Source organism: Azolla caroliniana, unplaced genomic scaffold (genome assembly GCF_043228905.1).
Source record: "Azolla caroliniana isolate FFs.n. ecotype wild unplaced genomic scaffold, voAzoCaro1.0.p SCAF_13, whole genome shotgun sequence".
Lineage (NCBI taxonomy): Eukaryota > Viridiplantae > Streptophyta > Polypodiopsida > Salviniales > Salviniaceae > Azolla > Azolla caroliniana.
Window position 1 is genome coordinate 3,760,173 of NW_028230448.1, and position 72,089 is coordinate 3,832,261.

Here is a 72,089-nt window from a genome sequence, read left to right on the forward strand (position 1 = left end):
AGCCGCTATACGGGTTGCTGAAAAAGGGGCGAAAATTCGAGTGGCAGGACGAGCATACGGAGTCGGTTAGAAAGATGAAGGAGGCTCTTGCTACAGCTCCGGCACTCCGGAAGGCTGTCTATGAGAAAGGTACTCCCATCTACATAACGGTAGATACAAGTCCGACCGGGATCGGATGGGTCGTCAACCAAGAAGATGAGGACGGCATTCAGTTCCCAATCCGTTTCGGCGCGAAGGTCCTCAGCGAGCGATAGCGAGGATACGCCCAGGTTAAACGCGAACTCTGGGGTATCGATTCGGCGGTGTAGGCCGATAAAGACTATCTGATCGGGACAGAAGTGATTATCGAGACGGACTGCCTGCCAATTCTCGGCATTGTTTCCGGATGCGCAACCCCGGACCTGGCAATGCTCAGGTGGATAGCGTACATCAAGTCCCTGGATCCGGAAATACGACACATTTCCGGGAAAGACAATGCCATGGCCGACATGCTTTCGAGGGCGCGATTCGACGACAAGGGCGGCATGGTTTCGGAGGACGAGGAAGTCAGCGTGGACTTCTTCGAGGCGGCTTACGTAACAACCGAGGGGGGGAGCACTCCGGCGCTTAACGATTTTAACGAGAGCAAGTACGATGGGGAGTGGCTGCAAATTGGAGGATTCTTAAGGACGATGACGCCGGGCGCGTCATGGACAAGGGACGAGGCCAACCGGATCCGGAAGAAAGCGTACCGATTCTTTCTCCGGGACGGATACTTGTGGAAGCACCCGAAGAAGAGAAACGGCATCCCCCTCCGAGTAGTGGCGATGAAGGAGGAACAGGAGCAGTTACTAAAGGCCTACCACGACAGCCCCTGGGTTGGACACCGTGGGACGTGGGCCACGTTGGGAAACTAAAGGGGAAGTACTAGTGGCCGGGGCTGTACCGGGACGTGCGTCGGTTCGTGACAACTTGTGAGAGCTGTCAGATGCACTCCATAGTCCGACATCGGGACAAGCTTCATCCTACATACCCTCCGACCATCCACTTCAAATGGATGGTAGATTTGGTGACGATGCCGATGGGTGTAGGGCAGATGCGATATCTGGTGCTGGCCCGAGAGGACCTGATGAACCAGGTGGAAGGCCAAGCCCTACAGAACAAAACGACCGCGGCCGTGTGCCGGTTCCTGATCGAGGACGTGATATGCCAGTACGGGTGCGTCGGAAAGATCGTGGCTGACCGCGGGGAGTTGGACGCCAAAGAGGCCGAGGAGTTGTTCGACCGGTTAGGGGTCAAGCTCTCGCTCACCACAGCATACAATCCGGAGGTGGAACGCGGGCACGGACCGAACATCAAAGCGCTAGTCCGGGCATGCGGAGGCCAGGTCGGGAACTGGCCACAGCTGTTACCTTATGCCTTGTGGGCGGACCGGACAACGCACAGTTCGGTAACCGGGTTCATGCGGTCAAAGCTCATGTTCGGACAGAAGCCAATCATGCCGATGGAACGGACGATCTCCTCTTGGGCGACAATAGACTGGACAGACGAGATGAGTCAGGAAGAACTACTAGCGACGCGTATACGGCAGCTCGAGCGGAGGCCAGAGGACGTGGAACGAGCGGCAGAGAGACTTCGGACAGCGAGGATAAAGAACAAAGCCCGGTTCGACCGAACGCACCGGCTCCGACCGAAGAAAATCGAGGAAGGCGACTGGGTGCTAGTCTACGACAGCAGCCTCGACAACCAGCACCGGGCAACACGGAAGTTTGCAAAGCGGTGGTTCGGGCCTTACGTGGTAACGAGCACCAACGACAACGGGACGTATCACCTGGCGGAACTCGACGGTACGAGGATGGTGATACCGGTAGCAAGGAAGCGGATCAAAGCGTTCAAGAAGCGCCACAACGACGAACCGGATCTAAGAGGCCTGGACAACGACGACGAATAGTCCGTGACGGAGGACGAACCGATGGACGAGGAACCGGAACCCGGACCGGTTTTCTCCAACCAAAACACAATTTTGGCGCATACCGGTGGATGCGCGGTTAGGTGGGGGTGGATGTCTTGAAGAAAACCGTCCCTTCGAGCAATCGGTGCATGTCGCGCGTGAACCGGCTCTTCACGCGTGCGCGCCCCCTTAATGTATATAATAGAGAATTAGGTACATAGGTATATCCTGGGAAGTTAGATTCGGTAGGTGGGAAGTAAATGAGGGAGACGGCTCCCTTCTTGAAGCTATAAAAGAGAGGGAGACACGGGGAGAAGGGGATCGCGCATTGAGGAGGACAAAGTGTTGTCGGACCGTAACCGAACGCTTCTCCTCTGTTTTTTCTCCATCGCTCTTCTCTGCAGGTTTTCGGGAGGCTCGCGTTGCTTCGAGGAACGCCCGTGTGCTTCCGGCAGCACCTCCATCCTTTTCCCCTTTCGTGCACAGACGAACAGGCATCGGCATCTGTTCGCCGGCCTATTCGGTTGTAACCGCTCGCGTGCTCTGTTGTGTATTTGTTATTCGTTAATATACAAACTTTCGTGTCTCTCTGTCTCTGTGTCCATTCGTGTTTTCTGCATTGACGGGCCGTGTCCCTGTGTTTCTTTGCTCATACGTAACCGGTCGTCTCTCTCTTTCTCTTTCCCCTCCTATCACCTACTCTTCGGTTCAAGACCCCGGTGGTCCCGCCTCGTTTCTCCACGCACGCGCGTAGTAACGCGACAACGTGTTTCCTAACTAATTTCCGCTTATGTTACCAACAAAATGTAATGTGGAACATCAAATTGAACTCATCCCCGGTGTTGCTGCTTTGAGCATTCCACCTTACCGACTTAGTCGATTAGAAGAGGATGAGATTGCCAAACAACTTAAGGAATACTTCAGTATGGGCCACAATGTTAGGTATAGTAAATCACCTTGGGGTGCACCAGTTCTATTAGTTAAGAAGAAGGAACGTTCATGGTGAATGTGTATCAATTATCGCCGTTTGAATAAAATGACAATTAAAAATGCATATCCGTTACCTCATGCTGATGATTTGATTGATCATTTGCATGGGGCCCGATATTTTATGAAAATTGACTTACGAATAGGTTATCATCAGATTCACATTACCGAGGATGATATTCCTAAAACCGCTTTTCGTACGTGCTATGGCCATTATCAGTTTTTAGTCATGCCTTAATGCTCGAGCCACATTCCAACAAGCGATGAATGACGTTTTTCGAGATCAACTGGGTGATTTTGTTGTCGTATCCTTGGATAATATTTTGCTATATAATCGTACCTTGCAAGATCATGTTCAACATGTTCGATTTGTTTTGCAAAAGTTGCGTGACAACTGTTATTTTTTCCAAAAATTTATTGTGTACCTAGGTCATTTAATTACGGAAAATGGCGTTGAAATTGAACCTTCTCATATTGAAAAGGTTAAAATTTGGCCCATTCCTCATAATATTCGTGAACTGCGATCGTTCTTAGGGTTTGTTGGATTTTTACGAAAATCAATTCTTAATTATTCCAAATTGACTACGCCATTAACTGACCTTTTAAAAGGTCATCCACGTAAGTCTAAATCAATTTCATGGAATGAACAACTAGATAAATCATTTGAGACACTCAAAGAGCATGTGTGTCAGGTTCCCACTCTTCTATTATTGGACCTTTCTAGGCCTTCTCAATCGAAACCAATGCTAGTGATTATGCTATTGGCGTCGTTGTTTATCAACGCGGTCACCCTACTGCTTTTGAAAGTAAGAAGCTTGATGCTACTAATCTCGGTATTCGGTTCGAGAGAAAGAGTTGTTTGCGGTAATACATGCACTTAAAACGTGGAGGGACTATCTCTATGGAAATAAATTTGTGGTTACAACCGACCATCAATCATTGAAGTATTTTTATCACCAACCAAATCTTATTGGTTGTAAAGGCCGTTGGGCTGATGTTATGCAAGATTTTGATTTTTCCATACGGTATTGCAAGGGTTCTATGAACACCATTGCAGATGCTCTTAGTCGCATTAAAGAAGTTAACATGCTTAGCTTCACGGAAATAAAATATGATCTTTTAGATCACCTTCGAGGGAAATACCTTGACGATAGTTATTTCTCAAAATACTGGATGAAGGTGAATCTGGTTTAGATGCCCATAACAAATGGGAAAGTATCTCGATGGATTTTATTGTTAGTTTACCTAGTAGACAGAGGGGTCATGATGCCATTTGGGTTGCGGTTGACTGACTAACAAAATTGGCTATATATTTATTCCTACAAAAACCACGGTCACTCAACAATTGGCTTATCCATTTGTTGATGAGTAATTTCTTTTTTATGAATTACCTATGGATATTGTTAGTGATCGAGATTCCAAGTTCACTAGTGACTTTTTGACTCAGGTCTTTAAGAAGCTAGAAACTACATTGAGCATGAGTTTCGCACATCATCCTCAGTCTGATGGACAAACTGAACGTGTTAATCAAATTATTGAGGACATCCTTCGAGCTTATGTTGCAAAACCCCTTCTAATTGGGAGCAATACCTTCCTATCTTAGAATTTGCCTATAATACCTCTAAACATACATCCACTGGATATAGGCGTTTTATGTTCATGTATGGTTTTCAGCCACGTGCCCTAGTCGATGACATGATTCATTGTGATACATTAGATAGTACATGCAATTTTTTGCAAGAAATGTACCAAATGTGGCATATTGCCAAAGAAAATGTCAAGACAACTCAAGGTCGTGCTCGATTTTATGATGATCATGAGAGCCGTCCTCGTGCATTTACTATTGGTCAAAATGGTTTTTTGTGTGTCCCTACTGGCTCTACGTCATTGTCTACGGGCAAGTGCGCTAAGTTAGTCCCACAATATTGTGGCCCATTTGAAATCCTTAAGTGAGTTGGGTCATCTGCTTATCGCTTTGCCTTACCCCGTAACGTTGGTAGTCATCCTGTTTTTCACGTCACTCGTCTAAAACCATTTTTAGGCTTTGGTGATAACACCATCACAATCCAAGATCTTGTAACATTAGAGGATTTTTCTTACAAACCTCATGTTCGAGAACAAATTCTTGATTCTTGTACTAAATGTTTACGTTGTAAAGATATTTGGCTATTCAAGATCAAATGGATGGATAAACCTATTGATGATGCCACATGTGAATGTGAGCATACTCTTAAGGCACAATCATGATTTGGGCAACCAATGAATGGAGACCCTTTTTAAAAGGCACATCTATTCAAGGGGCTTAGGAAAAGGTATAAATATGAGGTTTAGGTACCCTCATAAGGACATTACATTGGAAGGTTGTTGTCTTAGACACCGGTGGTGCGGGCTAGGCTTTCGTCTCGACGATCGTGTTCGACCAGAACTCCATCAGTGTTCTATACGATCGACTGCCTTGATCAGAACGCTTGACCTGAACATCACCTTCAGTCAGCACATCTTCCTCGGCATGAACATTCTCTTTCTGTTAGCACACGAAACTCATCAGGGGTCCAAAATCACATTGTGTGTATGTGTGTTATTCCTTGTATTTTGTGAGTTGTTGTGAATCGATCTTGTCCATTCCTTCCACATTAATGAGTTTTTGAAATTAAGTATTGTAACTTGAAGTTTTTCAAATTCTCTAAACTGCCCTTCTAGTTTTTGTCTTTGTCTCTTTTACCTCTTCTATCGATCACTTTTCACATCATAGTCCTTGTCGTCGTCTCAATATAGATATTTTTCTCTCTTTATTTTCCTTCTCTTTTCTCTTGGGCCCTTCGGCCCGCACCGCTTTCTCCTGCCGCCTCTTCGGCTGTTGTTCGGCCGCAACTCCTGCTTCATCTGGTTCAGTTATCACCTCACTCGACTAGTCGTCCTCTCTGTATCTGTCGGCCTATCATTCTGATCGTCAGCAATTCGCCACCTCTATTTGGCTCTTGTATTGTCATTATTCAATTGCTCCGTCCGGCGCCACCTCTCTTCATCTAGTCTCCATTTAGCCATTTTGGTTGTTGCTCGGCCATCGGGGTTTAGCCATGTCCAGCCACCGATTTTCCACCGCCGTCGATTTTCAGCTACCGTCGTCAGCTATCCGTTGTTCGGCCCTTCCGGTCAACGCCATCACTAATTTTCAACTTCTTCTCCGTAGGGCATGCCAAAATAGTGTTATAGGTTTAGATTTAGGGTTAGTGATAATGGTGATAGGAATAGGAATAGGGTTAGCAATGAGTGGGATTGATAGTGATAAGGATGTTCACCATTGCACCAAAATTGTGTTTATCCTAGGTTGGACTAGCCGTAAACACAAGGTATCATGTCCTGCAATACATCTCCAATGGTGTGGTTGGATATATGGATGATGTTTCGACACTCATACACTTAACACTAACCGGTTACTTTCCAGAAAGCCTTCCGGAACACATGTAACGTATTCGACACTTAATTACATGCGTAAGATCACTAGCTATTGCACAGATGGAAAGCATACAAGATAAATAACAGATAGACAATGAAATAGCCAAAATCACTCCTTAAGTTATATTACTTCTGTGTAAGATAGATTGATTCGGATCCTTTTATAAGCATCTTGTAAGACTAAGAAAAGGTGCCCAACCAGTTATAGACTACAAAATGGTGCAAATCTGGATCGGTACAACTATTCGGATCTATCATTTCCTTAATCATAATTAACTATATTAATATTAACTATTCGGACTTAACTCTTCCCAGTCCACACCTCCGCCTCTAGGTCATACTCTCATAGGCCAACATTTACTTCAGCCGAATCGGAGGCACACACTTGAGGCGTCTTTCAGGTACCGAAGTATCCACTTGACTGCTACCTAATGTTCTCTTTGAGGATTGCTCATATATCGGCAGACGACTCTGACTACATGGGTGATGTCCAGCCTGGCACATACCATCGCGTACATCAGGCTTCTAACTAGCTAGACATAAGGGACTTTTGACATCTTGTCCTTCTCAGTTTTCGATTTTGGACATTCGCTTCACGATACTTTATAGTTTGTTGGCAGTGTCAAGTGTTAGGAACAATACTAAGACAGAGAAGGAATTAGTACTAAAAGAAGTATTAGTACTAAGAGAGGTGAAGAAGTCTTGAGAGAAGGAAAGAGTGAGTGAGAGGGAGGGAGAGAGAGATAGAGAGAGAGTGATGATAAGAAAAGATATATATATTGTGAAGAGAAGGTACAGTAGTAGCTAGCAGGCTTAAGACTAGCATTGAACCAATTTGGTTCGAAATAATGCCTTGTGCCTCCTTTTATAGTGTTCTGAGGAATACTCCTGAAGTTTCTAGAATGTTCCAGAGAAATCTGGAATATACATCAATTTTCTATAATAAAACATAAATGAAAATAATATTCTACGTATTACAAGGTATGGTCTAATTGTCAAGAGCTCGACCCATGTAGCATAAGGTCATGGGTTTGAGTCTTGCCATATCATGACATTATCCCCCTTCAAAACGACGAGTGTCATGAGTCGTTTTGGATTGAGGACCCGGTTTGTCTGGATATTGACGATGGAAGTCTTCAAGAAGAGCATAAGCATTGGTCACATTCTTTATCGGTTCCCAAGTACGCTTGTTGGGACTATATCCTAGCCAATCGACTAGATAGTAGAGCTTGTTGCGAACAATCTTGGAATCATGGATGGCGACAACATCGTACTCAGGTCCATCTTCAAGCTCGATCGGGGGTGGAGGCTATGTAATACATCTTGGGATGGTGTTCTCTTGATAGGGTTCGAGGAGAGAACTATGAAACACCGGATGTATCCGAAGTTGCGGAGGTAGATCGAGACGAAAAGCGACATCATTAATCTTTCCTATAATACGGAAAGGACCTAATCGTCGATAATCCAACGTCTTGCATGGGCTAGTAGTCTTGATGTGTTGTCGTAGTAGCCATACCCGATCTCCAATGTTAAAATTGGATGGAAGTCGATGACGATCCGCATAAATCTTGTGTGTTTGTTGAGCTTGTTGGAGATGAGTAGATAAATCGGCTTGTATCTTGCGTAACCGCTCTAAATGATCCTCTACGCAAGGATTTGTGGACAACTCTGGGGTTTCAAATACACACCACCAGGGGTGAGAACCCATATAAGCATAAAATGGTGTAGCTTTAGTCGATGTGTGGACAGAGTTATTGTAGGCAAATTCGGCGAAGTGGAGAATATCTACCCAGACATCCGGATGATAGCTTAGAAAGCACCAAAGATACTGCTCCAGTGTTTGATTGGTTCGTTCTGCTTGGCCATCCGTTTGTGGGTGGTAGCAGGAGTAGAGGTTACATGTGACCTTGAGCATTTTAAAAAGGTGCTTCCAGAATTTCAGTACGAACTGGGGTCCACGGTCGCTGATGATACTATCGGGAAGGCCATGATGCCGACATACTTCACGCATGACAATTTCAGCGGTTTCTTCACTAGATATTTCCTTACTACATGGCAACAAATGAGCCATCTTCATATATCGATCTATGACTGTTAGAATCACATTGAACCCCTTAGAGACTGGAAGATCTGTGATGAAGTCTAGAGCAATGGATTGCCACGACTTACTTGGAATTGGTAATGGTTCTAATAAACCATATGGATGATGCCTTGGCATTTTCGCTCTGCAGCATGTATCACAAGTCCGAACAAAATCTTCGACAAATTGTCGCATACGGGGCCACCATAATGATTGTTGTACTAAATCTAATGTTTTAGTACTACCAAAATGCCCAGTTGTATATGTGTCATGACAGTTTTGGACTACTCGAAGGTGGCAAGAACCATTAGGAACATACAAGAGTTCATTAAAGAATAGTAATCCATCATGGTATTTGAATTGCCGATAGTCCGTACCTGGTGGTTGCGACTATGAACAAGATGCTCGAGAGGGATGAATTTGTGCTAGAATGGTTTGGGTGAAAGCATCGGTCTTCAAGTCCTCATGTATAGTATCGATAACGTGGGAATCCATTGGCATGCCAAAGACCTGTGTTGCTTGCAGTCGTGTCGGTTCCAAGATTACTTGCTTTTGGTTATCAAAAGCTAGCTCGCCGGGACGTGGTGCTAGGTACGAACGCCGTGATAATGCATTTGCCTTCCCTTGGTGCTTCCCCGGATGATATGTAATCTTGAAGTCGAAACGCTGTCGTGAAGAAAACCGTCCACAAGCGGAATCGGTGCGCCGGAGCGTAGGAACCGGCTCTTCTTGCACGTTGTACATAGGAGAGAATGTTGTACATAGAAGATCCTAGGTAGGTAGATTTGGTAGGTAGGGAGTTAATAGGAAACGGCTCCCTTTTTGCCTATAAGAGGAGGGAGACGAGGAGGAGAAAGGGATCGCGGAGAGTCGAGGACGAAGTGTTGTCGGTTCGTGGGAAAAGGCTTCTCTCTCTCTCTCTCTGGTTCGCAAACGCCATAGCTTCCTTCTGTGCAGGTTTCGGGAGGCTCGCGCTGCTCTGAGGAATGCCCGAGTGCTTCCGGCAGCACCTCCAACCTACTCCTTCCTTTCTGTGCGTTTACGAACAGGTATCGGCATCTGTTCGCCGGCCTGTTCAGTTGTAACCGACTCCGTGTTGTGTTGTTTGTCTTTGTTAATACATCCATACGTTTGTGTCTCCCTGTGTCGCTGTCGCACTCGCGTCTTTGTGTCAAAGGGCCGTGACCCTGTGAATCTACGCACGCACCTAGTGGGTCTCTTCCCTTCTCCTTTTTCTCTCTTGCTCTTCGGTACAAGACCCCCGAGGTCCCGCCTCGTTCCACGCATCCGCGAGGAATACCTCGACATCTTTGGTGAACCCGACGTGAAGGAGGCGGCAGAAGAGCAGAAGATGAAAGGGTCGGATCTTGCAGAGGCCATGGCTTCGGCCGTGGATCGGATATTGAGCGCACGTGAGGGCTCCGGCGCCCTCGACAGAGCCATTGAGGCGGTCGTCGGTACGATCGGCCGGTTCAGCGGAAAGGATGCCACGAAGTATTTGGCGTCCTACGGGGCAGAAATGCTGATGCGGGACATTCCGGAAGAGAGGCGTCTTGCCGGGTTCCCTCGAGTGGTGATGCCGAGCATCCATGCGGAGGTGCTCGAGGTACGGGCGGAGAGCCGTACCTGGGAGGAGTTCGAAGGCCGACTCCTAGAGAAATACGGGATGGACGACGCGCTCCGGCTTTCGAAACGGGACTTCATGGAATGGGTGGAGTCCCCCGGCAAAGGAAGAAACGCGTCGGCACTCCTCCGGGAGTTCGAAGAACGCTTTGCGCACCTTTCGGCGCTTGACCGAACCATTCTGGATACGAGCCAGGTCCTACTGTTCGTCAAGTCGATGGACGAGCAGGACCGGGATCAACTCGGCTCCTTGCTGGAAACCGAAGACGGGCTGACAACCGATTGGGCTGCGGTTAAGAGAGTCTGTGGCCGTTTCGACAAACGGCGAGAATGGGCTGACAGCGGGGCGGCCGGTGCAGGCTCTGTCACAGCAAGAAGGCTTGAATCGGCACCGCAAGTGCGAAGGGAAGAAACCCGGGAATGGCTCGAAACCGGTCCGGCTTCGACCGGCATGGTCAATGGCTCGTCCGAAGGAGCAGCGCTGGAGGAGTTGACGCGGGCGATAAAGGATCTCCAGATCGCCCAGACTCGAAGGGAAGGCGGCGAACCGGCTCGTGACCGACGGCCGGCAGCAGGGAACAGGTGCATGTGGTGCGACGAGGTCGGCCACATCCGGAAGGACTGCGGCGATTTCGCAGAAGCGTTGAGGAACCGGGTGGTGTACCTATGGGAAGGCCGGGTGCACGCCGGCGACACCAGGAGGGCCCTTAACCGAAACGACGGGCGAGGAGGAATGAAGAGACTGATGGAAGAGGCAGCGGCCCGACACGTGGAGGCCATCCACTACTCGGCATCGGCCGGTATTCGGGTCGGGGGCAGCGAGGCCCGAAAGGAGAGCAAGGACGGGTTTTGGTCGACAATGCTGGAAGGCCTTGCCGGCGTACGGCTAAGGAAAGATGAAACGGACCGCGCTGAGAGACGGGTCCGGGAAATAACCGGGTGGAGCGATCCGGTCGAGGAGAAGACGGGCTTCGTAGAAGCCGCCTGCCGGAACTACGAGGCTCTGGTAGAAGACAAACGAGTGGAAAAAGCCGGAGCGGCCGGGCCCTCACAACGGTACGAGACCCGATTTGGGCAACGACAGAACGATGCCGGTGGGTCCAGCTCGCAAGATAACCCCAGGAAGGGTGGATACCGACTGGGGACGGAAATAGAAAGGACTACGGACCTACGGAAGGTCCTAGAAGAACGGATCCTCGACAGCAAAGTGGAGCTGTCATTGCGAGAGGTGCTAGGGATCGCAAAGAAGGAGTTCCACGACTCCATTGTGGACCTGGTGAAACAGAAGAGGCTGTCGACGGAGACGGAACCGGAAAGACCGGTGGAGGTGCGGACGACGCACATCGACGACATGGCGCTGGAAGATGAGTGGGCAGAGAGCCACTATTCAAGGCCGCACTGGGCCCGAGCGACCACGGAGACCCCGGTAAAGATCGGAGATGTTCAGGAACCGGTGGTGGCATTGGTGGACCACGATTCGGAAATAAACCTGATGTCCATGGACTTCTATAAGAAGGGGAAGTGGCCGATCAACACCAAGCACGGGTGGAAGATACGAGCGGCGACGCACGCCACCGAGGAACTGCACGGGGCCTGCCCGAACGTGCGAGTCAAGATTGGCGATGTCAAGATTGACCAGCACTTCTTCGTACAGGAGACGTCCTCGCACCCGGTCATATTAGGGGAACCATACATCACGGCGGCGCGAATGGAGACCAAGGTGCTGGACAACGGTTCGGCCTACGCGAGGGTCAAAAGCCAGGACGGGCGCCATTCGGTCCAATTTCTGACGGTGCGACCAAACCACGAGTGTAACCGCGAATCCCTCGGTGGCGACAACCGGGAGGATTTTTAGAGAGGGTTGCCAAGGCGTGGGGCCAAGACAGTCCGGACACTCAGGAAAGACCCCATGACTGTACGATAGAACCGAAACCGAAGGAACCCTGTACGATAGGTAGGAAATTTTTCTTCTCCAACAACGGAGGGTGTATGATAGTCGGCATCATTGGCCGAGAAAAGACAAGGGTGGAAGTGCGACTTCGAGCGTGCGGAGTTCTCGGCCCGGACGAGGAAATCAGCGGAGCCGTGGAGGCGGTCTCCTTCGACGACACCTTGGGGATGCTGAAGAAGGTAACCGGAGAAGACCTTAACGAAGACCGGATGATACCGGTATGTTCCGAAGAGATGTACGAAGTCATCGCGAACTTCAGTCGGGGGCTCGGGTCGGATCGGACGGCCCGGGTTAGCACGAAGTACAAGACTGTGGACCGGAAGGTAAGGCCAGTCGCGGCACCCTTACCGGAGGACGGCGAATCCCGAATCAGAGGGGTTGCGTCGGACCCCAGTTTACGAGATCCGGTCTGCATAGGGCACACCTTCACCAACGGGACGCTACGGGAGCTCAAGATCGGTGGGGGCGGGTTCCTGCTGCCGGCGGAGGAAGACCGGTTTCGGAGGATGCTCGGAAGGCACGGGAAAGCCTTCGCATTCTCACCGGAAGAGATCGGGTGCGTAGACCCGACGATCGTGGAGCCGATGGTGATATTCACGGTATCGCATGTGCCGTGGAATCTCAAGCCGATTCCGGTACCGAGAGCTCACATCCCGAAGTTGATGGAGCTATTGAGGCAGAAAGTAGATATGGGCATTCTTGAACCGTCGAGTGCCCCATACTCGAACCGATGGTTTACCGTACCGAAGAAAAACGGAACATTGCGCTTCATTCCGGACCTGCAGCCGGTCAACAGAGTGACCATTCGGAACACAGGAATCGGACCGACCATAGACGAGTTCGTAGAGGCCTTTGCCGGAAGGTCGATTTACTCGGTCGGTGATCTGTACTCGGGGTACGACCAGTTCCAACTAGCCGTGGAGAGCAGAGACATTACGACGATGCGGACTCCCCTCGGCCTGGTGCGAATGTGTACCCTGCCACAAGGAGGGACCAACTCGGTGGCCCACATGGTGAATGCGATGAACAAGGTACTGAGGGATTGCATCCCGGCCATCACCATGCCGTTTCTAGACGACATCCCGATCAAGGGGTGCCCGGTGGAAGAGAAGGACGAAACACTCGGGCCGGACGGATGTCGGCGATTCGTGGCAGCACACATCGACGACTGCGAGAAGATGCTACAAAGGCTAGAGGAGGCGAGGCTCACCTTCTCCGGGGAGAAATCAGCCTTCGGGCAATCGGAAATCCTGGTGGTCGGACACCTATGTGGACCATATGGCCGGAAGCCGTCTCCGGCAAAGGTAGAAGCCATCTCTGCGATGAAGACCGACTGTAACTCGGTTACGGAAGTTCGGAGGTTCCTGGGGGCATGCACGTTCTACCACATATGGATCCCGCATTACGCCCACGTTGCGGAGCCGCTATACGGGTTGCTAAAGAAAGGGCGAAAATTCGAATGGCGAGACGAGCACACGGAGTCGGTCCGGAAGCTGAAGGAAGCTCTTGCGGCAGCACCGGCGCTCCGGAAGGCTGTCTACGAGAAGGGTACCCCGGTATACATAACGGTGGATACGAGTCCGACCGGGATCGGATGGGTCGTCAACCAAGAAGACGGGGACGGCATTCGGTTCCCGATCCGATTCGGCGCGAACGTCCTCAGTGAACGACAGTGAGGGTACGCCCAGGTTAAACGCGAGTTCTGGGGTATCATTTCGGCAGTAAAGGCCGACAAAGACTACCTGATCGGGACAGAACTGGTTATCGAGACGGATTGCCTGCCGATTCTTGGCATGGTTTCCGGATGCGCGACACCGGACCTGGCGATGCTCAGGTGGATAGCGTACATCAAGTCCCTGGACCCCGAAATACGGCACATTTCCGGAAAGGACAACGCCACGGCCGACATGCTTTCGAGGGTGAGGTTTGATGACGAGGGCGGCATGGTTTCGGAGGACGAAGAAGTCGGCGTGGACTTCTTCGAGGCGGCGTACGTGACGACCGATGGAGCGAGCACTCCGGCACTTAACAGCTTCGACGAGAGCAAGTACGACGGCGAGTGGCTACAGATCGGTGGGTTTTTGAGGACAATGACGCCGGATGCGTCGTGGACGAGGGACGAGCCCAACCGGATCCGGAAGAAAGCATACCGATTCTTTCTCCGGGACGGATACTTATGGAAGCACCCGAAGAAGAGGAACGGCGTCCCGCTCCGGGTAGTGGCGATGAAGGAAGAACAGGAGGATCTGCTGACAGCCTACCACGACAGCCCTTGGGCTGGACACCGTGGAGCGTGGGCCACGTTCGAGAAGATAAAGGGGAAGTACTGGTGGCCGGGACTGTACCGGGACGTGCATCGGTTCGTGACGACTTGCGAGAGCTGTCAGATGCACTCCGTAGTCCGACATCGGGACGAGCTGCACCCTACGTACTCTCCGACCATCCACTTCAAATGGATGGTAGATCTAGTGACGATGCCGATGGGCGTAGGACAGATGCGGTATCTGGTCCTGGCTCGGGAAGATCTAACGAACCAGGTGGAAGGCCGAGCCCTTCAGAACAAAACGACCGCGGTCGTATGTCGGTTCCTGATCGAGGACGTGATATGCCGGTACGGGTGCATCGGGAAGATCGTGGTTGATCGCGGGGAGTTGGACGCCAAAGAGGCCGAGGAGTTATTCGACCGGCTAGGAGTCAAGCTCTCGCTTACCACTGCGTACAATCCGGAGGCGAATGGGAAGGTGGAGCGCGGATACGGACTAATCGTCAAGGCATTAGTTCGGGCATGCGGAGGGCAAGTCGGGAACTGGCCACGGCTGCTGCCTTACGCGTTGTGGGCCGACCGAACTACGCACAGTTCGGTAACCGGATTCATGCCGGCAGAGCTCATGTTCGGGCAGAAGCCGATCATGCCGATGGAACGAACGATCTCCTCATGGGCAACCGTGGACTGGAGAGACGAGATGAGCCGGGAGGAACTGTTGACGGCGCGCATACGGCAGCTCGAGCGAAGACCGGAGGACGTGGAGCAGGCTGCGGAAAAGCTTCGGGTGGCAAGGACGAGGAACAAGGCCCGGTTCGACCGAACGCACCGGCTCCGACCGAAGAAAATCGAGGAAGGCGACTGGGTGTCAGGAACTCTATTAAGGCAGAGAAGGAATTAGTACTAAAAGAAGGATTAGTACTATTGTTGGGGAATAGTACTAAGACAGAGAAGGATTAGTACTATGAGAGGTGTCGAACTTTGAGAGAAGGAATGAGTGAGTGAGAGAGAGAGAGAGAGAGAGAGAGAGAGAGAGAGAGAATGATGATGCGAAAGATATATGTATTATATGACGGAAGATATACAACAGTAGTTAGAAGGCTTAAGACTGGCGTTGAACCGATTTGGTTCGAACTAATGCCTTGCGCCTCCTTTTATAGTGTCTTCAGGAATACTCCTGAAGTTTCTAGAATGTTCCAGAGAAATCTGGAATATACATCAATTTCCTAATAAAACCTAAATGAAAATAATATCCTTCAAATTACAACTCATAACCTAATGGTAAAGTCTCGACCCGTGTAACAAAAGGTTATGGGTTCGAGTCTAGTTATGACACTATCCCCCCTTTAAAACGACGAGTTTCACGAGTCGTTTTGGATTGAGGACCCGGTTTCTCGGGATATCGTCGATGGAAGTCTTCTAGAAGAGCACGAGCATTGGTCACATTCTCGATCGGTTCCCAAGTACGCTCGCTGGGACTATATCCTAGCCAATCGACTAGATAGTAGAGCTTGTTGCGAACAATCTTGGAATCGAGGATGGCAGCGACCTCATACTCAGGTCCATCTTCGAGCTCGATAGGAGGTGGAGGTTGTATAGTACGTCCTGGGATAGTGCTCTCGTGATAGGGTTCGAGGAGAGAACTATGAAACACCGGGTGTATCCGAAGTTGCGGAGGTAGCTCGAGACGAAAAGCGACATCATTAATCTTCCCGATAATACGGAAAGGACCTAATCGTCGATAATCCAACTTCTCACATGGGCGAGTAGTCTTGATGTGTCGTCGTAGCAGCCACACCCGATCTCCAATGTTAAAACTGGATGGAAGTCGATGACGATCTGCGTAGTCCTTGTGTGATTGTTGAGCTTGCTGGAGTTGAGTAGATAAATCCGCTTGTATCTTGCGTAACCGCTCCAAACGATCCTCCGCGTAAGGATTTGTGGACACTTCTGGGGTTTCAAGGACACACCACCGGGGATGATATCCCGTATAAGCGTAGAATGGCGTGACTTTAGTCGATGCGTGGATAGCGTTATTATAGGCAAATTCGGCGAACGGAAGAATATCTGCCCAGTCATTCTGATGATAGTTGAGAAAGCACCGCAGATACTGCTCCAGTGTTTGATTTGTTCGTTCGGCTTGACCGTCGGTTTGTGGGTGGTAGCCGGAGGAGAGGTTACAAGTGACCTTCAGCATTTTAAAAAGGTGCTTCCAGAATTTTGACACAAACTGGGGTCCACGATCGCTGATGATATTATCAGGGAGTCCATGATGCCGACATACTTCCCGCATGACAATTTCGGCGGTGTCTTCACTAGATATTTCTTTAGTACATGGTAAGAAATGAGCCATCTTCGTATATCGATCCACCACTGTGAGAATCGCACTGAATCCCTTAGAGACTGGAAGATCTGTAATGAAGTCAAGAGCAATGGATTGCCATGGCTTGCTTGGAATTGGTAATGGTTCTAATAAACCATATGGATGATGTCTTGGCATTTTCGCTCTGCAGCATGTATCGCAAGTCCGAACAAAATCTTCGACAAATTGTCGCATACGGGGCCACCAGAATGATCGTTGTACTAAATCTAATGTTTTAGTACTACCAAAATGTCCTGCTGTATATGTGTCATGGCAGTTTTGTACTACTCGAAGGCGGCAAGAACCATTAGGAACATACAAAAGTTCTTTAAAGAAGAGTAATCCATCACAGTATTTGAATTGCCGATAATCCGTACCTGGTGATTGTGATTGTGAACATGACGCTCGAGAGGGGTCAATTTGTGCTAGTATAGCTTGGGCGAAAGCGTCAGTCTTCAAGTCCTCACGTATAGTATTGGTAATGTCGGAATCCACGGGCATGTCAAAGATCTGTGCTGCTTGCAGTCGTGCTGGACCCAAGATTACTTGCTTCTGGTTATCGAAAGCTGGCTCACCGGGACGTGGTGTTAGATACGAACGCCGTGATAATGCATCTGCCTTCCCTTGGTGCTTCCCCGGACGATATGTAATTTTGAAGTCGAAGCGTGTGAGGAAATGGGCCCACCGAGCTTGACGTCGATTCAGTACACGAGCATCTTGAAAGTAGGCAAGGTTCTTGTGGTCACTGAATACAGTGACCTGATGAGGAGATCCCTCCAGGAAATGCCTCCATTGCATAAAAGAATCAACTATTGCTAATAGCTCTTTATCATGAATTTCGTAGTTGATTTCGGCGGCGTCAAACTTACGGGAGTGGAAAGCCACAGGATGTAGCTTCTCGTCGTTACCCTGTTGTGACAGAATGCTCCCCAATGCGAAATCCGATGCATCAGCTTCGATAATGAATGGTTTTTCCGGATCCACATGACCTAAAATTGGAGCTGATGTAAACGCCTTCTTAAGACTCTCGAAAGCCATGTCCGTCTCTTTAGACCAAATGAATGATTGTCCCTTCCTGGTGAGCTGTGTGAGAGGCAGCACAATTTTTGAGTAATTTTGTATGAACTTCCGGTAGAAATTTGCAAAGCCTAGGAAGCATTGCACATCCCGCACCGAACGCGGAGTGTGCCATTCTATCACCGTTTTGACCTTGGCTGGGTCCATAGATATGCCTTCTGAGGAGATGACATAGCCGAGAAACTCCACTTGGTTGCACCCGAAACTACATTTCTCTAACTTTGCATACAGACCATGTTCTCGAAGTCGTTTTAGTACTAATAGTACATGAGAATCATGTTCTTCTTGGGTCTTTGAATAAACCAGTAGATCATCCAAATAGATGATCAAAAAATCATCCAAGAGGTCTCGAAATATATCATTCGCCATGTGCTGGAAGACTGCCGGCGCATTAGTGAGTCCGAACGGCATGACCGTATACTCGAAGTGCCCATATCTGGTGCGAAACGCGGTCTTCCATTCATCTCCTGGTCGGATCCGTACGAGGTTATAGGCTCCTCGTAAGTCGATCTTCGTGAAGAACCTGGCACCGTTGATCCGTTCTAAAAGACTTGAGATAAGGGGAAGAGCATACCTATTTCTTACTGTGACCTTATTCAAGCCACGGTAATCTACAACGAGTCGAAGCGAGCCATCTTTTTTCTTGACGAAGAAAATGGGTGCGCCGGCTGGAGATTTCGAATGCCGAATGAAACCGTTCTCCAAATTCTCCTCTATATAGGCTCGAAGGACTTCTAGCTCGGTTGGTGACAAATTGTAGATCGGCCCCCATGGCGGCTCTTTTCCCGGTTGTAAGTCGATGGCGCAGTCGTACGGCCGATGATGAGGAAGTGTGTTGGCTTGTACTTTATCGAACACATCAGCATACTGACGATACTTCTCGGGAAGTTGAACGGTGGACTCCTCTTTGGTGGTGCTGGAGGGTTGTACTGATATTGCAAAGAGAAACATTTCCTCCTTGCGCCCTTCCTCACGCAACTGACGTAGCGAAATGGTTGCAACCTTCTGGGTAGATCCTTGGGTTTGTCGCAACCGGATTTCCCTTGTCCTCCAATCTATGTCTGGGTCATGTAACTCGAACCATGGTAATCCTAAAACTATGGGATGTTCTGGAATACTAATAATATTAAATGATACTACACATGTTAAGTTATCTAGGACAATATTAACGGGTTCCGACTCTTCTATGATATTACCAGAAGCAATGGGACGACCATCAATGACTACTACTGAGGCTGGACATGGGAGCTTTCTTAGAGATATCTGATGAGCTCGGGCAAAATTCCTATCCATGAAGCAAGAATTAGCTCCGGAATCTAGAAGGGCTAAGGTATGTACTGGAGGGGTACTTTTAGTACTAACTGCTACTTGGACTACGAACACATCACTAACTTGCTTAGAGGGAATGGAACCACTAATGGGCTGCACAGATCTAGGGCTGTCCAACCAAACGGCTCCTATTTTGGCTGGACTTAGTCGTTTAACTCTTCTTCTAATTGGCTAAGGACATCAAATTTGTTTGCGAGATTCGGACTATTAGTACTATTAGGACTATTATGACTATGAGGATTATCAGAGATTCCTACTGACATAGACTCGGGTTTAGTATAGTCAGAACTAACAATGACTTGGTTTACCTGCCTTCTTGGTCTATGGGGACAGTTTATCGCGATATGCCCTGGTCCACCGCAATAAAGGCATAATCGGTTTGTTCGGCGTCGTTGCTTTTCCTCCTCCGATAGCGGCCCACGACGACGTGTAGTGTCAATTTCCATTGGAGTTGGAGTACTTACTGGAGGCGCATTATGTGACTCCCTTTGAAAAGGTTTCGCTACCATTGAGGCATAGGTAGGCTCGGATCTTGCCCTCGGCATCTGAAATTGTCGTTCCGAACGTCGCTCGAAGAGGCGGTTGTCACATCTGACCGCTCGACTGATTGCTTCTGTTAATGATTTTGGCTCTTCAGGGAAAGTCAAGAGTAAATCCTTGACATCGTTGCGTAGACCATAGCGGAACTGCTCCATCAATGCTTGATCATCCCAGGGGATATCGGCGGCGAGTAGGCGGAAATCTGCAGCATATGCGGAGGCTGGACGGTCACCTTGGCGTAATCGCCGGATTTTGTTGATTGCAGTCCTTATGCTGTCAGTATCTCCAAAACATGCTTTAAACTCACTTATGAATTCTTCAAAATTATTTAGTACTGGAGATTCCTTTTCTAGTAGCGGTGCGAACCATGCTAATGCTGAGCCAGTTAACAACGTGCCTACTAAACCCACTCGTGATGCATCGGTGGGATATCGGGACGGATGCATTTGAATAACTAACCGTACCTGGTTAAGAAACCCTCTAAACTGCGATCGCGTTCCATCGAACTTCGTGGGAAGGCCAATCTTGGGTTCTTTATGAATCCCTTGTGCTCCGTGCCCTTGTTGTTGCATTGCTACGATGGTTGCTTCGAGTTGTTGCACGCGTAACGCAAGTTCCCCATGCTGTTGTTGCGTTTGCTGCTTTTCTAAGGAAATTTGCTGAAGATCCCCCAACAAGCGTTGATTTTCTTGTTCCAAAGCATGAAACTTCTCTTTCAAGCATTGAAATTCCGAGAAAACGGATTGATACTCTTCAGCGCTAACGGTGGCCATGGGATGAAGGAAAAGGGAAATAAGAGACTAGTAGGAAAGGAGAGAGACAGAAGGAAGAGGGAGACTAGTAGGAGGCAAATCGGTTCAAACTGTCAGGAACTCTATTAAGGCAGAGAAGGAATTAGTACTAAAAGAAGGATTAGTACTATTGTTGGGGAATAGTACTAAGACAGAGAAGGATTAGTACTATGAGAGGTGTCGAACTTTGAGAGAAGGAATGAGTGAGTGAGAGAGAGAGAGAGAGAGAGAGAGAGAGAGAGAGAGAGAGAATGATGATGCGAAAGATATATGTATTATATGACGGAAGATATACAACAGTAGTTAGAAGGCTTAAGACTGGCGTTGAACCGATTTGGTTCGAACTAATGCCTTGCGCCTCCTTTTATAGTGTCTTCAGGAATACTCCTGAAGTTTCTAGAATGTTCCAGAGAAATCTGGAATATACATCAATTTCCTAATAAAACCTAAATGAAAATAATATCCTTCAAATTACAACTCATAACCTAATGGTAAAGTCTCGACCCGTGTAACAAAAGGTTATGGGTTCGAGTCTAGTTATGACACTGGGTGTTAGTCTACGACAGCAGCCTCGACAACCAGCACCGAGCGACACGGAAGTTCGCAAGAAGGTGGTTCGGGCCTTACGTGGTACAAAGCGCCAACGACAACGGAACGTACCATCTGGCGGAACTCGACGGTACGAGAATGGCGATACCGGTAGCTAGGAAGCGGATCAAAGCGTTCAAGAAGCGTCACGACGACGAGCCGGATCCGGTTGACCTGGACCGCGACGATGAACGATCCGAAACCGTGGAAGAACCGACGGGCGGGGAATGAAGGCTGGACCGGTTTTCTCCGTCCCAACCCAATTTGGCGCATGCCGGTGGATGTGCGGTTAGGTGGGGGTGGATGTCATGAAGAAAACCGTCCACAAGTGGAATCGGTGCGCCGGAGCGTAGGAACCGGCTCTTCTTACACGTTGTACATAGGAGAGAATGTTGTACATAGAAGATCCTAGGTAGGTAGATTTGGTAGGTAGGGAGTTAATAGGAAACGGCTCCCTTTTTGCCTATAAGAGGAGGGAGACGAGGAGGAGAAAGGGATCGCGGAGAGTCGAGGACGAAGTGCTATCGGTTCGTGGGAAAAGGCTTCTCTCTCTCTCTCTCTCTCTGGTTCGCAAACGCCATAGCTTCCTTCTGTGCAGGTTTCGGGAGGCTCGCGCTGCTCTGAGGAATGCCCGAGTGCTTCCGGCAGCACCTCCAACCTACTCCTTCCTTTCTGTGCGTTTACGAACAGGTATCGGCATCTGTTCGCCGGCCTGTTCAGTTGTAACTGACTCCATGTTGTGTTGTTTGTCTTTGTTAATACATCCATACGTTTGTGTCTCCCTGTGTCGCTGTCGCACTCGCGTCTTTGTGTCGAAGGGCCGTGTCCATGTGAATCTACGCTCGCACCTAGTGGGTCTCTTCCCTTCTCCTTTTTCTCTCTTGCTCTTCGGTACAAGACCCCCGAGGTCCCGCCTCATTCCACGCATCCGCGAGGAATACCTCGACAACGCGTGAGGAAGTGGGCCCACCGAGCTTGACGTTGATTTAACACACGAGCATCCTGAAAGTAGGCAAGGTTTTTGTGGTCACTGAATACGGTGACTTGATGAGAGGATCCCTCTAGAAAATGCCTCCATTGCGTAAAAGAGTCCACTATTGCCAATAGCTCCTTATCATGAATTTCATAGTTGATTTCGGTGGCGTCAAACTTGCATGATGAAAAGCCACAGGATGTAGCTTCTCATCATTCCGCTGTTGTGATAGAATGCTCCCCAATGCGAAATCCGATGCGTCTGCTTCGATAATGAATGGTTTTTCTGGATCGACATGAGCTAGAATTGGAGCCGATGTAAATGCCTTTTTAAGACTCTTGAAAGCCATGTCCGCTTCTTTAGACCAAACGAACGATTGTTCCTTCCCGGTAAGCTGTGTGAGAGGCAGAACGAGCTTTGAGTAATCCTGTATGAACTTCCAGTAAAAATTGGCAAAGCCTAAGAAGCATTGCACATCTCACACCAAACGCGGAGTCTGCCACTCTACCACAGTTTTGACCTTAGCTGGGTCCATGGAGATGCCTTCCGAGGAAATGACATAGCCTAGAAATTCCACCTGGTTGCAGTCAAAACTACATTTTTCCATTTTTGCATAAAGACCATGTTCTTGAAGTTGTTTTAGTACTAACAGTACATGAGAATCATGCTCTTCTTGGGTCTTCAAATAAACCAGTAGATCATCCAAATAGATGATCAAACAAACATCCAAGAGATCTCGAAATATATCATTTGCCATGTGCTAGAAGACTGTTGGCGCATTAGTGAGGCCAAACGGCATGACTGTATACTCGAACTGCCCATATCTGGTGCGAAACGCGGTCTTCCATTCATCTCCTGGTCGGATCTGTACGAGGTTATAGGCCCCCCCGTAAGTCGATCTTCGTGAAGAACTTGGCACCATTGATCCATTCTAAAAGTCTTGAGATAAGGGGAAGTGCATACCTATTTCTGATTGTCACCTTATTCAAGCCACGGTAATCTACAACGAGACGAAGTGATCCATCCTTTTTCTTGACGAAGAAAATGGGTGCGCCGGCTGGAGATTTCGAATGCCTAATGAAACCAGTTTCCAAATTCTCCTCTATATAGGTTCGCAGGACTTCCAGTTCGGTTGGTGACAAATTGTAGATCGGTCCCCATGGTGGCTCTTTCCCCGGTTGTAAATCGATGGGGCAATCATACGGTCGATGGTGAGGAAGCGTATTGGCTTGTACTTTATCGAACACATCGGCATAATGATGATACTTCTTTGGAAGTTGACCGGTGGACTCCTCTTTAATGGTGTCTAAGGTCTTTACTGATATTGCAAAGATTCCTTGCGTCCTTCTTCCCACAACTGATGTAGCGAAATGGTTGCAATCTCATGAGTAGACCCTCGGGCTTTTCGATACCGGATTTCTCTTGTTCTCCAATCTATGTCTAGGTTTTGTAATTCGAGCCATGGTACTCCTAAAACAATGGGGTGTTCTGGGATGCCAATTATATTAAATGATACTACACATGCTAGATTATCTAGGACAATATTAACGGGCTCTGACTATTCTATGATATTTCCGGAAGCAATGGGACAACCATCAATGACTACTACAGAGGCTGGACACGGGAGTTTTCTGAGTGATATTTGATGAGCTTGGGCAAAGTTCCTATCCATGAAGCAAGAATTAGCTCCGGAATCTAGAAGTGCTAAGATATGTACTGGAGGGGTACTATTAGTACTAACTGTTACTTGGGCTACGAACACATTGCTAACTTGCTTAGAGGGAATGGAACCACTAATGGGCTGCACAGATCTAGGGTTGTCCAACCAAACGGCTCCTATTTTGGCTGGACGTAGTCGTTTAACTCTTCTTCTAACTGACTAAGGACATCAATTTTGTTTGTTAGATTTGGGCTATTAGTACTATTAGGACTATCAGATATCCTTACTGAAATAGACTCGGGTTTAGTACAATCAGAACTAGCAACTATTTGGTTTACTTGCCTTCTTGGCCTATGGGGACAGCTTACCGCGATATGCCCTGGTCCACCACAATAAAGACATAATCGGTTTGCTCGGTGTCATTGCTTTTCTTCTTCCGATAGCAGTCCACGACAACGTGTGGTGTCAATTTCCATCGGAGTTGGAGTACTTGCTGGAGGTGCATTATATGACTCCCTTAGAAAAGGTTTTGCTACCACTGAGGCGTAGGTAGGCTCTGATTTTGCCCTCACAATCTGGAATTGTCGTTCCGAACGTCGTTCGAAGAGGCGGTTGTCACATCTCACCGCGTGACTGATTGCTTCTGTTAATGACTTTGGCTCTTCGGGGAAGGTCAAGAGTAAATCCTTGACATCGTTGCGTAAACCATAACGAAATTGCTCCATCAAGGCGTGATCATCCCACGGGATATCGGCAACGAGTAGGCGGAAATCTGCAGCGTATGCAGAGGCTAGACGGTCACCTTGGCGTAATCGCCGGATTTTGTTGACTGCAGTCCTTATGCTATCAGTATATCCAAAACAGGCCTTAAACTCACTTATAAATTCTTCAAAACTATTTAGTAATGGAGATTCCTTTTTCAACAATGGAGCAAACCATGCTAATTGCTATGGGCATGACCATTTAATATCCTGTGGTGAGAATTTATCGTAGTATTCTATACACGTGGATAAGTGTGAGGGTTAAACGAGAGTGTAAAGAAGGGGAGGATTACTTTTAATCCTCGGGATTGAGACAACCCATTAGGTCAAGTGTGAACTTGCCTGGGGTCCTTGGGTATCGCTATAAATAAGAGGCCTAGCTACCCTCATTTCATCATCTTTTGACTACATCGAGACTCTGCTCTTGTGGTGGGTCAACTCTTGTACCGAGCGCACCAGCACCAGGTACGACTCGACGCCATGGCGGTGGTATGGGACGCCAATCGAGGCTCGAGTCCGTCTCGATCCCTTCGCTCGGGGGTGGTCGGGTGGATCGGCACCCTTCTTTCTCTTTCTCCTTTCTATCTATCATTAGTTTATCCTTATCTTAAGCTTACTTTAGTACCTAGATCTCTAATATTTGGAATCAGAGCTATGTACTAATGTTTCTTTGTTTGTCTTTTGTGTTTTGATTGATGGTGATCGATTGATGTGCGGTCGGCCTTGATCCAGACAACGATCAACAAAGAACTTCAGTAACTCTTTTCGTAACTTTTTTTTTTCTATTCTCTCTTCTCCCATCTAATCATGTGCTTAGTTTATATGTCCTTTTCTTTTCATTAAGTCAATGATGTTGTAGTGGTCTTTAATTGATTATCTAAAACGTTTACATATGTGCACGAGGTCAGTACCTCGTTTGACATATAAATAATATGTGATGAGTGTCGTATGCATATGAGGTTAATACCTCAATTACGTATTACGTTCACGAACATATGTTACGTTTGCGTATGAGTTTAATTCCTTGATTGGTTGTAAAGGATATGAGTTTGGTCTCGTATGCGTAAGAGGTCAATACCTCAATTGCGTATTACGATGATCTCTTATTTGTGGATATTTCGTGTGCGTAAGGTATATACCTCGATTATGTATCTCGATCGCATCATTTGTGGCTATTTAATATAATGATATGTTTAATATAGGCATATGTGGTCACGTATATAAATATTTGATCATATATATGTGATAAGTAAACATATGTGTATATTCGTTATTAAGTGATTATATCGAAAGTTGTCCTTGTCGGGAAAAGGATGTTGGTGGCCATCCTCACATTTTTGTGAGAATGGCGTTGTCACCATCCCTTTTTCAACAATTTTTTATTGTTGACAACCCCGTTGATGACCTCAATTTCGTTACGTAAAGAAACGCCTATAGCCATAATGATGTTGAGTACGTAGGGCTTGACCCAGTTCAAGTGAGGTCACTCCAATGATACACGTATCCAACATCCCTCCCTCGTTACATGGATACGATGCCACCATGAGCTCGTTCTTATGAGAGGCATTCGTAATGACGTGACCATGTGATGGGCCACGTGGGCCTACTACGAAATGAGGGCTCATTTGGCTTGACCATTAGGTTGCACTTTGGCGTATGCCATTGTAATTACGAGACTTGAGGTTAGGTAATGTACCAAAAAAAACATATATGATCAAATGCCTTGCATATCTCTTATACGCATCAAACATTAAGCATTTGAGAAGAGCAACTTACTTGGTTGGCTCAAGTGTTTAATGTATTTGTTCTCGAGATCTCGAGTTCAAATATGACCAAGACCATACAACATCCTTGATACATATGACTATAACACATGTTTAGACTTAAGGTCTAAGTGCACCTCAGGATAGTTTCGAATAGATATGTTGATTGAATCTGAATAGATACGTCAGTCGAAATCAGCACTATTGTAAGATCATGTCGCGACCTATAAAAGGGGGCACGCGTCTTGTATGGATCTGTATGTTAATGAAGTCTAATTGTTATATGCTTATGTCTACAATACCTTGTTCCAATTATTTTTGTTGCTTTGTTATAATCTATGTTACGGACCTGACGGCGGCGTAGCCGATCTAGATCACTAATTAGTGTCTGATTCGGATTGTCTCATTGCTAGCTGGGTAGGCTTGAGTGTAGAGCAGTCGAAGCCATTTATCCAAGGATTATATCTAATCCAATCAATACCAATTTCTGATTGCGGTCTATAAATCATTTCCATCATTCCTACCACAATCTTTGGTGAAGGGTACTCAATGATTGAGTATCCGACCCGTGCTCCTAGGGATTAGGAATACTAATCATCTACGAGTCCCATGACTTTCATTCTTGATTAACGAAAACATTTTTGGCAAATGGTTTTGTGGTAGTTCATCATTCACAAATCCAAGAATTTCACCTCCAATAATGAAACACAAATGTCCCCCAATTGTCCCTATTAATCATTACTCTAGTACTAGTGATCAACACAAATTATGCTAGTATCATTTAATGGCATAGACATTCAAGATATGCAATTGGATCATATGTTCGAAATTTGGAGAGATCGAAAGGGCTACTTAGATATTAAAGAAGATAGAGACACAATTGTTTTTTGTTGAGAGATCAAGCTCAATTTAGTTTAATTAGTTAGTCAACCATGTAACTTCGTAGTTACCTAGATAGAATCTAGTTAGAAGTGTTGACTATAACGCCTTAAATAAAACCTTGTACTTAAGTGGGATATTCTAGATCCTCCACTCCTAAGTACATTTAATATAGGACTTACACTTTTGTACCTATATTATCCTCACACATGTGCAACCTTGCACATGAGATGTATATATACCTCATTGTAGGTATTTTTGTTTTTGATGATGATAATGCTAATTTAATATACTTACTCATCCCCCATCTTGTGTTGTTCATAAGTGTATCTCTCTCTCTCTCTTCCTCTCACACACATACACACACAAATTACTTAATCTTCTGCTTATCAACTAATCATATAATTAGGTACTAAATTAACCCTTGCTTAATTATTTACCTAATTCTTAACATTTTTATTTGAAAATCTATTGGTATGACTATACACCAGAGGTATTGTTCGAGGATTTGGTTGACTCTTTCGGTTTGGCCATCAGTTTGAGGGTGGTGCGCAGTAGACAAGTTGACAGAACTCCCGAATGTCTTTAGAAGTTGACACCAGAAGTGGGAGATAAATTGAGGACCTCGATCAGAAGTGACATGCTCAGGAAAGCCGTGTAATCGGACGACATTTTTCAGAAAAAGATCAGTCATCTCCCATTGAAATCTATATATACCTCATTGTAGGTATTTTTGTATTTTCATGATGATAATGCTAATTTAATATAGTTACTCGTCCCCCATCTTGTGTTGTTCATAAGTGTATCTCTCTCTCTCTCTTCCTCTCACACACATACACACACAAATCACTTAATCTTCTGCTTATCAACTAATCACATAATTAGGTACTAATTAACCCTTGCTTAATTACTTACCTAATTCTTAACATGGTATTAGAGCGTGTGGTTTAGAAAACCCACTAAGCCCACCTGACTCCGTGATTGTGTGTTCGAGATGCCGACAACAAAATCCGGTTATTAGCTACTGTAGTGTCGTTACATAGCACGTGTACGTGATCGACAGAAGAAAAGCAAAAAGAGAAGACACTAATTAACATGAACACACAAATGGGTAGCTCGCTCCCTAATGAAAAGCTAGACCAGAGAAATTATTCATCTTAGGAGTACAAGATGACCCAATACCTCGTCGGCCAAGGGTATTGGAGCTACATTAACGGCACACTCGAAAACAAGCCCAACATCACAAACGCCGACTACCCAACGTGGGAACAAGGAGCGAGTGGGGTAATGTATTGCTTGGCAACATGTGTCCACGACCACATGTTTAAGCGTGGGCGCACTTAAAGAAAATGTTTGCCGCCAACACAACCGCCCGAAAGCTTCAACTCCGACAAGAGTTGAACAACATTCAGCAAGAAGATATGTATGTGTCGGACTACACCGCCAAGATCAAGAGCATTTGCGACTCACTTGGCTCCATCAACATAAAAGTCGACGAAGACAAGATGGTTCAAGTATGCTTGGGCGGCCTCGCACAACGATTCAATCCATTACGAACGGCAATCTTGGCAAGAGAAAACCCTCCTTCATTCTTTGACCTCCAATCAATGCTATTGGTTGAAGAGATCCACGTCTGAACCAAAAGCAAGACGTCGGAAGGACAAATGTTCTTCTCGAATTCGGACGGTGGCCAAGGACGATGTCGTGGCGATAGAAGAGGTCAATTCGACCAATCACACGAAGGGAACTCAAACCTTCACAGAAGCCATCGAGGAACCTTCAGAAGAAGGGGGGGGCTTCCACGCCGAACATGGCCGGCAAACGAGGACCGCAACTTGCAATTATTGCGGCAAAATCAGCCACTACGAGGTGGAGTGTCGGAAAAAGAGAAGTGAGCCCGCTTCATCAAGTCGACACCTCACAAACTACGCATCCAACTCCGACCACAACAACCATAGCAGAATGTTCACGAATCACGCGTCGAATTCTGACTATGACGATCGTAGTGAAATGTTTACAAATTACGCCACGAATTCTGACTACGGCGACCGTGGCGGAATGTTCGTAATGAGGCATAGAGTGAACTCTATGTCGGCCTCCAACTCCGCAAGCACCTCCAACTCGGAAGACGTGTGGTTGGTTCGTCGACCCTGGCGCCTCACATCACATGACATCTCACGAAGAGTGGTTTCGTGACTTGCGTACATCGGACCAACCCGGCTTTATAGAGACGGGAGACGACACCACACACCCCATTTGGCACATCGGCAATGTCCCATTCGGGAAAAAAGGCGAACAAACTTGCATCAAGAATGTCTTGCAAATGCCCACAATAACGAAGAATTTGATCTCCGTCGGCAAAATCGTGGAGAAAGGCATGCAAGTCCGCTTCAACAAAGAAGGATGCTTCATCGAGAAAGATGGCCGACTCATAGCAAAGGGGCGGAGAGACAGCCGAATGTTCATCCTCGATTCGAACGAGGTGAAATCGTCAATGTACGCTAAAAGTCTCAAAACTGAGACAAGCATCAAGTTGTGGCACAAGAGAATCGGCCACATAAAGCTCCAATGGCTTCGAGCGATGCAAACGAAGGGAGTCGTCATCGGACTTCCGACATTCGAATTGAAACGAGTCAACCAAGTATGCAAAGCGTGTCAACTCAGCAAACAACATCGACTCCCATTCCCGAAGGAGAGCCACACGAGCAAAGGCCTCCTCGACATCATACACTCGGATGTATGGGGACCGGCTCAAACGCCGACAATCGGTGGATGCCGATACTACGTAACCTTCATCGACGACTACTCGCGCTATGCATGGATCTACCCAATGAAGAAGAAGAGCGAAGTGTTCTCCCACTTCCAAAAGCTCAAGGGGCAAGTCGAAAAAGAAACCGGTCGGCACATTCGATGCCTACGATCGAATGGGGGCAAGGAGTACTTCTCTGATGAATTCACCTCCTACCTCCAAAGTGAAGGCATTCGAAGAGAATTCTCGTGCCGACACACACCCCAACAAAATGGAGTCGGCGAAAGGAAAAATCGGCAAATACTCGAGGTAGCACGTGCCATGATGCATGAGAAGCACATGTTGAATTTCTATTGGGCCGAAGCGGCATCCACGGCCGTCTATCTCATGAATCAATGCACCACTAATGGAGTTCATGAGCTAACTCCATACAAGCTCCTCGTCGAAAGGAAGTCGATCCTGTCGCACCTCAAGGTGTTCGGAAGCATTGCGAATGTACGCATCCCGAACGAACAATGACAGAAGCCCGATGCGAAGTCGGATGAATGTATCCTCATAGGATACTCGTTCAAGAAGAAGGCATACAAGTGCTACAACCCTTCTACCCGAGCGGTTTGGGTAAGTCGAGACGTAGTCTTCGACGAGTTCGCATCCGGGTACGCACCAGAGACAACTACGACTCTGACTCCGCTCGACCCGAAATCGGCCGAACAAGAGGTAGAAGATGGAGATCGCTTCAAACACATGTTCGAAGAAAGTCCAATTACGGCAAGGCCTAGTGGGCCACAAGAGTCTCCACGCAACCCAAGCACGTCGCGGCCAAGTACAAACTTGGACAAAGGCAAAGGTAAGATGCCCGAATACGAAGTTGATCACCCCGACGACAATGATTCGGATGGATCGGCTCCCTCACTAGACAGTGAGTTTGGTGTACCCATCATGCGTACACCCGGAGTAAAGAAGGTGCTCACATCGGCGAGCGAAAAAATTTGATGCTCTTCTAGAGAGAAGCATCCCGTCACTCGACTCGGCTACAACGAGTATATGGCCCATCACTATGCCTTCGCGATGAAGGTAGCGGCCGAACAAGAGCCCAACAGCTCCATCGAAGCGGCTCGTAACCCACGATGGGTGGAAGTAGTCGACCTTCGCCCACACACTACAAGCCTTCGTCACCGGCTTGAGGGGGAGGAACCGAGATTGCCACAACGAAGAAAGTCGAAGGCTAGACGGAAGCACGCGAAACCGACGAAAGCCAAAGCGGATGTCGGACGCTTCACACTTAAGCTTGAGGGGGCGTGTTGAGAGATCAAGCTCAACTTAGTTTAATTAGTTAGTCAACCATGTAACTTCGTAGTTACCTAGATAGAATCTAGTTAGAAGTGTTGACTATAACGCCTTAAATAAAACCTTGTACTTAAGTGGGATATTCTAGATCCTCCACTCCTAAGTACATTTAATATAGGACTTACACTTTTGTACCTATATTATCCTCACACATGTGCAACCTTGCACATGAGATGTATATATACCTCATTGTGGGTATTATTTTTTTTGATGATGATAATGCTAATTTAATATACTTACTCATCCCACATCTTGTGTTGTTCATAAGTGTATCTATCTCTCTCTCTCTCTCTCTCTCTCTTCCTCTCACACACATACACACACAAATCACTTAATCTTCCGCTTATCAACTAATCATATAATTAGGTACTAAATTAACCCTTGCTTAATTATTTACCTAATTCTTAACATTTTTATTTGAAAATCTATTGGTATGATCCCAAGTGTGAGTTGTCAACTCTCAAGATAATTATGTAGAAGGATGTTGAATGATTTTAGTGGTTTCATACCTATGATCTTCTTAAGAATAGTTTTAAACCAATTGTGCATTGCTCTATAAGTTTATATGTGTACAATCTTTTCGAAGTGATAAAAATCTCCCAATCATATGTAATGGAACTTCATTAATAGATCCATACATTAACTTTTATCCTCCATTATTTGATATGATCTTTTAAAGAAAAAGATACAATATTGATATTAAGAAACGCCCTCCATTATTTAATATGATCCTTTTCCTCCAATATTAAGAAACACACTAAGGTTGTACATGAAATACATACAAAGGTATTTACCCGTGTTTTTAAACCAAGGTTAAGTTCTAACTATGGGCTTAATAATATTTTAGTCTAGAGTTAAAAAGTCCACCTTGTCCAAGAGTTGCCCATAGAAATACCTTTCTACCATATGGCAGGAAACTCTATTTGTGAAGTTATCTTTGTGCTAGAGAGTTTTTTGTGTCTCTTAAGTAGCTCTCAAATCTACTAGACAAAAGTGCAAATCTTCCTAGAAACAATGGTAACACAATGGAGGGCTTGCAAAACTAACATTAATGTTTACAAATTGAATTAATGTCACAACCACTCCACTCTTGACCATGGACAACATGTCTCTATGTCGATTGTTCACATCAACAAAGACAACCAATAATGCACACATGGTAGTTGGTAGTGCCCATAGACAGATATTTTGTTGAATAAATATCTTTCATATTATTTGGAGGTCATAGACTAAGTCAAATCAAATTCTAAATAGAGTAGGAGTTTTAATTTATATCAATCCAATATCAAGAAGAGATAATGTTAAGTGTGCTTAAAGATTCAATCATATGAGTACAACCACATGCATGACACACTCATGTGTTAGTATCATCAAATGTTGGTAGAATGCGTTGCAGCTCCAACAATATCTCCAATGGTTTGATAATTTAATGAAACAAACTTAGTTGTGCAAAATGAGTAGATCCATGCACAAACTTAGTAGATCCATGTATGTCTATGTTCATTTATTCTTTGGACATTGGGGAAGTTAGAGAATGATACAGTCACTTTATTGGCATTTAAGGCTTGAATATATTTGCTTTTAATTCACCTATTTCACCTCTTTAGGGCCTCGGCTTTGATGGTTTATTAATTGAGTGAAAAAACTCAAGAAGAACGATAAGGATAACTCACAAAATATGGGAGCTGAAAATGCGAATTCACATTAATGCATGTATAACAAGTAAAGTATTGTAACACACACGTGCATTTTATCTCAAGTACATTATAACTTGAAGTCATAGCAGATTCCTTGAGCAAAATTTCTGTTTCATACATCCAAAAAATGATTAAGCATGAACAAGACTCGAAAATGATTTTCTACCCTTTCAATTCCCAATGAAAGGCCGGGATATTTACAAGTCACAAAACTCAACACAACAAGGCAATATAGTTAGACTTTTACAATAATCAATTAATTCCTCATATTGTAGTAACTCTGTTAGAATGTAGATCAATAAAAATGGTTATCGAATAATAAAATGTGAGCTCATTTATTAATGGGATTTCTTTGGATGGTAGTTATATTCAATCATAAGGTTAGTTGGGTTCTCGCCTAACCAAATGTCTTTTAATGAATGTGTTTTACGTCATGTAGCCTACTTGAAAATGATGGTGTTTCTTTTGCCAATATAATGATTATACCTTTTATTTGTTATCTACACAAAAAGATCTCTTTACTGCAAACAATATATGAAATAAGGTGAAAAAGTGCCAACCCAACTCTCATTTTCTACTCATTCGTTGCTATAGAATCCATTCTTGTGGTTCTCCTCTAGGATAAAAGTTTAGATTCTAGAACGAATAATTACACCATGAATAAAATGTGTAAAATAACATCATTAACTAATAACACTCGTGTGTCATGCCCTCATGTGCGTCCACATGCCTACAAAAACAATCGAAAGGCTCTAATAATTCAATCCAAGAGATTTATATTATGATCCGACGAGCCCTCGATTGGAAAGAAAGCCTTCTAGGGGAAATTGATGATATATCAGTCCATACGTGATAGTTACTAAGATTTAATCATTTAAAGGAATTGCAACTCGACAAAATTAATATTGCTTTTTCACTAATGTTAATAACGATCTAGCCCATGAGTTGAGGTGGTCACAACATGTCCAAATCATGATTGAAGTAAAGGAGCTAAAAGAGGTTCCGAATCAAAGAAAGGCGCAAAGAAGTTTCTCGCTCAAAAATGAGGCAATGATGGTGTAAGACATGAGGTGATAAAGCATACTATGGAAAGTTCCTTCCAAGAAATTGAGGAAATGTGGCTAGATTGTTTTTTTGTTGAGGAACATGTTCGTGACACTTGTTGATGCAACAATAAGATTTGTTTCACTTGATGTGTGAATCGAGTCTAATCAAGTAGTCATGGACCACTAAGGGGGTATGATTTCTTGTTTAAAGTATGTGTATGTGTGTTTCTATTGTCTATCTCAACAACAATAGACAAATTCAACTCCGACTACTCAAAAGTTGGCTTTGACAATGAAACAACCATTATAACTTGGTTGGTATCATAAATCCAAGTTGGCATAATGGGCATCACACTCACATGTTTGGCCATACCATCACCCTACTCAACACAACATTTGTAGCATATCATTCACGTAGTTAATAAAGTAGTCCTTCATTCATGTTTTGTGAGGATTGCATTTGTGTGGCGACGAAAGCAAGAATTTTGGTTCTCGTTGATCCACACGTGTAGACTTGCCTCATGTTTATAGAGTAATCACCTAGCCCCTTCAAAAAAACAAAAGTATGTCATTTTGCAACTTGTCGTTGATCCACATGTGCACCAACTTCTCTCAATTGTCATTGATCCATGTTTGCACCAATACGACACTCAATAGATTTTAGCACTCAATATATAACACAGGCTAAATACATGTAAGGTCTTAAAGTTTCGTGGTGTCCTTCACACACAATTATTGGAAAAGTAATTGCTTCATAAAAGTAAAACTCATTATTCAAATGCATTTATTTTGGCATAGATTCATTATTACCTAACTGGTTTTATGGTTCCAATTTGAACCATATTACTTTACTTTCTTCATGGTGTGATAGTTAGTTATTTCGTTGGTCTTTTGTGGTTATTTCTACCGTATTAGTATTTTTACATAATGCTAGTTAGTTATTGTATTATGTAGCATATTTATTCTACTCAAAGGTAGAAGTTTTGTGTCATTACCTTACTCACCAACTTTGACCTGTTTTTGGGAAAAAAATAAACAATCTACTTGAAATGGATGGTCAAAAGATAGAGGCTTTCATTGTGTAGTTAGAACGGTTGATAATGTAATGACATAGTGAAGTAAAGTCAAGACTCTTCTCACCTTTGCGATGTGTTCACTTTACTATTTTGCTTTACTTGAAGTCATAACGACCTGTAAGTTTTCAATGAGTAACTTCTACAAAAAAGAGAATTTGTTAACAAACTCTTCATGCTCTCCAACTCATAATACATATCAACGATTTGAAATATACTATCCATTCAACACAAATTACTGAATAGCTTGTCAAAATGATCTACACCAAATGGATGGACAAACGATACTTATCATAAATGCTTCTTGTTGTAGCTTAAAACTTGATCAAAATTGTCATTTGTTTAATACATGGATTTCTTTGGCAATCGTTTAATGTAGCAAGAAGCCATGACAAATGAACCACCTCTTCTTGGACTTGGAATTTGCACCGGTTTATGAATTTCAATACCTTGGTTATAGGTTCTTTCAAATATATTTATATTATGCATTAGATGTTATAATTGTTATTCACTACTTGTACAAAAGAAAACATGATTTATTTATTTTCTTGTCAAAGAAACTCAATTGCCCATGAGGACGATATACCCCTTTAATCATTTACTTCTATATGCAACCTCATTTATTGTGCCTTGAAGGCATCTTAATGTTTCAACAGGCGTCCTACTTGATAACCTTCCTATTTTGAACCTATCTGATGGTCGCATCATAATCGACATTTCACCTAATGCAATATCCTTTAATCAACATTGTATGACCTAGATCTAGTAATGATATGACCAGCATCACATTGTGATGGACACTTAAAAAACAACATACAAATAACTCCATATTGAATTGTGTGATGCGAACTTCTTTTGGAGAAGTATGTAACTTCTTCTTCTTCTTTCCAAAAAAAACACTACTTCGCATTAGTTAGCAAACAAAGTACATCAAAGGCTGACAAATTTCGGCAAAACTCACTCTGGTCTCTCACCAAAGTGGTCAACTTTATCCAAATCACTTTCAATTGTATTTAACATTTGAAGGATCCAAAAGGTATCGCTAGGTAAACAAAAAACAAAATGTTCAGTTGATCACCTTCAACTTTTTTATTGTTATGATTTTGAAATTACACTTTGTTTGCGAATTTAAAAAATGAGATGTGCAAATATGTAATGTACATGCTATTGATTTCATGATGAATTTGAAGAAAACAACTCAATATAATGGTACAACTAGGTTCAATCAACCATGTTGTAAAAAAGTGCATCAATCTTTGTTTGTATTTGAGACGATGATGATAAGATTTGAACTCTATCCAAAAAGGAACAAAAATGTCTTGACCAACATAGTTGAGCTAACTAAATTAGAGTTTGGGAAAGTATGGTTGCAACTTGCATTTAGCGAATGAGAGGTGGTTGTATTGGTATACAAATTTAAACACATATCACGTAAACAAAGACTTAAGCTATGTATAAACTTAGCTAGGAGATTGTGGACTTTTCAAGTTCAATGACATTTTGACAACCACACTCCCTGAATCCAACACTATATTTCTTGTAGCTCTTCCACTATACGAAACGATAACATGCTAGGCTGTCACCATTAATTTTCATGATTTTCATATCCAAGGACCATAGATCAAATTGAAAACAATATAAGATCATTTTTGAACATTTACCCATGAAAACAATGATAACTGAGATTTGGGAACCATGAATATTAATGTCCTCTCACTAGGCCTTCAATAATGTTGTATATCACATGTTTCTATTGAAAAATGGTCCTCTTTGTAAAAGTTGAGATATATATATATAGGTAAACATGAGCCGATAATGCTTCATATCTAGGATTCAAACAAATATCCTACATATGGATGGGTTATGACCCTATCACTTGACACATAAGTCAAGTTGATGTATAAGTATGTACTTTAGTAGAGATAGAGAACACAATACGTTTCTTATTATCTCTACATGAATGTTAGTTGATGTTCCCAATCATTGTCAATAATAATTGATTTAATTAATTGTTTCTCTCTCTCTACAAATTTTTGTGTTCCAGTTGGATGCAAGATATAGAAAAATGGTTTGGTAGATGGGATGCGAGACACTTGCTTCATGATGCATCATTAGATTCCTGTGTAAATGAGGCCTTTTTGCAATGCCAATGTATCATGACATGGGACAAATGTGGAGGCTCGCGCTTCACACATTATACTACACATGTTGCACCTAACTACAAAACTATATTCTTTGCGGAATGGGGAAATCGTACACATCGATACATGTTAGAGTCCATACCGTTATCTGTCATTCGAACCATTGCTTCCATGCGACTTAGCTCACATGTATTGCAATGTGAAATAGGGCGTTGGGGGACAAGTGATGAGAGTGGTCGGCTATGCACACTTTGCCCTAAACAAGTTTGCGAGTTTGAGTATCACACTTTGATACAATGCTTTGCCTTTGATCATTTTCGACCATGCTTTCCACATCTCTTCGACCGAGCCCAATCTTTGCATGAATTCCTCTCACAACCACAATGTGCACTCTCGATTGCAACATTCATTGGTAAAGTTCTTGAACATCGAGAGTCACTACTCGCTTTCACACATATCATGTGAAATATAATATTTTTGGTCTCATAGGTCATATTTGACCTCTGAAGACGATAATATAATCTATCTATCTATCTATCTCTCTCTCTCTCTCTCACACACACACACACACAATCACAAATCTGCAACTGAGCATGCTCATTCCCCTTGTCACTATTTGATGGAGAAGCATTAAATAGGTGAAGCCTGTGAATCTAGGGCTTGGATAGCCCCTCATTCCTCTCACAATCGCAATGTGCACACTTGACTACAATGTTTAGTAAAATTCTTGAACATTGTGAGTCAATTCTCAATTGCACACATATTATGCAAACACGGTCCACTTTTGGACTCATAGACCATATTTGACATCCGAAAGACAATAATAAAAATCTATTTGTGTGCGTGTAGGTGTGAAAACGCACAAATATATTAATTGCATGTGAAAAATGAGAAACATTACCTCGATCTATGGTTTTAGGTTAGTTTGTGTAAATTGCACAAATACTCATTGTCTTGGTGTCAAGACTCAAGTAACAACATGACAAAATCTACTACATCCCAAGTCTTATAGGAAGAATAAGAATATTTATTTATTTGAAATAGTGTGTACTATGGACTATCTATCTTCCATCTAAACCATGCAAAAGAAAATGCAATTACCTATTACTAGTCGATATTGCAAGTGTCAAGTGACTAAAGTAAAAACCAAACTAGCTTAAGAAAGGGGAAAGTAAAGATTGCTGATTTCGGCTTAATTCGAATATGTGGTAATAAGATGTTACAGATAATCAGAATTGCTTCTGAATGTGAGAGCTTACAGTGCAACTGTGGACATTTGGTTGGCTGCATACCCTTTTTCCTGCCAAAGATTGTGTACATCAGTTCAGCTCAATCACAGAGTTGATGGGTACTCCAACAGATGTTGAATTATCATAGTTTTATGCAGGCATTTTGAAAGCTTACAGTGCAACTACGGACATTTGGTTGGCTGCATCCCCTTTTTCCTGCCAAAGATTGTGTACATTAGTTCAGCTCAATCACAGAGTCGATGGGTACTCCAACAGATGCTGAATTATCATAGTTTTCTGTAGGCATTTTGAAAGCTTACAGTGCAACTGTGGACATTTGGTTGGCTGCATCCCCTTTTTCCTGCCAAAGATTGTGTACATCAGTTCAACTCAATCACAGAGTTGATGGGTACTCCAACTGATGCTGAATTATCATAGTTTTCTATAGGCATTTTGAAAGCTTACAGTGCAACTGTGGACATTTGGTTGGCTGCATCCCCTTTTTCCTGCCAAAGATTGTGTACATCAGTTCAGCTCAATCACAGAGTTGATGGGTACTCCAACAGATGTTGAATTATCATAGTTTTCTGCAGGCATTTTGAAAGCTTGTGGGTGCATTAGATCCACAAACAAGGGCGAGGAGATACATTTCAATTCTGAGAGGAAAGAGCTTTTCTGAAAAAGCCAACTTGTTGGAAATGCACTAGTAGATATGATGTGAAATGTGGCATGAGCAAAAGGCAGTGCTTGACATGGAATACACTGACATGGAATACATTGTTTACAGGTTATGTGCACTAGGAGCTTGAAGAGCAGACTCTTAATGCTTTTGAGTGGATGCAAAAGAAGAGAATCTCTCTCCTAATTCTGTCACATTTGCAGGGTATGGCCAGATGAGAAGAAATGGAGTTTTAGCAAATCCGGTTGGAAAGCTTATAGTCATACAACCATGGTAGATAAAGGTCAAACATATTGTGAAGCCATGGTGATGAGCATTTATTTGTATGTTGATCAACATGTGAGAATGGAAGAAGATGGAGGAACATTGGGTCTTAGCCAATGATCACATGAGATGGGAAGAAGAGTCATGTATGTGTGTTCACCGTTCTTTGTAGTCTTCTACTTTGAGTCTTTGAGTTTTTTATTGGCCTATCATGGCCACAACTTTTACGATGTTGTCAGACTAATCATTTTCTCATGTATGAAGAATTTATACTAATGAAGAATATTGTTTTGGAAAAAAATAAGGAAAAGGAATATTGTTATAGAAAAAAAGAATGAGATTTACAAGATTATGTTGAAAACTAGCATTTGACTCTTTGAGCTTGACAATATTGAGATATTCCTAGAGTAAAATACTCATGGTTTTTTGCTTAGCAATGGGCCCGATTCGATTTCAATTCGGTTTGGTTTTTTGGCCTTGAAACCAAACCAAACCATTTATTTATAATAAAAACCAACCAAAACTGCTTAAAATTTATGAAGCCATTTAAACCAAACCGTTTACGGAAAATGTAAAACCAAATCAAACCATTTTTTAGAGATATTGATTATCATACATATTATGAATTTGTGTGAGAAAATTATCATGAATTTGGTCATCATACTTATCATAAATTTAGTTATCATACTTATTATAAATTTGGTCATTATACTTATCATAAATTTGGTCATCATACATATCATAAATTTGGTCATCATACTTATCATACATTTGACAATCATACATCAAAAGGAGACTCTACTTATAATAATGCATATAAAATTTAATAAGTTAGAGCCTAGAGGTATAAAATTAAAAGTTCAAAATTAGAGCCTAGAGGTGAAAATTTAAGAATATTTTTTAACCTATAAACCTTTAAACCGAAACCGATAAATCGCTAAACCATAAAATTCAAAATCGAACCAAACCTAAACCGATAACCGCTAAACCATGAAATTCAAAACCAAACCGGATCATAACATTTGAAACAAAACCAAACGGTTTATTTATCTTTGAACCAATAAACCGTTAAGCCACGGTTTAATGGTTTGGTTTGGTTCAAGCCGAAACCATGCCCATTGCTACTTCTGTCTAGCTTAACACTTGGCTACCGTGTATGCTTTCAAATGGATAATCATGCATACTTATCACATAATGTGCTACAATAACGATAATGTAAAATGTCACAATAATGGGAATACATATGATATTAAATATAAATATCCATTGTATTCACAAATTGACACATACGTGACATTCGCCATTCGTAATATTCGAGAATAAAAAATAACCCCAAAAAGATTATAAAGCCATTCGTTTTAAATTTACATATTAAAAATTATTTAATTCACTAAAGAAAGAATTAATTCACCAAAACATTAATCAGTTCATTAAACCATTAATTAATTCACTAATAATTAATTAATTAGGGTTTCAATTCAAATTAGGGTTTTGACTAAAATTAATTAATTAGGGGGGATAATGTCAAGATTCGAACTCTTGACATGACCATGTTATAATCAAGTATTATGGGTTAACCAACATATCTAATATACAATTATGTATATAATTGGTCCTTGTTGTTTTAGCTAGCATCATTTGCATAGTTGCTCCCTTGTAGTATTTACACTTGGCACATGCATGCATACCTACATGCTCGATTGCAGATTCACATGCATGCAACAAGTATGCATGCTGTGTAGTATAAATAATTGAGTTCACCTTGAAGGAATTCAAGGTGAACAACACTAGTTACAGAGTCTTTTGGTTAATACTATTCATCCATTTGGTTACCTTCTTTCTTTTCTCTTGAGCTTATGATCTATCCATGACAGAACAGAGAAAATAGACTGAAAACATAGCACAAAAAACGAAATACATAGTACACACTCGTTTACGTGGAGAACCTATAATAGGGAAAACCACGGGCACCAGATTTTCATTATATATCAAGAAAACAAGAGGGGAAAACATATATACAAGACTCTCCAGAATAGAGTATCCACCACTTAGGGTTTTGATGGCAAATATCTCTAACTATGCCTACACTCACTCTCACTCTTGTCTCCTTCCTACTCTCTCTATATACACAATATCTATCTGCTCAATGTTCTACACCTTCACATAAATAAAGTTTGCCCTAGCTCCACATTTTTATAGAAGGAATAAGTTATTATTATTATATAATAATAGCAACAGTTAATTGACCGACTGGTCGACTCGATTGTCTGACCCACAAGTCGACAATCTAGCCGATTCAACTAGTTGACACCTATGTTGGCTATCTAGTTGGTCTGACTAGCGAACTTTGTCATCGACCATCCGGTCGGCCTATCCCTCACTTGGTTTATCCAACCAATAGCCAAATCAATTGATCCCCAAATCGTCTCTCTCTTTGGTCGATCTGATCAAGTCGACTCGCTAGTTGATCCGACCGACCAACCTGATTTCGACTGCCAATTCTCCCACTCGACAATCGACTTTTCCCATTAGGAGGGACTGAATCCTAACAAAATCCCCCTTCACTCCTTTAGGGAGAATCAGCCAATCCTGTCTTATGTCGACAAGCTCCGAGTCTATCCATAGGTAGGATTTTTGTGAGCATTTTGGATCCATTATCATCAGTATGGATCTTCACAAGGGTAAACTCTTCCTCATCCACTTTCTCTCGTAACCAATGATACCTTCTTTGTATATGCTTGGTCTGAGACTGGTAAGCAACGTTCTTGGCTAAATGTATGACACTCTAATTATCACAGTAGAGTAGGAATTTTTCTTTTTTCATTCCTAATTCACTGAGAAAATTCTTCATCCATATAAGGTTCTGATTAGCCTCTACTGTTGCCATATATTCTGGCTCTGTGGTCAACAAAACCACAACCTTTTGCAATCTCGACTGCCATGACACTACTCTCCATGCATAGGTCATCATATAACCTGATGTGGATCGACTGGAGTCTACATCCCCCGACATGTCTGAGTCAGTAAAACCTCCGAGCATAGGTTTTTCGAGACCATACCTAAGGCATACCCTTGAGGTGACTTTCAAGTACCTAAGTATCCATTTTACTGTTGCCCAGTGTTCTCTTCCTGGATTACTCATATATCGGCTTACTATTGTGACCGCAAATGCTATGTTTGATCTCGTACAAACCATAGCATACATTAGGCTTCCAACAATCTAGGCATATGACACTTTCTTCATCTTAGCCTTGCCCTTTTCACTTTTCGAACATTGCCTAGCATTCAACTTGCAGTTTGCTGGCAATGCAAACCCTAATGGTTTTTCTTAAGACATGTTAAATCTTTCCAAAACTTTTGTCACATACTTCTCTTGTGACAACCATAGCACGTTCTGAGTTCTGTTTGGAACTATGAGCATCCCCAAGATTTGCTTGGCCAGTCCAAGATCCTTCATGGAAAACGACTTTCTTAGTACTTTCTTCAAGCTCAAAATTTTCTTAACATCTTGTTCGACCACTAACATGTCATCCACATATAGCAAGAGAATCAAGAAGTCACCTTCATTCTACCTTTTGACAAACACACAGTGATCAACTTGTGTTTTATGGAATACATGTTCCAACATGAAGGATTCGAACGTCTTATACCATTGGCGTGGAGCTTGCTTCAGGCCATACAAGATCTTCCTTAGTCGACAAACCATATTCTCTTTTCCTTTCTCCACAAAACCTTCGGGTTTGTTGCATATAAATTTCTTCATCTAATTCTCCATGTAGGAATGGCGCTTTTACATCCAATTGCTCTATTTTTAGATTCATATTGGCATTCATACTTAACACTATTTGAATGGATTTTTTCTTTACGACTGTTGCAACTTCTACTGTTTCCAGTCTTCAATTGATTTTGTCTTTCAAGAACACAATGTCCCGACTCCTCACCACTTTCTTGTCGAGAAGATCCCATAGCCTATAGCCGAATTCATCCTCCGAATACCCCAGAAATATACATGGTTTCGACCTCTGATCCTTAACAACATGCATATACGACAAACATCCGAACACCTTCAAGTGTTGATAAGACACATCTTTTTTTGTCCATACCCGTTGTGGGACATCACCTTTCAGGGGCATTGAGGGAGACATGTTAATCAGATAGACCGCTATCAACATAACTTCAACCCAATATGACTTTGGAAGCTTTGCATGTGACATCATGCTCCTCACTCTTTCCATTATTGTTTGATTCATCCTCTTTGCAAGACCATTCAGTTCAGGGGTCTTAGGCACCGTATATTCGAGTCTTATGCCTTGTGTCTTGCAATACTCCTCGAATTGTCCTCTGAACCAAGCCACTCAACGTATTGCATCATGGTGCTCACTCCTTTAGACCATATGTGTGGGCCATCAAGGATTACATATGGATGATTTAAACATGTGTGTTGATGCATCTCAATCTACGTTTGACATTCAATCATGGATTATCCTAAGCAAACTGCTTGGGTTTCATTGGCTATGAAGGTTTTGGAATCGCATGTTTGGACGTGGTTGCATGGGAATGATCCAGGTTTTACCTTCGAATTGGCTCAACATTAACAAAAATGCAGTCGGTTAGATATAGTTGAGGCTCCATCTGAAAGAATTTTGGAGTTTATTGAAGTGCGCCAATTATTACGCATCCCATCTAATTATGGGTTTATCTGGCAACAACTACAAAGTATTGCATTAATACAACGTCCTTAACCTTTATAAACAGAAGAACAATTGTGAATGGGTTGGTGTTTATGGGGTTGGGCGCCGCCGTTTACAAGTGACTACTAATCTTTTGTATTATTGCTTCGTTGAGTCTCTTGGATGACTATCATCTAAAGTTGAAGAAGAATGGAAAATACATAACTCTCATCAAGGGGTGGTGGTAGATCTTAAAACATAGTTGGCATTCCGAATTGCCAGTTGTAGCAAAGGTCTTCCTTTGGAGAGTTTTGATTGGGGGATTGACTTTGGGATTAGCTCTAAAGCGTTGTGGACTAGCAATGAGCAAGTGCAAAACGTTCAAATGGAAGATAATACTCATCGTTTTATATAATGTCCGATTGCTTGTGAGATTCGGAGTTACATTTCTCAAATCTGGCAAGTTTTTTATCACACCGTTATTTAACTCTTAGACAGTGGGTGGTTTGCACAATTTATATAGCTTGACCCATAATCAGAGATGGAGATCGTTTTTCCTATTTCCGAGGGATTGGGGATTGAGTCACGATTGAGATAGGTGCAATGCTTTTGTAAATTGATGGTAGGCACGGAGTGAAAACATATATCTATGGAAGTTGATGGGAGGTACTATAATGTGGCGAATTTTCTTTATTGGAGCAAGTGGGAATTCTTTCTTTTTTCCTCACCGGAGTCTTCAGGTCTTTGCCTATTCCGCAATAATTCAAAGATCTTCCACACTACCCATAATATGTATCTATCTACATATCTAGTTAATGGGTGTAGTGGGTGAAAAAAAAGAAAGAAAAAGTTTTATTAATATAATTCAAAAATAATAAGAGATTGAGAAGAGAGAGAGAGAGAGAGAGAGAGAGTGTGTGTTTTGAAAAGAAGAAGAATGAAGAATGAATAGAATGAAGAAGAATGAAGAATGAAGAAGAATGAAGAATGAAGAAGAATGAAGGTGCAGGAAGAGAAAGAGCTGCTTATATATATAAAGAGAAAGAGCTTCTCCTTCTCCTTCTCCTTCTTCTTCTCCTTCTTCTTCTTCATCACCATCATCATCTATGATCAGCACTTCTCCATTCATCCATTTCTCTTGCTCTCTGATCTTCTCTCTGCTCTGTGCTCTCCATTGATCTCTATATATCTCTATATATCTAATCTATATACATACATATATCCATACGCAAGTAACAGAGAAGGAGGAGTCATTCGATCGAAGAAGAAGAAGAAGAAGAAGAAGAAGAAGGCTTAAGAATCCATGGAGCCCCTCCCCCTGATCTTCTGCTCTTTCTCCATATTCACACTGGTCCTGTTCTTCACTGTCAAGATCTTCTCCAAGCTCATCCACGATCATCCGTCTGCTTCCTCTGAATCCCTCTCTTCTTGGCTATGTAGCTGCTTTCCCTCTCAGCACCTGCCTTCTCTGCAGGGGAAGCATGTCTTCATCACCGGTGCATCCAGTGGCATTGGGCTCGCCATTGCCAAATCCTCCATCCAGCAAGGCGCATTCGTCACCATGGTAGCTCGTCGCCTGCATAAACTCCAAGAAGCCTCCAAGAAACTTGTGGAAGACACACAATGCGGACGGGATCGCATCCATATTCAGGTCTTCATTTCAATCATCCTTCTGCACAAACATAAATTCTGTGATTCTTTTCTGACAAACCTGTGCTATTTATGGTATGATAGATTCCAATGCTCAGGTTCGTCATCACCGTAATGTCTATACTGGTTTTTTTTTAGCAATGCCAATGCATAAAATTCTGCATGACATAGCTATGGTGTTCGGGATTCTTCCATGACTGTAAACTCTTCTGCGTTCTTGATTCACAAATTATTTCGTCTGTGTTTTCAAACAAAGCTTTTAGTTCCATTGTGTCTGTTTATACTGGTTTTTTTTAGCAGTGCCAATGCATAAAATTTTGCATGACATAGCTATGGTGTGTAAACTCTTCTGCGTTCTTGATTCACAAATTATTTCGTCTGTGTTTTCAAACAAAGCTTTTAGTTCCATTGTGTCTGTTTATACTGGTTTTTTTTAGCAGTGCCAATGCATAAAATTTTGCATGACATAGCTATGGTGTGTAAACTCTTCTGCGTTCTTGATTCACAAATTATTTCGTCTGTGTTTTCAAACAAAGCTTTTAGTTCCATTGTTCCTGTTTCATAGACACACAGCAATGATCTTCTGTGTGTTTTGAGATATAAATTTCCTTCCTTCCACAATTCTGATGGGAAGTTTCTAACACTAGACTCCCGATTTTCCAACTCTACACTCCTAATCGCTTCTGAATGCTCTCTATGGACCATAAAAGTTCTAATTCTAATTCTCTCTCTGACTTCAGCTGAGCAAAGAATCTGTGAACTTTGCTTTAATGTTAGAGCATATCTGTGTTTTTTCCTAGATGAATCTATGAGTAATAATGAATCTGCCATATACCTCCCGGAGGAGAGAGATTCACAGAAGATCTTTGCCCCCCTTTCTGTGACAGGCCGCAGATGTCGGAGATTTCGCCGCAATTTCCGAAGCCGTGGCGGCATCGCTGCGATGGAGAGCGATCGATGTGCTCATATGCAATGCAGGAATCACACACGCGGGATACTTGGAACACACCGATGTAGAGGATATCGACAGGGTCATCCGAACCAACATCAATGGCACTGTCTATGCATTGCATCAAGTCCTCCCTTCTCTGAAAGAGCGAAGCATGGAGGATAACCAGAGCCACCGCGTCTCGATCGTCATCATCTCTTCGCTCGCCTCGCTCTTCTTCATGTATGGCCATGCCGTCTACACTGCCTCCAAGTATGCTGTGAGGGGTCTGGCAGAAGGCATGAGGATGGAGCTCATGCCTTACAAGAACATTAAGATCAGTGTCGTCTGTCCCGGATTCGTCGACACCTCATTTCTCGATGAAGGTAAGCAGCTTCTTTAGCAATTGATCCATCCATCCATCCATCCATCCATCTTACCTAAGTCTTTTCTTTCTTATTCTTGATCTTTATTTTTGCTTTTGCTTGGGTTATTTATTGGTTTTGTATTGTGTGTAATGGCTTGATTGCTTTGCTGAGTTTGCTTATAGCCATCCTCTAGTGATGAGATAAATTGGGTTTTTGTATAGTCTCCTCCGCCCCGCCCTCCGCCCCGCACCGCCCCGCCCAGCCGATACATGAATCTAATCTAGTTAGTTGAATGTTTTCATCTTTACTTGGAGCTAAACCCTTCCTTTGGTGGTGTTTTGATGACCACAAGGATGGATCTATCTGGTCATTCTTCCATCCACTCTTAGGGAATATCTCAACATCATGAACTCCTTCCTTCTAGGGAAGATACAGCCAAATCTGGCACACTTGGGCACCTTTACATTCCATTGGGGCACTTTCTGCTTAGCTAAGCTAACAAAACATACATACATACATACATACATACATACATACATACATACATACATACATACATGCATACATACATACATTTTACAGAAAATGTGGGTTCCTACCCTCCATGAAATAGTGTGTATGTGATTTTCAGTGACGGAGGGCGATGATGAGATAACGGAGCTAATGAAGAAGGTGAACATGTTGAGGGAGAAAGGATCGGAGGTACCGGAGCATGCGGCCAAGTGCGTGCTGGACGCGGTGAAGAAGGGGAAGTTCCTGGTGGCCACGCAATCCTTGGGGGCACACTTATTGACCCTTGGGCGCGGGGTTGTCCCCGCGGACACGTTCGCGCAATTCGTCTTGGAGCTTCTCTTCCTCATCCCTTGCCGCTTCATGAGCTTGGTCATCGAGAGATACAACCAGCATTTCATCGTGAAGGACGTCCATGTCCCTTACAAAATGCAGTGAAAGAAAGAATTGCATGCCTCCTTCCTTTGTTTCTAGCTCTTCCTTCCCTTACCCACCATGGTCCCAATTCATTTTAACTTATTCATTTGCCTACAACACTCCCCCCCTACCCCATTAGTAGGTCCTTTTGCAAGAAGCAAAACCTAATGGGCACTTCCCTCATTGTTTTATGTAATGCTTCCTTCCCTTCCTACATGAATAATTTTTGGGTGATAAAATCTCCTACCCTCGTATCGAATGCCCATATTTTCGAGTTATATTCATTCCGCAAGTGTATATATACATAATGTCTTTGCCCCTTCCATCTTTTCTCCTCATCATTCTGAAGAGTTGGATGATTGATTCATGAGTGCACCTAGACTACTCTTTGTTGTAACAAAATCACTTGTGTCAACAACACCTATTATTAATAGCTACTTGAATGTTTTTTTGATTTGACCTTCATGATTTCGTGCTCGGTTGATGCGAAACCTATTGTAAACACAAGTCCATGACTTATTTCTCGTTTGAAAAAAGTGACATGTGTAAGTGCCATAAGGTGAAGGCATTTTTTTCTCCGATGAATTTAAGCAAACAAGATGATTCTGACCCAAAAGATCTGCATATGTCTCCCATGAGGTGTGTATAGCATTGTGAAACACACATTGCTACAATGTTTGTGGGGACATTTACATTGGGCTTCTTGTATTTCTATATAAACCCTTAATTAACCTCAACAACTTAGTACGAAGAGGGATTACGACATTTCCTTATCAATTCATACCTCAAGTCAAACCTTTGGGGACCTTGTATGTAGTTGATCATTACTCGTCAACTACTAATTGTCTCGACTCCCGACACTCAAAGCATTTGACACAGAAGCCCAACAACTTGTTAAGGGTCAATTGGTATTTTTGAAAAGAGCAGTGAATACATCAAGGATGATATGTGAGTGTTTTGCAAGAGAAACAAATTTGCCAACATGCCCACATCAAAGTTTTTCATTAAAGCTATAGGTGCTACCAAACAATAGGTGGACTACCAAACTATTGAATTTTGGATAACATTTCCAACAAATTTTGTAAGCATTAGTTGGAATATATATAGAAAGGCTTTGATTGTATGTAACAGGTACACTTGCTTTACACATATTTATTTGCGTAATAGAATGTGTAGACCAAACATTCACATGGATACATAAATGATAGGTAGACGATTTACCTATATTTTCTATCCTATGAAAAGGTAGTTTGATGGAGTTCGGTGTAAGTTATAAAGGTTTTAAATCTTACTTACTGACTCGAAGGTGGCAGTAGAAAAGTAAAATATTTCTTACCATTGTGATAGATCCCTCGGATTGTGATATCTGTAGTTTTAGGATGGGTAATATCAAAAGCACCCATCGTATCACTACATGTTCTTAGTAAAAATAAAAAGACGTGAAAAAGCTTCCAGCCCCCAAAACACACTTAACGAAATATTACATCGAAGAACCATTGTTTTTCAACAGAGTCGGTCAACATTCTTTGGGTATTTGTGAACTGCAAAAAATAAACACATTTTAGTTGCACAATCTATTCACAAGATAATGACGGCAATTAATCGTTTTAAAAAGGTAAATGTACTTCGCTCGTATTACTATGAGGTATCAATGTAGTGATATCTGTCAAACCACCTACACATGACACATTTGGTATTATTGATAATATCAAGTTTCTACCGAAAATGTTCCTTTCATTAAAACATACCGTTAACTTGCAACACAAAAATTATTTTACCACTGTGAGTTTCTTTTGTGGAATTCGAAAGACGAAATGATGCAACACCTATAATGGGAACATATTGCACCAACGTAACAACCACGTAAAGTTCAATAGGGACTATATTGTCACCCAAACTTCAACATGATACTTAAACCTTTATTTGTTAAGGTTTTTAGGTTCAATTTCTACCTTGTCTCTATAAGTAAATGATTGAAATAAGTTGAATTATCAGGCATACCATCTTTCCTAGTTAATGTTCTTCTTTCCTATCTCCAAGCCATAATCCAAATGTCACACAATGTGTGCGTCCATCTTTCGACCTCTTTTGTGCATTCTACACAGCTAGGGAATTGTATGTGTTTTATTGGATCATCACACTCTACCAATCACCATTGTTTGCTCAACACCCAAAAGTGCCACATAAGGATACCTTCCAACTTCCTAATATATGCTTTAACTCCATGTCTACCATCAAACATGAAAGCATTACACATATTCTAATTATGTTGTAATTAGCACAAGAATTAGAATATGATCTCCATCTTCTCATTTGGACCATTTTGAATATATTGACTAAATACCCATCGTATACACCTCAAATAACAACAGGTCAAAACTTGCCAAATCTATGATAAATACTTCTAGATGATACAACCAAAATGGCATTGATAAACTCATGTGTACTATCTTCCAATGGAATGCTACAAAAAGAACATTTGCTCGATCTCAATTCTTTCCTGGTTAACTCTAAACCTAATGGTAACCCCTCAATCATCTTTGTCCAAATAAATAACTTTGCATGGAATGGTAACTGGGAATGCCAACTACATTTTAACATTTTCCACTACCTTGAATCTAACTTACATATATTCCACTCCATCTTTCCTTTATTCTTTGCACGATGATAATGAAACTATGCAATGGTGATACAATTATGTGACTTGTAAGAAGCATATACCATCCTTCAAACACCAATCCACCCAAGGAATATTATATGCTGACATTAATAAAGATCCTTACAATAATGCCACGCTTTTCAACTTTTCCCAAATAAACCCATAATTTAGGGAAGCCATAATAAAATTTTAGCAGCATAAAATTCAAACAACCTTTGAGATTCAATATCAACCACATTTGCTAACTTGATGACCCTTAATTGACACAAACGATTGAACTAAGATCTCAATTTCTCTTTTCCTTGCTAGTATAACAATCTAGGAGATATGAGTAATTCCTTCCATGATGAATTACATTACTATCAACAAGATGATGGTGCCCATTCAAAATATGTAAAAACTTCAACTATTGAGCATATATAGACTGTCAAATTTTAAGGGGAATGCTTCGATTAACTAATTGCCGAGTATGAAAATATTGTAATTTAAGAAATAGTATAGTTTTGTATAACTATAGGTTCTTGCCAAACAAGGCAAGTGTAAATCTTGGACTCGGGTCACCTATAAAAAGGGACCGAGAGCATTGTATCTGTATCGTTCTGTTTTGGTTTTAATATAGGTTTTGGTAGTTAGAGTATTTTTGTGTTGACTATTCTATTCTTTTATGCTATATATCTATTGTGTTGAATGTTCTCTGTTGCACTGGCTATATTATACTAACAGTCGATCAAGATTGTATGTCTAATCGTAAGAACTAATCTTTGTATATCTATTTCTGAGTGTAGAACTAGGGTCGACTAACCCATCTCTCCACCACAATCTTCTTGACTGAACGTTCAGAGTTGAATGTTTGACATATTGTGTCTGTCGTTTATAGCTGTCAGCTGTCGGTAGATCAACACAATATTTTGGCACACTCGGTTACATCTACTACGAGCAAAGAACGAGGAGAATGGATGCCATCTAGTCTACTCAATATAGTCCAGCTTGCAGAAAGCAGAAGACCACACATGAGATCGGACAACCGACGTGCAGAAGATGGTATTTCCGATAATTCGTAGTTTGTTGAACAAGTCCAGTAAGAAGCTCAAGGGGCACTAAGATCGCTTCCCGATTTAACTACCGACAATAGCTTAGATGAGGAACATTCTAACCAAGAAAACTTAGTTGAACTTTGTGAGGAGGATACAATGCCGTATCCCTATCCCAAGTATAATGATGAAGCCGACGTAGAAACACATGTGTGCTTGTTCCTTACGACATGGCAGACTAACCATCTCTCACAACAATTGTCAGAAGCAGATGTCGAAAAGTCTAAGGTTGCTGAATTCGGGTTATCGTTCGACGGATAGTCGGCGAATTGGTACTCACAGCATGAGGCGGGTGAGTTTGAGTCTTTTAAGCAATTAACTACCAAATTTTATTAGGTTATTTTATTGACAAGTTCCAAAGAGGGAACTAATGAGTCAATTCAATGTGGCATATTAAGAAACCCATTAAATTGTGTCACAATTCATTATTCGGTTTCAAAATCTTCGGAGGCAGTTGGCACAACCTCTCCTAGAAGATGACCTAAAAGAGACCTTCTTGTTGGCATTACTGGAACCGCTTCGAACCACATTACATGTGTTCGATTTCAAAGATCAATTGCTGTAGAAGGTGATCAACAAAGCACTTCTCGGACATGACACAGACCAACAATACTATGTCCATGGCATCATTACAACGGTCTTTACTGAAGTCAGAGGAATTGAGGTTCTGACAAGCAATCAATTGCACGACATGTTTGAATCTAGGACATTTGACAATTGAGTGCACGCTGCGCACACATTGTTTGATTTGTCATTCAAAAACACATACAATCGACTAGTGTGAGTATAATCTGCTCAATAAAGTCGCGACACCAACCATACAGATACAACCTCGGGATGACTACCAGGAGGATCAGAATCGGTCAGTACATTGGTTTCGGGAAGACGATCAGCCAAGTTATGATGATCGTTACTGGTCGGATCGCAATTGACGAGATGATTATTGCTGAGACGATCGATATGATGAGTATCGACGAGAGGAAATTTGGCAAGGGGAGTATAGAAGAGATAGCTAGAACAGTTATGACCGAGAATATTCACCCCGACAAGATAGAAATGATCGTCGACCTTACAAGGTAATAGATATCATGATGATAGAAGGTCCTATGACTAGAAAAGAAATGAAGACAATTGACCATTTAATCGTCGAGTTCAGAATGACAATAGAAGACCTAAACCATCTCGACAATTTTAGTACAATTCCAGAGGCCGAGATGAGCCAGAACCATAGGGTGTCTGGCAATCACATTATGAGAACGGTGACAACAACAATGTCGCCAAAATGTTGCAGGACAGTAATGCCCCAAATGTCACATCTGACAAGTCGGGAAGTTGACATGAGGACGTATCAACGAAAACACTTGATGGGAATGAAACATGGAAAGTCTTGGCCAATTGCTAGATATCATTACCATTGATTGGCTTAGTGAAATTAGTTCCTCATTTCAAAAGGTGGTGAGAATTATCACAAGAAAAGAGTTGGAAAATGTGTTGGTGAATTTTGCGAATCCAATCAAAGGATCGACAATTATGGATGAGCAAAGCCCTACGATCACGGTAATCATTCAGGGTCAAGAAGTGTCGGGCATCATAATCAATGGCGGATCAAGAGTGAATGTCATTAACAAGACTACCTCTGATCGCCTAGGAATCACCACCTGGGAAGCATGTCCATTCTGGCTACAAATGGCAGGTACCAGTACAGTCTGACCAATAGGGCTGATCCGACTATTCGATATTGTCATTGGCGGCCATACATTTCAGATATCGGCGGTCATACTCCATTTAGAGGCACAAGGAGCTTACCCTCTGTTATTGGGTAGTCCATGGCTTCACACTACCAATATCAAACAGAATTGGTGGAAGAATATTCTGACATTTCGGAAGGGTAAGACAAAGATTCACGTTTCGACTCAAGAAAAGGTTACAACAACATGAAAATGTGTGCCGCTTATGCTGAAGCTGTCAATATGATGGAGGGATTAGGTGACGGGGAAGAGAATCAATATTTTGCGGACAATGCCAAGATTATCCCCTTGTTTGAAATCAACATCGTCGAAATAATGACTCCATATCTCGGAGACGATGAAAAGGAGGTAGATGTTCATGTCGATGATAAAACTCTTAGGGAGTTACGTCAGCAACAGGAAGCCATGGAAAGAGAAATGCAAGTATCGCAGTGCGTACAGGCTTCTGCACTAGAGAAATTAAATCTGGCCGACAAGAATACAAAGCTGAAAATAGTGCTCATAGCAAAAGAGATCCAATCGGCTGACAAGACAAGGGTTACCAAACTATTATGTCAATACAAAGATGTTTTTGCGTGGTCATTCGAAGATATGATGGGACTAGATTTGGCCTTCTGTCAGCATTAGATTAATTTGCACAAAGATGCGAAGCCGGTACAACAATGAAGGTACTGATTAAATTCAAATTACACAGTAAAGGTAAAAGAAGAAATCGACAAACTGTTGTGGGTTTGGCTTCATCTGACCGGTTAAGAAGGCTACTTGGCTGAGCCCGATAGTTATGGTGCCCAAAAAGAATGGCAAGATTAGGGTGTGTGTTGATTATCGGAAACTAAATGCGGCCACGGTGACTGACGTATTTTCATTGCCTTTCACCGATGGAGTCCTCCATGAAATATACAGTTTCCTCGATGGATTCAGTGGATATAATCAGATTCGGATCTCGAGGAATCCACTATATATATAGAGGTTGTATCATGTGCGTTCACAACATCTTTTATAAACCCCTTATATGTATATTTTTTACTATTTTAGATACCCTTCTATAAAAAAATGGTTAATAAAAATAACCCTTAGTGCCAATATATATTTTGACGACAACTCATTTTAAATGCCCTTACATAGAAATGTATTATATTGTATTGCATATGTTGTATATAATTTATATATAGGTTGTGTGTGTGTGTGTTCATATGTATGTATGTATTGTATTGTATTCCATGTTTATTTATGTATGTATTGTATTGCATGTGTTGTATATCTTAGATGTATGGTATGTATTTATGTATTTATGTGTTATGTGTATGTGTGTGTAGTGGCTCATGTCTATTTGCACATAAATCATGAATATTCTTTTACTAATAAAGACTCAATAGCACATTATTTGGTTTGATAGTTATTCTCTATTTAAACATTATGAAACTTTATCAACAATCATCATGAATACTCCATCATTGCAAGAAGTTCCTTCAAATGCTTATTAATTTCTCACATCACAACATTTTTTAACGAGGAAGAGATTAAAAAATGGACAAGACTAGCTCCTTCTTGTCGATGGGGATGTTACACCGGGCACTCCCGAAGGAGGAAGCCCTAAGGTTCCGACAGGCCTTACAATGCACAACATGCCTAAATTCGGGCCACTCAACAGTAGACTGCACCCTGCGGGCACAATGTATGATCTGCAACTCTCGAGCCCATACAACGGACCGATGCGAATATAACCTGTTAAATCAGCAGGCAGCACCGGTTCGACACATAGAACCGCGCAATTAGAACCCGGATGAGGATCGATTCCAGAGAGACAACCGCTACCAACGCGAACGCGGTAACAGATACGCTGATAAAAGACGCGATAACTATGACCGAGAGGAGAAACGCAGAGATAGCTACCCCCGGGACCGGTACGACCGAGACGAATCCCCGGAATACGAACGATGCAGAGAAGAGAGGCGACAAGGGAACTGAAATTTCCGACGGAATCAGAAGCGTGGATTTTTCCGAAGAGAGGAACGTCGGGAGGCAGCGAGGAATGACAACCCGGTATCGGTACCGGATAACCGAAAAACTGAAGACGACCACCGAAGCATACCCACCCTCCAAACCGGGGACAAAGGAGAAACGAGCAACAGTCACAAGGTGTACTGTTATTACTGCCGTAAGGAAGGCCATTATAGTAACCAATGCCCAAGCAAAACCAATGACAAGCAGCCGACAGTCAACATGGTTACAGCCGAAATAACAGAAGTACAGCAGGTCACAACCCGGTCAAAGGGAAAGACCGCCGAGTGGGAAGCCCAGGAGGCAATAAGAAAACAAGCGGCGCAATGGATCAAGGAGGCCAATGAACAGAATGCGGCAGAAGTAAGAGACCAAAATATGCCAAAAGACGAAGAAATCATACAGCCAGGAGAAAACCCGACGTGGCAAGCGCTACAGGACTGTCAAATCGTGCTGCCGTTAGCACGACTACTACAGTTGGTGCCACGGTTTACGGCAGACTTACAGGCATCCGTGAGCAAACCGAAGCCGACGCCAGCACCGGCATTCTTCTCCAACCCGGAGGAAGGACCAACGGTGGTCGATACAAGTAGCCCGGCGATCACGGCAATCGTGAAAGGAAAGGAAATTGCTGGAACGATTATTGACGGAGGCTCCGGGGTAAATGTCATCAGCCGACAGACATGCGAGAACCTGGGCATCCAGGAATGGGAACCATGCCCCTTCTGGTTACGCATGGCGGATACCAGCTCAGTCCGACCGACCAGGCTTATCCGGGATTTGGAAGTAACGATCGGAGGCCACGTATTCCGGATATCGGCCGTGGTGCTGCAGCTGAATGTACAAGGCGCGTACCCCCTATTGCTAGGACGACCATGGTTGCGAACGGCGCATATCAGGCAGAACTGGCAAAAGAACATGATCACATTCCGGCGAGGGAAAACAAAGGTACGAGTAACGACGCAACCACGGGTGATCGCCAGTAAGGAAGCAACTCCATTGTATGCGGAAAGCATCAACATGTTGGAGGGATTACCGGACGAGGAAGTCGAGCGGTACCTCGAGGAACACCCACGAATCGTCCCACTATTTGAGGTGGATATCACGACGGCAGTAGAACCGTACATTACGACGCCGGATGAACCGGACCAAGCGGCGATCCGGGAACTGCAACAAGCACAGGAATCCCTAGAGAGGGAAATGACGATATCCCAGAGGGTAAAAGCATCCCAACTAGAGGAGGTGGACCTCGGCACAACAGACAAGCCCCGACTGGTAAATGTCGCAAAGGAATTGCCGAAGGAAGAAAAGAAGGCAATGGTAGCATTATTAACAGACTTCAAGGATGTGTTCGCGTGGTCGTACGAAGACATGCGAGGGCTGGATCCCCAGCTCTATCAGCACCAAATTCACCTAAGTACGGACGCGAAACCGATCGCTCAACGCAGGTACCGGATGAATCCGAACTATGCGGCGAAGGTGAAGGAGGAAATTGATAAGCTCCTCCGGGTCGGATTTATCTGATCGGTCAAGCAGGCAACCTGGCTGAGTCCGATAGTGGTGGTCCCGAAAAAGAACGGTAAAATCCGGGTATGCGTGGACTATCGCAAACTTAATGCCGCAACAGTGACCGATGCGTTTCCACTACCATTTACGGACGGGGTGTTAGATGCGGTAGCCGGCCACGAAGTTTACAGCTTCCTGGATGGATTTAGCGGCTACAACCAAATACGAATGAACCCGACCGACCAGGAGAAGACATCGTTCGTTACGGAATGGGGAGTGTTCATCGCGGTCGTGATGATTTTCAGACTAAAGACGGCTCCAACGACCTTTCAAAGGATAATAATGGAAATTTTCGGGGAATATATCCCCGGTTTTATGCAGGTCTTCCTTGACGATTTCGCGGTCTACAGCCGGCACGGAGAGCATCTCGATCACCTCCGGCTGTGCTTGGAGAAGTGCCGCGAGTACCGGTTGAGTCTGAACCCGGCCAAGTGCGTCTTTGGAGTGGCAAGCGGCAACTTACTAGGGCACGTGGTGAGTAAGGAAGGAATCGCGGTAGATCCGGATAAAGTCAAGGCGATTCTCGAGGCACCAGCACCAAATAACGCAAAGGCTTTAAGCCGGTTCCTGGGCCAAATAAGGTGGCATTGCCGGATGATACGGCACCTTGCAGACTTCGCTACACCATTACATACCGCCGTACACAGGGTACCCTTCCTATTGGCGGAGACGGAGGAGGAAGCCTACCAAGCGTTGAAGGTTATGCTGTCGCAAGCTCCGGTGGTGCAACCGCCGGATTGGAGTAAAAGCTTTCACGTCTTCGTCGACGCGTTGGACGTAGCAATCGGCAGCGTTCTGATGCAACTCACGGAGCCGAAATGGTACCGACCGGTGTACTACGCAAGCTGGAAACTCTCAAAAGCCGAACGGAATTACTCTACGACGGAACGCGAGCCATTGGGAATGGTGTATAGTGTCACAAAGTAGAGGCACTATCTGCTCGGAAGGAAGTTTTCCTTCCATGTCGACCATTCGGCACTACTCTACCTGGTCTCGAAGGCATCCCTGACGGGAAAAATTGCACGATGGACACTGCTGTTACAGGAATTTGAATTCGACATTTTCCACCGACCCGGGGCGCAGCATGCGGTAGCGGACTACCTAAGCAGACTCGAATCCGGAGAAGCAGGGGACGGCGTCCAGGATGAGTTCCCCGACGCCGAGTTGTTCCGGATCACGACGAAACCGGCAACGATGCAACGGTAGCTGATGAAGACACGTGGCTAACTGAGATGCATCAGTTCCTGAGCACCGGAGTACCCCCGGAGAACATGGACCGCGATGAAAGGAAAAGGGTAGCAGTAAGAAGCAGACATTTCTGCTTGGTTGGAGACACCCTCTATCACAAGGGGGCAGATGGCATCTGGAGACGAGCAGTGCGGAGCGATGAGAAGGATTTAATCCTCAGGGAAGCCCACTGTGGAATTGCCGGCGGGCATTATGCCGGAGACGCAACCGCTCGGAAAATATGGCAGAGCGGACTGTGGTGGCCCACCACCCTAAAAGATGCCGTGAAGTATAGCAGAGAATGCGATTTGTGTCAACGACTGGGCCAACCCACGGAGCAGGCCCGGATGCCACACCACCCGGTCTTGCCATTGGAACCGTTTCAAAAGTGGGGTTTGGACTTTGTCGGTCCCTTCAAGCCACCGGCAATGCGAACCGGAAATCGGTATGTCATAGTGGCGACCGACTATTGCACCAAATGGGTAGAAGCAAAGGCCTTACGGGACAGCATGGCCGCGTCCACGGCAAAGTTCCTGTACGAGTGCATATGGTGCCGGTATGGATGCCCGATCGAGCTTATAAGTGACCAAGGAAGACATGTTCTCGGGCAGGTAGTAGAAAGCCTGACGTCATTTTACGCGGTGGTACATAAAAGGAGTACTCCCTACTACCCTCAAGCCAATGGACTAGCGGAATCAACGAACAAAACTCTGCAGAACATCCTACGAAAAATCGTCAACGAGAACCGGACCGACTGGGATACGAAATTGCAAAACGCGCTATTGGCGTACCGAACAACGTACAAAACCAGCATCCGGACAACCCCGTTCCGACTAGCATTCGGTTTAGAAGCGGTCATGCTGGTAGAGTTCCAGATCCCCAGCTTACGGATCCAGGTAAAGGAGCGCTTAAGTGAGAAGGAGTTCGAACGAATCCGGCTGGCGACGTTGTTGGAATTAGAAGAAAACCGAATCGCCAGCTTACTACAACTCGAACTGGAGCAAAGGAGGAGAAAAGCTTTCGTGGACCGACACCGGTGTGGCAACGAAAAGGAGTTCGAAGTCGGGAAACCGGTGCTACTATTCCAGACACGGATGGGGAACATGCCGGGAAAGTTGCGGTTTCGGTGGACCGGACCGTTCTGGATCACCAAGGAGTACAATGGGTCGTATCAGCTCGGCACGTTGTCTGGAGATGTCATCGGTAAGTGGGCAAATGGGTTTCGGCAAAAGCCGTATAAGGGAAATATGCCAGCCAACCCGTTCAAGCAAAACCCGGAAATCCGGCAAGATGAGGAACCGACACCGACAGACGTTGCTGAAGATATTTGGACCGAGGAAGAACCGACACCGATACTGACAAAGACTATCCCGGAAAACCAACAGAAGGATCCGGTATCAACGCGAACCGACCCGAACAAATCGGGGGGGACCAGAAAATGACGAGGTCCAAACAAAGAAAGAAAAAAAAAGAAGAAGAAGAAGAAAAAAGATGTGGGCCAAATCGGCGCGAATCATAGTAGTGATGGGGAGATCACAAGAGGTGGGAGCGCCACCATGCAATGAAGAGGCGCCATGTAGTAAAGAAGGACGTGCGCGTACTTGCTATTTAAAGCATGGAACATGGGCACTCACACGCGGCAAGCAAGAAAGGACATACTAATTATGGCAAGAGATGAACATGCGCGGGAAACGAAAAAGGGCGGCCCGAGGCAAAAGCCACTATATAAGACACAGGCCTGCGAAGGACTTATTTTTTACAAATTTTCCTACACACAGGCGCAGAAGCACAGAAGAGCGATCCGACGCACAACGCACACACAACCCGATCCCGAACAACAGACAACAGAAGAAGAATTCGAAACAATGGTACTATCAGAGGAGGCACGCCAATGGATGAGGGAGAACGGGTTAAAAGGATTGCTGCGAATCGCCGACGCTCCACCACACGCAGAACCAGAGCAGGCGGCAACATCGATTGATTTATCAGAAATCACGGAAGGAGCGGTGTAGGCGCTCACGGCGATAAAAGCAGGAGGACTTCAAACAATCGAAAACCCTTCAAGTGAAATCCTGTTCGAATATTTCGGTGAGTATTCTATCAGCAGCAAGGCATACCGAACACAGGGCGGAGAGAACCTGCTGTTCGGAGAAGTGGCCCGCGCCATGATGGAATACAGATTCGTGAATCCTCGTCCCCCAACCATAGCCAGGTATCGGGCAGCGTTCTTCATTGCAGCGTACGAAGGATTACAAGTGGACTGGCTCCATTTCATAACTGAAGGATTGAAGGAGGCCATCAAGAATCTTGTGGAAGGAAAAAAGCCATGGGCCGGGATAGTACAATGGCTACGGTGTTAGTCCCACCGGTGCTCCCCATCAAACAAAAGAAAAGAGGTCGGCAGGAGATGACGCCGAAAAAGGTCACAAAGCGCCGACAGATCCTGGAGAAACACACCCCCGGATGGACCCAACAAGAACCAGAACAACGGGGGGAAGGACCATCCCGACAGCAACAGGAACCGGCAACAAAGGCAAAACCGGCAGGAAAAGGCAAAGGGAAATCGGCCGAGGAGGAACCGGTAGCGCTCAAACCAATCAATATAACGCTGCGACGGCCGAAACCGGAACGCACCGGAGGAGGAAGCTGAAACAGAAGACTCATCCGAACCACTGGTAAGACTCCCAGCAAGACAAGGTCGGGAGAGACGGGCGAAAGGACTGGCTCCACCAGTTGACAAAACTCAGCAGAGGGCGCAAGGACCACCTCCAGTAGTTGAGGTGGAAGCAGTACCAGAACCCGTACCGAGGGAAGCAGCACCGACACCGGTTTTGCTGAACTTCAGAGAACCGGTCATCCCAGAGAAGAGGAATGAACAAGCGCCGGAGCCAGAGAAAAGGCCGGAAAAACAGCCTGAGTTAAGGAGTAGAAGTGAGCAAGGCTACCCCGACACAGGAAGCACAAAGCCACAATGGCTGAGATGGCTTTCGGAGCAGTTATCGGGAGTAGCGGACCAGTTAGAGGAAGAAGAAACGTGTAGGCAACAGCTGACGCATACAACAACTCAGGAGTTGGTCGCGCTCCGAACACAGATCGAGGAAATGCAAGGGGAGTTGTTGCAGGCAAGGGAAGGAATTCAACAAGGACAAGTTGTCACCGAGCCGGTCGGGACAACAAGGAAGCAACCAGAACCGGAACCGGAACCGGAACCGGTAGCCTTGCAAACCGGCCCTGAGACCGAAAAAATAATAGAAACCTTACGAGAGGAGTTAAAAGCTCAGGAGGCATTAAGGGAAAAAGAAAGGGAGCAGCGGAAAGCGGTGGAGGACGACAGACGGAAAATGGAAGAAGGCCTCCGGAAAGACCGAGCCACTAATGACCGACTGCAAGAAGAAAAAGAGAAGCTGCAAAAGGAGAAGGACTGACTGCGTCGACATGCCGAGCAGGAGATAGAACGACTGCAGGAAGAATTCCAACAACAGAAGGACTGGGACGACTGGTTAAGAGCTCAGGCAAACCGACGCCTGAAGCAGAAGACGGAGGACTTCGACCGTCTCTACCGAGATCACAAGCAGGCCGAGTCGGACAACAAGAAACGGGTAGCAGACTACGACCGGCAAATAGAGAAGCTGAAAGAACAGCTCAAAGAGACCCGATTAGACCTGGCTAAGACAATGGATGAGGTTAGTGCCAAAAAGGAAGCATTGTCGGCGGAAATAGCCCAAGCGACGGAGAGAAGGAAGGAATTAGAGGCGCTAAGGCGGGAAAAGCTGGATCTGACCAAGATCAGGAATGAAGAAAAGGAAAGATCGACCTTCACGATCAACAAACTGCAAAGTACCTATGAAAAGCAGAAAGCGGATTACGAGGCCCAGGCTCAGATAATGGCCGACATTATAAAACGGGCAAGGAAGGAAAAGCAAGAAGCTTATGCGCATGCTAAGGCGGGGGTTGACCGGATCAAGCTCATCATGTCAGGTTGGAGTACCCGAGCTCAGGCAAGCATCAACGAAAGTACGGAAAAGCTATGGAAGGAGTGGTCACAATAGGCAGCCGAGCTGCAGACACTCCGAGCGGATGCCGAGAATCGGAGGAAGACCGGTGACAAGTTCTACAAGATGGATGAAGAAAGTATCGTCGCCATTCGGGAAGAATTGTCGGAGGATTTCTACGCTTTAGCGGACGAACATCTTAAAGAAATCCAAGGGTTGATAGAGAGGTTGGATGACGGGCAGCTCGCAACTCAGTTGGAGTTGGAGAAATACGAGCAGGACCGGTTACGACAGGAAGCCAAGGGAAGAACGACGCCAATCACTATAAGTGAGGGAGAGCGACCGGCTGAAGTTGAACCAACCGACACCGAACAACTCCGACAAGGAATACCCGAAGAAGAACTTTTGTTCGAAGGAAATCAAGAAGAGCAGGAGCAGACCGATGCCGGAGAAGAAGAAGAGCTGAGACCGGAAGACACCAGAGTAGAGGAAGGAGGCGTACCGAGCCGACCAGTCGAGACCGGAGAAAGCGACACTGGTAACAGAACAGAGCCTGGAACGGAGGGAGAATAGGAAGAACCCGGACGAAGCGGTGAGGAAGCACCGGCACCACAAAATCAAGCAGAGCCGGAGCAGCAAATTTTTACGGAACAGCCAACCCAACCGGAGGTCGGAGACCAGGTAGGCAAGGAACAAGAATTGGAGGAAGAAGCACCACTTGACACCATCAAGTAGAGTGTGCTCGATATTTTGGAGGAAGAATGAGGCCGGGAGTGGATTCGAAGTGCAAGGCACTTTCCCACGGGCGTGCCATGTGTTGGCTGGTCAGAAGAGCAAGGACAAGTGGGAAGGCGGAGTCGGATCGGATAATAGGAAGTAAATAATAGTAGAATTATTATTCGGAGGGACGGATCCGGTACAGTTGTACCGATCCGGATCCGGACCGATTCGGATGTCGGTTGCCTAAGTGCACCGATTGTAACCTTGCCGAATGCCTATAAAAGGATCCGATGATTTGTAAAGGGTTTGACGGAAGTAATACAAAAGTAATTATTGCGTGTTTATCTGTATCTTCGTATTGTTTACCGTCTGTGCTTAATTGTAATCATCTTACGCGTGTAACCTAGCATCCAATCCTTACCACCCCTTTGGAGAAGTGTCAGATAGACACCTGTGTTGAGGCTAGTCCGGCCAGGCAGACAACAATTTTCCATCTATTTCTCTCTTACATTCTAAGTATCAATTAATACACTATACTCGTGGTATTCACGATTTTCATATCTTCCTTCAAATATATCTCTTTCTTGCAATCCATTCATAAGGAGACTTATCTCATATTCTTCTTTCTCCTAGTCCAAGACCTCAGTGGTTCCCCCCCGACTCACGCAACGATCTAGAGCCGAAAGGCACGACACAAGTGGTGAGCCCGACGTAAAGATGGGTGACAAGGAGATGGAAAATCAATCGGAGGCTAACAACATGATGATGATGTTCGAGCGGATGCTTCAAGAACAACGTGCGATGTCGGAGATAGCGGCGGCAGTAGAGCGGCTCGTGCAACGGATCGGGCAATTCAACGGTAAGGACGTATCACGCTATCCTCGGGACTACAAGGCGGAAATGATACGGTGTGGGATTTCGGAAGGACTGCAAGTGACATCCTTCAACCGGGTAGCTACCGACGGGCTTCAAGCAAGTATTCACGGGCTACGACAACAAAATCTGACGTGGGAAGCGTTTGAAGAAGCGCTAAAGACCACGTTCGCTATCGATGACTCCTCCAAGGCAACGCGGAGAGGATTTGAGGATTGGGTGGAAACGCCGAACAAGGGGATGAAGGTCCGCGATGTGTTTTCGGCATTCGAAAGTCGGTTCGGGAGGTTTTCTACGAGAGATCAACCTATCATCGCACCGGACAAAGTTATCATGTTCTTACGAGCCGTAGGCGTCCGGGACCAGAAGGATCTTGGAGTGCTTCTAGAGGACACAACTACCGAGAGTGGCCTCACCGAAACATGGGAAAGCGTGCAGGATATCGTTGCACGATACACAAAAAGGGGGCAATGGCTTGCCAATGAAGAAAAGAGGGTTCGGAACCGATTCCGAAATCGAGATCTGGATCGGAAGACCATCAACCGTGGGCTCGGGAGAGTACGACCGAGAAGGGAATCGACGCAACCACGGTGGAGCAATTGCTGAAGGAGATGGAGAATCTGAAAATTAAGATGGTGAAGAAGACAGAAGACCGTCCCACAAGTTCCAAAAACATGGATCATCAATGCATATGGTGCGATACCACCAAACATGATCAGAGAGATTGTGACGACCATAAGGAGGCGCTACGACGGGATCTTATCTACTACGAGGGAAATTGGATTCATTCGATGGATTCTCTGAAGCCACTCCGATCGAACTTCCGGAAAGGTGGCATGAAGAAGGTCCTAGAGGAGGAGATCGCGGCGAAAGACAATTATGCGACAATCGCGGGAATACGTGTGGGGGAGTCATCTGCAACAAATGCGTCTTTTTGGCCGGAAGTGTTAGAAATTTCGAAGAAAGCCGACCATGATGAAATCCGAAGCGCCGCGGAATGTATCCGGGAAGCTACGGGATGGGAGTGCCCCATAGATAAGAATAGCGTACATGAGCTATGTCAATTGCATGAAGTGTATGTGGATGAAAAACGACGGCGCACGGATGATGCGGCCGGACCATCAAAGACACCGGAAAGCTAGAACTCTGGAGGGAGGGGAAAAGAAAAGACGATTTCGGCATTCAAGCTCGCCTCCGAAATCGAACAACAAACGGACTTGAAAAGTGTGTTCGAAGAGAGAATCCTCGATAGCCGGGTAGAATTTTCGGTTTGGGAATTACTCGGAATAGCGAAGAAGGAGTTCCACGATCTTTTGTGGATCTAGTGAAGAGAAAAAGACAAAGTACGGAGCGAAATGCGCCGATGGTGAATGCAAATACCGTTCTGATGAACGACACCGAAGTGGAGGACGAGATTCCGAATTCCCACTATACAAAGCCGCACTAGGCGCATGCAACTATTGAGACTCCGGTCCAAATCGGCAACATCAAAGTGTCTGTCCTTGCATTGATTGATAACGGATCGGAGATCAATTGGATGTCTAAGGAGTTCTACCGGAAGGGGAAGTGGCCTATTAACACCAATCATGGATTGAGGATTCGGGCGGCCACTAAAGCAACGGAAGATCTATTTGCGGCTTGTCCGGATGTGACGGTGAAGATCGGGGATGTTGAGATCGACCAAAATTTCTTCGTACAAGAAGAGGTCTCACACTCCGTGATCCTCGGGCAACCCTTTATCACGGCTTCACGGATGGAGACAAAGTTGTTCGATAGCGGTGTGGCTTTCGAATGAATTAAGAGCCAAAGCGGAGGGAAATCTGTCCAATTCCTAGCTGTGCCGGCAAATCATGAAAGGAACAAGAGACATCACTACCATGTAGACACCGATAGGATTAGTCCGGATGTGTATGCTACCACGAAGCACGACGAACTCGGTCGCACATATGATGAATGCAATGAACAAGGTGCTTCGAGACTGCATTCCGGAGATAACGATGCCGTTCCTAGATGACATTCCAATGAAAGGATGCGTGGTAGAAGAAAAAGATGAAACTATGGATGATCGGGGATGCCGAAAGTTCGTAGTCAACTATATTCGTGATTGCGAGAAAGTGCTGCGAAAATTAGAAGATGTGCACCTAACACTTTCCAGTGAGAAATGAGCATTCGGGCAAGAAGAAATATTGGTAGTCGGATATCTATGTGGGCCCTACGGCCGAAGACCGTCACCAACCAAGATCGATGCAATTCAAGCTATGAAAGAAGTATGCGAGTCACAATCCGAAGTCCGAAGGTTTTTTAGAGCATGTGCATTCTATCACATATGGATTCTGCACTATGGATATATTGCGGACCCACTCTATCACTTGTTGCAGAAGGGTAAGAAGTTTGAATGGAAACCGGGGCATACCAAAGCTGTGAAAAAGCTCAAGAAATCACTATGGAGGGCAAAAGCACTAAAGAAGCCGAACTATGACTGACCGGTTATAGTAACGGTTGATACAAGCCCAACCGGGATCAGATGGGTCATCAATCAAGTCGACTCGGATGGTTTGCGATATCCGATCCAATATGGAGCAAAGGTTCTCAATGAAAGGCAGCGCGGATATGCACAAGTCAAAAGAGAATTATGGGGAGTCATGTCGGCAATCAAATCAGATCAAGATTATTTGATCGGAGCTGAAGTAGTGATCGAAACGGATTGTCTTCCGATACTCGGGATGATGCGGTGTTGCATGATACTAGATGTGGCTATGCTAAGGTGGATTGCATCTGTTAAGTCACTTAATCCGGAGGTATGACATATCTCCGGAAAAGACAACGCGATAGCGGATATGCTATCAAGCGGCAAGTCCGAAAGTTCTTCTTGAAAAATGGGTTAATATGGACGGAGCCGAAAAGACCGGATGACATACCACTTCGGGTAGTTGGGACGAAAGAGCAACGAAACCGGATAATGTCCGATTTTCACGAATCCGATTGGGCTGGACATCGAGGAACGTGAGCAACTTTGTGAAAATCAAACAAAAATATTGGTGGAAGAGAGATACATGTACAAAGATATAGCGGAGTTCACGGAAAGCTGCGAGAAGTGTCAAATCTACTCCGGAGTTCGACACCGAGATGAGTTACATCCGACATTCTCACCGACAATCAACTTCAATTGGATGGTCGATATTGTAGCCATGCCAACCGGGATCAGACAAAAGAAGTACTTGGTGTTAGCTCGGGAAGATCTCACAAACCAAGTAGAAGGTCGGGCGCTAAGCAGGAAAACGTGTTCTGCGGTATGCCAATTTGTTTTGGAGGAGGTGTTTTGTAGGTACGGGTGCGTAGGACAAGTGATTGCGGATCGGGGAGAACTCAACTCTGATAAAGCTAAGGAATTCTTCACCAAACATGGAGTTCGGTTAACACGAACAATGGCATACAATCCGGACGCCAACGGGAAAATCGAACGAGGACATAGTTCGATCGTCAAACCACTTGCCAAAGCATGCGACGGAAGGGTGAAGGATTGGCCGCAGATGCTCCCGTATGCACTATGGGTGGATCAGACGACGCATAGCTCCGTAACCGGTTACATGCCGACAGAACTCATGACCGGACAAGCACCGGTAATGCCAACGGAAACCGCGATCGCGACATGGACAGTGCTACCGTGGAAGGAAGAGATGAGCCGGGAAGAACTACTAGCAGTCTAGATACGACAACTAGAGGGAAGACTGGAAGATGTACCGGAAGCAATACACCGACGATAAGAAGCGCTGTCATGCCTTTCGGCTCCGGATCGTTGCGTGAGTTGGGTGGGAACCACTGAGGTCTCGGACTAGGAGAAAGAAGAATATGAGATAAGTCTCCTTATGAATGGATTGCAAGAAAGAGATATATTTGAAGGAAGATATGAAACTCGTGAATCCCACAAGTATAGTGTATTAATTGATACTTAGAATGTAAGAGAGAAATAGATGGCAAATCGTGAATCCCATGAATATATTAGATTGATCAATGCTTGTAAATTAATCAACAACCGCTATACATCTTTCTCTCTTCCTTCTATAGTGTTGGAAGAGTCTAAGTTTATCACATGCAAGCATCATGGTTTTCCTAACTTTAGTTTTCATGCACATTGCATGTGTATGATTAGCTTTCTATCCCATCTTTTCTTTTAACTCGAGTGTGTATGCATGAATAACTTTTAGTACCATGCATATCTAGAATATTTACTTGGGATAAAGTTTAGTATAACTTTAAGATTCATAATATGCTGGTATAGTGGTAAGGCTTAAAAATCGTTAACATGGAGGTATAGGGTTCGAATCCTGCCCTATGCATGTAACAATATTTTCTTCTAGATACAAATTTGTCTCTTCATCCTGTTCTCACCGGTTTCTTCTTATCGATTCCATCCTTCATCCGGTTCTCACCGGTTCCTCCGTACCGATTCCTCCTTGCCGATTCCATCCGGAGGGACAAAAATGTAATTTTCACGTAGTGTGTGAATTATACTACGACGCTCGCCCCCTTCAGACCCGCACATCCTTCGGTATGTGCCGAAGTTCCCGATGCTTGTTGTTCCTCTTCATCTGTAGCATTCTCAGATTCTTCCCGTATGTCGATTATCAATCGAAGACCACTTTCTTCACTTTCCGCATCACCATGATCTTTGTCCGATTGCTCCTCGTTGTCGGTCTTGTGTAAGCTTGCATAAGGTTCTTTGTCAGTTTGCTTCTTGAAAATCTTCACCTGTCTCCCTGTTATAGGCATTCGTAGTACTGTTCCATCCAACTCGCATAGTCGATAAGTTCCGTTGTCGAAAACTTTCCGATCCTCGTATGGCCCGAACCACCTTTTAGTGAACTTCCGTATTGTTGTATGTTGATGATCCAAACTACTGTCATAGACAATCACCCAATCTCCTTCTTCAATCTTTTGCGGTCGTAGTAGGTGCTTTGTGTCGAACCGGCTTTTATTCCGGAATCGCGCTTCTTGTTGTCGGCGTATTGCTTCCGGTACGTCTTCCGGTCTTCCCTCTAGTTGTCGTATCCGGACCGCTAGTAGCTCTTCCCAGCTCATCTCTTCCTTCCATGGTAGCACTGTCCATGTCGCGATCGCGATTTCCGTTGGCATTACCGGTGCTTTTCCGGTCATGAGTTCTGCCGGCATGTAACCGGTTACAGAGCTATGCATCGTCCGATCCGCTCATAGTGCATACGGGAGCATCTGCGGCCAATCCTTCACCCTTACGTCGCATGCTTTGGCAAGTGCTTTGACGATCGGACTATGTCCTCGTTCGATTTTCCCGTTGGCCTCCAGATTGTATGCCGTTGTTAGTGTTAACTGAACTCCATGTTTGGTGAAGAATTCCTTCGCTTTATCAGAGTCGAGTTCTCCCCGATCCGCAATCACTTGTCCTACGCACCCGTACGTGCAAAAAACCTCCTCCAAAACAAATTGGCATACCGTAGAACACGTTTTCCTTCATAGTGCTCGACCTTCTACTTGGTTTGTGAGATCTTCCCGAGCTAACACCAAGTACTTCTTTTGTTCGATCTCAGTTGGCATGGCTACAATGTCGACCATCCACTTGAAGTGGATTGTCGGTGAAAATGTCGGATGTAATTCATCTCGGTGTTGAACCCCGAAGTAGACTTGACACTTCTCGCAGCTTCCTGTGAACTCCGCTATATCTTTGTACATGTTCTTCCACCAATATTTTTGTTTGATTTTCACAAAAGTTGCCCATGTTCCTCGATGTCCAGCCCAATCGGATTCGTGAAATTCGGACATTATCCGGTTTCTTTGCTCTTTTGTCCCGACTACCCGAAGTGGCATGGCATCTGGTCTTTTCGGCTCCCTCCATATTAATCCATTTTTCAAGAACTTTCGGACTTGCCGCTTCTTACTTTGGATCTTGGCTCTCTTCTCTTTATTGTCTGATGATCCCTCGATTTCTTGTAGCACTTTCCCGATTAGCAGGCTTTCTCCCTCGTATTCTTCTTCCCGGAATTCTCGGATTACGTTCACCCGACATATGTGCTCCGAAGCAAAGTAGTCTTCGGAAACTTCTTCATTATCGGATTTGGTTATGTCGTCTCCGAACCGCGCCCTTGATAGCATATCCGCTACTGCATTGTCTTTTCCGGAGATGTGTCGTACCTCTGGATTAAGTGACTTAACATATGCAATCCATCTTAGCATAGCCACATCCGGTATCGTGCAACACCGCATCATCTCGAGTATCGGAAGACAATCCGTTTCGATCACTACTTCGGCTATGATCAAATAATCATGATCCGATTTGATTTCCGACATGACTCCCCATAATTCTCTTTTGACTTGTGCATATCCACATTTCCTTTCGTTGAGAACCTTTGGTCCGAATCGGATCGGATATCGCAAACCATCCGAGTCGGCTTGATTGATGACCCATCCGATCCCGGTTGGGCTTGTATTAACCGGTACTATAATCGGTTGGTCATAGTTTGGCTTCTTTAGTGCTTTTGCCCTTCGTAGTGATTTCTTGAGCTTCTTCACGGCTTTGGTATGCTCCGGTTTCCATTCAAACTTCTTACCCTTCCACAACAAGTGATAGAGTGGGTCCGCAATATGTGCATAGTGTGGTATCCATATGTGGTAGAAGGCACATGCTCCGAGAAACATTCGGACTTCGGATTGTGACTCCCATACTTCTTTCATAGCTTGAATCGCATCGATCTTGGTTGGTGATGGTCTTCGGCTGTAGGGCCCACGTAGATGTCCGACTACCAATATTTCTTCTTGCCCAAATGCCGATTTCTCACCGGAAAGTGTTAGGTGCACATCTTCTAATTTTCGAAGCACTTTCTCGCAATCACGAATCGAACTTTCGGCATCCTCGATCATCCATAGTGTCATCTTTTTCTTCTACCGTGCATCCTTTCATCGGAATGTCATCTAGGAATGGCATTGTTATCTCCGGAATGCAGTCTCGAAGCACCTTGTTCATTGCATTCATCATATGTGCGACCGAGTTCGTCGCGCCTTGTGGTAGCGTACACATCCGGACTAATCCTATCGGTGTCTGCATGGTAGTGATGTCTCAGCTCTCCACAACTAGTTGGAATTGGTCATACCCCGCCCAAGTATAGCTCTCCGATGGAGTATATCGCACGACCGGCAAATGCTGTCGAATACAAGTGTATAATGGACGTATTCACACTATCCCTTCGGGCCATTTGTGTAATTAGCATAAATGGTAGTTGCCCTAAGTCGGTCACTATATATAGTGACCTTGTAACCTTCTTGTAAGGTTGGGTGTTGTATTATTGCTTTGTGGAATAAAGAGTCTTTTGTGTCTCTCTCTCTCTCTCTCTCTCTCTATGCAACGACCTAGAAACTGTCATACGCAGGTACTCAACAGCAATCGAATGCTTCTTGATCTTCCGCATAGACGACCTTGTTCCCCAACATCTGGTATTAGAGCCTGCACAGCATTCGGTCCTTCAATCCGCTGTCGGCCGTCGTCTCAGCCTGCACAGCATTCGGTTTCTTGCGTCATTCGAAGAAGAGAGAAGAAGAAGAAAAACGAGGCTCGCATCTCATCGCGTTAGATCATCTTCACTTGGAGTAAGCCAGCAGGTTGTACTCTGTTCCTTGTGATCGTAACCACTCGAGGTGAAATCCCCCTGTGCAACATTGACACGATCGTGCTCCACTCGGTTAAACGGCATCCGAAGAGGTCATCAAACGCCGCTCATTGTAACCACTCGGTGCAGATCGGTCTCAAGACACTCTCGTCGCTGCAGCCACCCGAAGCAGAATCGGTCCAGACAATCGGTTTCAATAATCGGTATTCGGTATATATATCTGAAGCGAACCGGGCTCACTCCGACTCGGAACCATTTGGGAAGACCAGTCGGTTCTGTCCCTCAAGTTACCGGAGTCAATTCGAGCAAGTTCAACAATACATATATTCGAAGCCGAACCGACTCGGGTTCAAATCCGACTAGAACGATATCGGGTGAGCCAACCGGCTGCACTCCCACAAGGTTCGTAGTCAACTCCGAACCGAGCTTCGTTAACCGAAACCAAATTTGATGGCATCAACATCCGGCTCGTCAGAAATGAGTCTACGAAAGTTCGATGGATCGAACTTCAACTTCTGGAAGGAGCAAATGCAGGACTATCTCATAGTCAAGGGGCAAATCGATCCCATCGAAAATGAAGAACCTCCAGAAGGATACAAACCAATTGAGTGGCAGAAGCTGGACAGAATCGTCCGCGCCACGATTCGGATGCACCTATCGGAATCGGTATACTTTACGGTGCAATCGTGTACGACAGCATTCGAACTGTGGAAAACACTGTCGGACACTTACGAAAAGAAGGTCGCTGCAACGAAGATGTTTCTGATCCGACGCCTCTACAACTTGCGGATGAAAGAATC

The 72,089-nt window shown here is 44.5% G+C and overlaps 1 protein-coding gene and 1 long non-coding RNA gene across 2 annotated transcripts; both read left to right on the forward strand.

Annotated features, from left to right (window-relative positions):
- The first annotated feature begins 38,753 nt into the window (after positions 1-38,753).
- On the forward strand, positions 38,754-39,258 carry LOC147855981 (uncharacterized). The gene is made up of 3 exons (XR_015530733.1): positions 38,754-38,780; positions 38,811-39,082; positions 39,178-39,258. It is a non-coding gene; the product is annotated as an uncharacterized LOC147855981 (long non-coding RNA).
- Positions 39,259-45,182: 5,924 nt separating this feature from the next.
- LOC147855982 (3-dehydrosphinganine reductase TSC10B-like) lies at positions 45,183-48,034 on the forward strand. The gene is made up of 3 exons (XM_087329837.1): positions 45,183-45,559; positions 46,446-46,872; positions 47,486-48,034. The coding sequence occupies exons 1-3, from the start codon at positions 45,212-45,214 to the stop codon at positions 47,800-47,802; spliced, it is 1,092 nt and encodes a 363-aa protein (XP_087185963.1). The 5' UTR covers positions 45,183-45,211; the 3' UTR covers positions 47,803-48,034.
- Positions 48,035-72,089: the final 24,055 nt, after the last annotated feature.

Bases quoted from the DNA above. Each gene is read 5' to 3' on its own strand.
- LOC147855982 (XM_087329837.1), top strand. From the start codon at position 45,212: ATGGAGCCCCTCCCCCTGATCTTCTGCTCTTTCTCCATATTCACACTG. The intron at 45,560-46,445 runs GTCTTCATTTCA...TTTCTGTGACAG, and splicing joins GGGATCGCATCCATATTCAG to GCCGCAGATGTCGGAGATTT. The intron at 46,873-47,485 runs GTAAGCAGCTTC...TGTGATTTTCAG, and splicing joins CACCTCATTTCTCGATGAAG to TGACGGAGGGCGATGATGAG.